The sequence below is a fragment of the Cyprinus carpio genome, chromosome A3 (assembly GCF_018340385.1).
Source record: "Cyprinus carpio isolate SPL01 chromosome A3, ASM1834038v1, whole genome shotgun sequence".
In the NCBI taxonomy this organism is placed as follows: Eukaryota; Metazoa; Chordata; class Actinopteri; order Cypriniformes; family Cyprinidae; genus Cyprinus; species Cyprinus carpio.
Window position 1 is genome coordinate 35,101,816 of NC_056574.1, and position 72,089 is coordinate 35,173,904.

Here is a 72,089-nt window from a genome sequence, read left to right on the forward strand (position 1 = left end):
TATATTCGAATTTAGAATATTCGTTGACAGTCGAGCTAGCTAGCCAATCCATCCAAACAGTGAAAGAACCATGTTGTTACGCCCGTATTAGGGAGCAACAGTGAAGGAGGAAAAAGCGGTTTCGGCGGTTACAATACTCTCTTTATTTTCAGTCTCCATAACAAAAGACTATCTCACAAACTCTCGCAACGCCGATCAACATCACGGTCCTGGCCAGGGATCGATGTGACTGAAAGGAACGCACCACGAGGAAGCCCAACAGGAAGCTCTTATTAATGACCACAACTGTAAACACAATGCACCCAATCCACCTGATTATCTCACAGCTCCGCAGCGCACCTGTAGGGGAAGCACAAACACACACCAGACACGGCAGAGAAGATAATACAAAGTACAGCCGTGACACCCCCCCACTTAAGAAAAGGAAACCAATAAGTTTCCACCAACAATACTTGAACACTTAACCGCACCAACACATAACTTTAGTATAGGCCTATACATACACCACACCAACAAAATCCTTCCCCCACATGGATCGAATTAAAAAAAACAAACCTGTTAACTAGAAAATTTTACAGTTGAATTCTTTGACTTAAGCACTGGACAATTCGACTTCCAATGTCCTTTACCCAGACAATAATTGCAGTTATCATAGTCACTTGATGTTTTTTCCAAACACCGCCTGGTTGGGCCCACAGGGACAACGGAAGAACTCACCCGTGTATGAACCTGCCGTTCACTAAATCTTTCAACATAGGGCTTATGAATAAGTTCCCAATCATCCACCAGCAGTGCAGCTTCTGAAGCAGTTTTAACCTGACGCTCCACAACATAAGTAGCTACAATTTCAGGAAGTGTATTTCTGTATTGTTCAAATAAAATTAACTCTCTCAGCTTATCCATTGTTGTACTATCTGCCGCTGTACACCAACGATCAAACTGCACAGTCAATCCTCTTACGAACTCAACATTTGTTTCATTCAACTTTCGCTGTAATGTACGAAAGTGTTGCCGATAACTCTCTGGCACACGCTCATTTATTTTCAACACCGCCGCCTTAATGGCTTCATAATTCTGGCTGTCAACATCAGATAGCGTAGAATAGGCTTGTTGGGCTTTACCTGTTAAAACGCACTGAAGCAACATAGCACGTTCAACATTACTCCATTTACACGCTACTGCGACTCGCTCAAACAGGAGAAAAAAAAATCTCCACCTCAGACTCATTCAACGGCGGTACCAAACGCAAATTATGTGCCACACTCAGTTTCGTCGAACCAATATCAAAATCTGCACCCACCGGCTTACCTTCCTGTAAATCTAGTCGACACCTTTCAATCTCCAAACGCACCTTGTCACATTCCAAGCGGCGCTTCTCACACTCAGTATCACGTTGTATCATCAACAACCCTTTCTGCTGCTCAGATGAAAGAGTGCTTAACTCCGGCAATGTAAGAGTAGTCGGCGTCCACTCAGCTCTGGCGGACGGCGAAAGAGCAGTCACACCAAGAGTGCTTAAATCAGGCAACGCAGCTAAATCAGGCACCCTAGATTTTCTTCTCAATATTTTAAGATCACACAGCGCATTCTCAATAACTAATTTAATTCCGTCTTTTGACCTTTTCTGATTATAAGTTAGCTCGATTTTATAATGCGCAGCTAATTCTAATAATTGCTCTTTGGTCATTCCCTCTAATAATTCCTCCGACGGAGACTGAGAAAACGCTTCAGTTACATCGGTGGCCATAATTACCCTTAATCACGCTTACAAAAACACTCGCTCAACAAATATTACACACCAAAAAACAACTTTTTTTTTTTTTTTTTTAACTGACAAATCAGAATTTATTTAAAGAAACTAAACCATCCGTTTAACCAAATAAACCCTAGTCTTCAGTTGGCCCAAGACCGGGTACTTACGCACTAACTCCTGTAAGTTTGGGAAGACGACCAATTGCCGAGTCGCCCCCCAAATCTCGGATGTGCTCCCGAGACAACTGCTCTAAGCCCCGAGCCAACCAAAAATAACAACCAAAAATAAAAAACTACGTGCCCAAAGACACGTACTAAACCTACCCGGAAGGTTTGTTCTTCAAATGCTCCCAACAAATTATGTTATAGAACCTAACAAACTAATAGAGCGTTCCAACTTTATCAATTTACAAATAGGCGGATAACATACAAATGTATTAAATTCAAACATCCTACCTTTTATCCTCCTTCAAAGAAAACTGTCTTTCAAACCAAAATTCGCACGAATCCATACCCAATTTTTATCCCGGACGAGCCCCCAATTGTTACGCCCGTATTAGGGAGCAACAGTGAAGGAGGAAAAAGCGGTTTCGGCGGTTACAATACTCTCTTTATTTTCAGTCTCCATAACAAAGACTATCTCACAAACTCTCGCAACGCCGATCAACATCACGGTCCTGGCCAGGGATCGATGTGACTGAAAGGAACGCTCCACGAGGAAGCCCAACAGGAAGCTCTTATTAATGGGCACACCTGTGCACCGGTGCACCCAATCCACCTGATTATCTCACAGCTCCACAGCGCACCTGTAGGGGAGCACAAACACACCAGACACGGCAGAGAAGATAATACAAAGTACAGCCGTGACGAGCCACCAAAGCGGTTTCCAAAGAAACTTCAGGCAGATTAAAAATAGCATCAATTTGTGATGAACAAGGTACCTAATGTTAGCAACTACCAGTACATACCTGATTTCAATGGACTGATGGAGGAAGAGACGCGTTAATAACGTTAACTACCTTATCATAAAAGCACCTATTTCTGCCCATGCCCTATTTCCAATTTAGCTAACGTTAAACCACAAGGGGACAGCTGACTTTATGTTAGCTAATCAAAGCAGACGAAACCACCATCCACTCAGATAAGCAGAACTAATAACGTTATATCTATGATATAAAAATAGATCTGTAAGGGTAACAGTAAGTTACATAACGTGAAGTTAACTTACCTTCGTCCTAGAATGTTTGCTTCTTTTTTCTTCTTCTTGAATGAATGATGGCTTAGTCCCAGAATGTTCATTTAGAACTAATGTTAACCGCCTAAAAATTCAAAATTCAGACGCGGTGATTCCACGATGCAACGCGGTGGCTGTAAAACCATTGCAAAACTCCGCGTGTACAGTGTAGTTACAATAAATTTACAGGACTGTCCATAAATTTCCCATCATGCATTTGCATTTACAATAAAAACATGAATACAACATGTTGTAAAATTTATTGTAAAAATTACATCAATTGCTAACAGTGTAGGTATGATCAAAGATGATGATGAGTCAGCCTACAGGGATGAGGTGCAGCACCTGGCTGTGTGGTGTGCCACCAACAATCTGGAACTAAACAACCAGAAGACTAAGGAGAACACTGTGGACTTCAGGCGGACTAGGAGTCATGCACACACCCCCATCTACATCAATGGAGCTGTAGTGGAGAGTGTGTATCGAGTTTCAAGTTCCTTGGCATTCATATCTCTGATGACCTCAACTGGTCCCTAAACACCTCCACCCTGGTCAAAAAGGCACAGCAGCGCCTTTACTTCTTACGGAGCCTTAAGATAGGTCACCTGAGTCCCAGGATCCTTGTGGAATTCTACAACTGTACCATTGAGAGCATACTCACAAAGTTCATCTCAGTATGGTACACAAAAATCTCCCCACATCACACCAAAAAACACCACAACATGTTGAAAACTGCTCAACGGATCACCACCACCAACCAAACAACCTACCATTGAGAACATTTATCACAAGTGCTGCCTGGGCAGGGCAAATCATCAAGGATGCCTCTCACCCTAACCATGGACTTTTCACCCTCCTTCCATCCGGCAGGCATTACAGGAGCCTACGCTCTGGCACTAGTAGGGTCAGGAAGAGCTTCTTCCCCGAGGCTGTGACCCTTCTGAACTCCACAACACCAATCTAACCTGCACCTGCTTTCTTACAACACTGGTCACAGTACCTTTACATGTATTTGCACTACTCATATTTTGCACAGGCTGTACATTGTTCAAGCTATTACACTGTAAACTGTCTAACATTGTCACTGTACAAAGCACAGTAAACTATTTCTATAAAAATATTATTGCACTACTGATATTTTGCATACAATACATTGTTTAACAATACTATTGTACACACAACCAACTGTATTTATTACCACTGTTCTTACGTTGCTGTTCCTATTTATATTCTATAAATAGCAACTCCACTGTACATTCTGTAAATCATAGCTTCACTTAATCTGCACTTATATGTATATAAAACACTATATTCTTGCACTTCTGGTTAGATGCTAACTGCATTTCATTAGCTCTGTACTTGTAGTCTGCACAATGACAATAAAGTTGAATCTAATCTAATCTAATCTAAAGAAAAATCATAGAAGGAACATGGAAAAAGTCATTCTTACCTTGGCAGAAGTCAGTCAAATGCAATCAAGTTACAAATACAAATATTCACAATGTGGCACACTTATAAATTTTAATAGAATGCAAGTTTTTTTCTTTTTTGCTTTTTGTTTTACCTCATCAGGAAGTTCCTTAAGTTTCCCTATAAGCTGCTGATATAAAGGAAATATGGCCCAGTTTTTTTTCCCAATTCTGGTCTCACTGCTTAACTGTACGAAATCAAAAGACATAAATTTAACAATTATTATTATATAATTGTTATTATTATTATTATTATTTCTGCAAGCAAGTTATATTCAATAAATAAGTTAACCATTTTCTTTTTTCTTTTATTTTTGACTATTATATTCTCAACTGCATACAGTTTAAACCAGAATTGGGCAATCCTGTTCCTGGAGATCTACCTTACTGCAGGGTTCAGCTCCAGTCCTGACTCAACAAACCTGTCTGGAATTACCATGTCCTCTTGAAGATCTTAATTAGCTGGTTCATGTTTGTTTGATCAGGGTTGGAGAGGAACTTTGCATGAAGGCAGATCTCCAGGAACTGGATTGGGCATCCCTGGTTTAAACCAAGGTTTTTAAAATTGTTACTGGAGTCTTCCAAGGAAACCAAGGACTAAGGGCAACAATCAAAATGTATGATGTGAAATGTATGATATATATGACTTACCTAACTTAAAATTGTAGTAGTTCCTGACTTCAGTGTGCTACACACAATTTTGGTGTCTTTGGAAAGAAGACCCTTTGGGCTTTACTGTCCACCATCCAGAGTTGATAATGCTCAGAAAGATAAAGAGTTATAGACACTGAAGTGCCTTGAAAAAAAAAGTACCACACTGATTTTTTTTAAAATTTCATATAAAAATACATGAAATAAGTCCTGGAGCAATCCAGAAAAATTATGGGTTGAAGGTCACATGTCTCATGAGTTTCTATTTCAAATCTGAAGAAGATAACATGAAAAATGAGATTTCTGCAAACCTACATACATTAACTATGTATGCCAATTACAGTACATCCTGAAATGTTGCTAGAAAATTGCTAGAAATACAGCATTTACACTGATAGACACTCAAACAATCGGTAATCACATGTTGATGGCCTTAATACAGATGGTAATCATACAGATGCACCATTCAATAATCAGTAATCACACTCTATTCATATAGACTGCATTCACACTGATAGCTGTCTGTCACACGCTGATTAACAGCCATAGAGATGGTAATCATGCAGATAGAGCCACATTCACCACAAAACACACACACACACATGAAAAATGTTGAAGAAAAAAAAAAGAAAGAATTATCTGTGCAAAAAGATGATTGCTAAGTTACGCCTCCATCAGATGACAGGTGCGTCACAGCGCACATCACGAGAGAGCGCCAGAATTCAAATAAACAATAATCCGGTTATCTTTGACTTTTTTTTTTTTGTGTGTATGGTCCCATTCTGTTTGTGACACTGTATGCTACAAAACCATGTTACTATGAGCGTTATTCCATAATGGATACAAACAATAACTCTCCCAGAAGAAATAAGTCGTAAACAAAGGAATAAGCTTTTATTGTTTTCTATGGCACCTATTCTTAACCATAGGGCCGAACCAAACAAGTTATCAATTGAAGACACCAGAATGACCACTGTTATCCATGAGACAGTTACAATACACCATCCCACCACTAGTGGCAGTAATTCCTCAGCTAGTTTTTTAACAAGCGCTAATAAGCAGAAGAAGACACTCAGTCAACCGTAGCCTGTAGCAAAATTTAAGGAGAAATTTTTAAAGCGGAAAAGGGGAGACCAAAGTTGCGCCAACCCGCCCCAAAAGTCAAGATTTTGCCGCAAATACAATCCTGACTTCATTAAGTACGGATTTGTGAATGGAGGTGACGAGGCAGAGCCGAGAGCCCAGTGTGTGGAGTGTGGGCTAATGCTATCCAACGAAGCACTGAAGCCTTCAAAACTAAATTACTGTTCATTTATAACAGATATGAAGAGCACCTTCAGGTTCTGCAATGCAAAAATATAGACTGCTGAAACAATTATCAAATTATTTTGCAGTTTATAAAGATATATTTTTTCATTTGCACTTTATTTCAATTTTATTTTTATTTCAAACTTATATATTCAATTTGAAAAATATTAATTTGAATTAATTTATTTTAGCAACACATTTTGTTTTTATTTTATTTATTTTTATTTAAATACATTTTCTATTTTTTGTAAGTAGTGAACGAACTCCATCACACACCTGTAAGTAATAGGTGCGTAGAAAAAATAAGACCTGGTGGGTCGTATAAACATATAAGGAACTCCCGCACACTATCTTAACTTGCAAAATACATTTTTAATCACACAACGTTTCGGTCACACGACCTTCATCAGGAGTATACAAATGTTCAAATTCATCTCTTTTAAGATAAACACATGACCAATTAACAGAGTTCCATCTGCAAATAATTAAACTCATTGGGAGTATATAATTAGCACCACATCATAAACAGTTGTTATAGTTACAACAATCAAGATCCCCTATAGTTTAACAAAATCATCCAAAAGACACATAATCAACACATCGTCATCAAATTTTTTGTAAGTAAAATTTGTCAAATCTAACTGATTTTTGTGTTAATATGCCTGACTTGAGCCTTTAAATTTGTTCTTGATGCAGATTGATTTGTTCCATGAATTGTTGTGTTTGGCATCTTGTTGTATGTGCAGGTTTACATACACATGAATAATAAACTGTTAAACTGCAAGTGGATTTCTTTTAGTTATTGAATACACATCAAACCAAGGGTGAGATCAATAAACCAATACAGTGCTAATATTTGAATGGGCCCTGGGCCACTTTGTACTGTAAAATTTGGGCCCCGACATCATAAAGGTTAAGAACCCCTCCTCTATGGAATGTTGTTCAGTGGACCCTTAACTTTCAAACTAAATCAGGATTTACAGCTGTGGATGCATTTATGACTTGTTATTACGACGAATCTGGTAAGTACTGCATTTTGATTATGCATGTTTTGATGTGTACTGCTTACACAAATTTAGCAATACATTCCTTATAAGCTTTACATTGAAAAACAGCGATCTATCGTTGATTCTTGAGGCTTGGACTTTTATAATAATATATAGTTTGTACAGATTAATTTTGTCCCATTTTAATCTATTCGTAAACATTGACACATGCAAACAAAGAGCGTTCAGTGCGTTGGCGTCTAGGTGTGGGTTAACAGGTTAAAGAAGTTTGCTCCCTAAGTTGCAAATAAGTGCTTAAAATTTGTTTTTTGAAAACTCAGTGGATACTCTCCAAAATGGCGCGAAGGAGACAAATTGTTGAATAAAGTATTTTTTTTTCTTTCTTTTGCGCACAAAAAGTATTCCCATAGCTTTGTAAAATTACGGTTGAACCCCTTATGTCACATGGATTATTTTACTGATCTCGTTGCTATGTTTCTGGACATTGATCATGCTGTCTATGGGAGGGTCAAAGAGATTCCATCAAAAATATCTTCATTTGTCTTCCGAAGATGAACGGAGGTCTTATGGGTTTGGAACAACATGAGGGTAAGTAATCAATAAAGTAAAGAATTTTCATTTTTGGGTGAACTATCCCTTTAAGTGAACTATATCAATTCACAGGTGCTCAGCAGAACCATGCTCATTCAGAACTGTTTGTGGACAGTGCCTGTATTACATGAGCTTGAACATGCCTCCATAATAACAAATCTCCAGTCTTTAGCTAAATTGAAAATGTTGATTTGTAGTGTGTTCGGTCAACTATAATGAAAAAATATCTGCATATTTTTATACTTTAATTTGACCTTTTTTGGATGTATTGAGTGCTATATGTTGCCAAACATCAAATTAAGCAGAGCTCAGCACTTATGACAATACCCAAAATTATGACGTCTAGTATATGCATGATACGGTATGTAGGGTGTTTGATAACGATGAAATCATTTTGCCCCAAACTTAGCAATGACTATTTGCCGTGGAAGATTCACTTGTCCATTCTCATGAGTGTTTACATTCCTCGGCAAGCTCACGTGAGCTCAGTTTTACAGAAACTTGCTGATCAGATCACAGAGACAGAACAACAACACCTGGACTCTGTTTTAATCATTCTTGAGGACTTTAATGAAAGCAAATCTCTCCCGTGAACTGCCAAAATACAGACAGCATGTTACATGTCCCACCAGAGACAGTAATATATTGGATCACGGTTACACAACAATAAAGGATGCATATCACTCTGTTCCATGGGCAGCTTTAGGACTCTCTGATCACCGTTTGGTTCATCTTATACCGACCTACAGGCAGAAACTAAAATCGGCTAAACCTGTATTAAAGACTGTAAAAAGATGGACTAATGAAACAGAGCAACATTTACAAGCTTATTTTGACCTCACTGATTGGAGTGTTTTTGAAGCTGCTGCAACCGTTCTGGACGAGCTCACAGAGACTGTAACATCATATATTAGTTTTTGTGAGGATATGTGCATTCCTACCAGGACTCATCTAACTTACAACAACGACAAACCAATGTTCACTGCAAAAGCTCCGTCAGGCCAAAGAAGATGCTTACAGGAAGGGGAACAATGTCTTGTACAGTATAAACAGGCCAAATACACACTGGAAAAAAGAGATCAAAGTGGCAAAGAGGAATTATTATGAAAAAAATAAGGACTCAGTTAACTTACAGTGACTCAGCATCAGTGTGGAAAAGTCTGAAGGAGATCACCAACTACAAGACACCATCCCCCAGCACTGTGGAGAATCAACAGCTGGCAGACGATCTGAATGAGTTCTACTGTAGGTTTGAAAAAACACCCCACACCCGCCCTGACCACCTCTCCACATAACCATTTACACCTCCTGTAACCCCCCTCTCCCCCACACCTGCAATTCAGATAAGCGAAGATGAGGTGTGCCAGGTCTTCCGGAAGCATTATGGGACTGCATTATGTTCTGCAACATCTAAACAGACCAGGGACATATGCTAGGATACTGTCTGTGGTCATCAGTTTGGCCTTTAACACCATCATTCCAAACCTCCTTCTATCCAAACTAACCCAGCCCTCTGTGCCCACCTCCGTCTGTCGGTGGATCAACAGCTTCCTGACAGACAGGCAGTAGCTAGTGAGACTGGGAAAATACACATCCAACACCTGTATGATCAGCAGTGGAGCTCCTCAGGGCTGCATTCTCTCCCCACTGCTCTTGTCCCAGTACACCAATGACTGCACATCTAAAGACCCCTCTGTCAAACTCCTGAAATTTGCAGACGAAACCTCACTCATTGGCCTCATCCAGGACGGTGACGAGTCTGCTTACAGACAGGAGGTTAAAGAGTTAAAGGCTGGTGCAGTCTCAACAATTTGGAGCTCAACACGCTCAAAACAGTGGAGATGATCATGGACTTCAGGAGAAACCCCCCTGCTCTCCCCCCACTCACCATCATGGACAGCACTGTGACTGCAGTGGAGTCATTCAGGTTCCTGGGAACCACTATCTCTCAGGACCTGAAGTGGGACATTCACATTGACTCCATTGTGAAAAAGGCCCAGCAGAGTTTGTACTTCCTTCGGCAGCTGAGAAAGTTCAACCTGCCACAGGAGCTGCTGAAACAGTTCTACTCCGCCATCACTGAATCCGTCCTCTGCACTTCTATAACTGTCTGGTTCAGCTCAGCTACCAAATCTGACCTCAGAAGACTACAGAGGGAAGTCCGGACTGCTGAGCGAATCACCGGTACAACCCTCCCTTCTCTCCAAGAACTGTACTCATCCAGAGTGAGCAAAAGGACTGGCAAAATCACTCTGGACCCCTCACATCCAGCACACTCCCTCTTTGAACTTTTGCTATCTGGTCAAAGCTACAGAGCTCTGAGCACCCAGCACCAGCACTCATACACTTATTTATCTAACACACATACTTATGGTCTACACTTCAAATTTGCACATAATATACCTATACATACAAAACTGTCTATTGTAATATACCTGCACATACAATTGTCAATTTGTATATTGTTATTCCTTACTTACTTGTTTTATTTTTATACTTTTATTATCTGTGTTTTTGTTCTGTCGCTGTCATTCTGTTGCACTGCAGAAGCTTCTGTCACGAAAACAAATTACTTGTATGTGTAAACATATCTGGAAATAAAGCTATTCTGATTCTAATTCAAATAAGGATTAAATTTAAATAGAAGTGTGTTGAAAATCCATTGAAATGCTGTATTATTAAATATGAAAAACACTTAAATTGTTACATCAATGCACTGTCCTGCAGTGGAATCACCTAAGCTCAGAATTTTCATTCCAATTGCATCAACACCCTGTTCACCACTTTCAGTCTCCTAATGATAGTGTATACAGGGAGTTGATCTTATCAATAAAAGTGATATTACATATGACATGTGATCTACAAACATCCCATTTGCAATTTATTCAGTGGACCATTCATAGTGCTTTCGTGAATATTCAGCTTTTATGCAAATTATACACTGTTATGACATGAAACTGACATGAATGGGTTCCATTGAGTGTGCTGAGTACAGTAGAGGTGGTGTCATCAACAATATTGATTATATTTATTAAATAGACACACTAATAACGAGGAGCCCACTGAATAAATTGCAATTGGGATGTTTTCTTGTTTTTGCTCTATCATACGGGAACATCCCATTTCCAGTTTATTCAACAGGACCTTCATTGTGGTTCTGTAGACATTCATTTTAAAGCATATTATACACAAGCAGAAAATCAATTGTTAAACAAATGCAAAGGAGACCATACTGATTGTTCAAACCTTTTGTTATTAAAACTTTAACAAAAAAATGATAAAAACTTTATTAAACTCGAAAAAACAACATATTATTAAACAAGTTATTCAGTCCTCTTCATCATCAGCAAAATACTACAGAAAAGGAAACATCACAAAATATTAATGACAACTGTCACCACATTACAGGGTTAATTAGAATTCATTAAATATGTACATTACATCTTCATCATGAAGAAGAGGAGAGGGTGGTGTAGGAGGAAGAGGAGGAGGAACTGGTGGAATAGGTGGAGGAAGTGGTGGAGGTGGTAGAGGAGGAGGAAGAGAATCAGATGAGCTAAGCTCATCGCTGTCCTGCAAAACATGACAATATGACATCTGTCAAATGTATTGGTAATTTTGTAATAATAATCACAGTCTGAAAACATATGCAAGGCTTTATGAAAATATACAAAACTTACAGTTCTGGAAATTGGTATGGTAGTTCCCTGAGGGAGAATTTTTTTTTTATTAATGATTAATTAATTGAAAGTGTGAAGTATTATATGAAGCAATTTATTACTACTTACAGTGCTGTGGCTTTCAATCCCACTATCACTAGAGCCTTCCATTTCTGCAAGTGAGTGGAGGTAAGAGGTAAGTGTTCCAATGCGCACTTATAAAGGGAGAGCTTACAAAAAAATACTGTACATGAAATTATTATCCAGAGCTTTTTAAATTAATTGCCAGAATTCAGAATTGCAAACGTTCAAACTGTTCATTGTTCATTGTATTGCTAAGTAAAGGACAAGTAAGTTAATCAATCATACTGATCCTAATCACTTAATGTTCTCTTCTAAATAAAAGTGATATAAAAAATAATTATAATTCCAGTTGTGAATTGTTTTAAATCAGTTATTAAACAGTTATTATTGTACGCTTAGACATTTTTCCGCTTAACTGCTGTTCAGGTAAGTTACTCCATAAGTTGATCATAATTTATTAAGCCATTATGATGTGTAAAAGAGATAATTAAGATGCAGTCATAAAGTTTTATCATTTCTGTTTGAACAATTTTTGACTTTTAAAACAAAAGATGGTAAAGTGTCTGTTGTGCCCCAACATAAGGCAGCACGTCAGGGTGTTCCAAGATATTAAAAATGTGGAGGAAAGGGCATATTGATTAAGTATGCCCAAGACAGAGTAAAGCTCACAAACCTTGCATGCCCACTCTGCCAGAAGGTGTGCAAATATGTCGAGACACACCTTAAAAAAGGGCAAAAAAAATATCACGATACGTCAGTATTAAAACTAAAATGATCGCATTTTGACCATTTACATTTTAAACCAACATATAAAATAGCTTATTTTTTATTTAAGTGATAGCAATGTAAAATTTTACAAGTTTCTCAGAGGTCCAAGGCCGTGAGGTCACTTGAGTGGGAGTTGACGTCACCATCCATCCCCATGGTCACAAAATTAGGTAAAGTGAAGGACCCACCAGCTGCTGCTGGTGCCCCAACTGCCCCAGGTGTGGAACTCAACTGCACAGGTGGTGGACCCACCACCTCAAGCATCGGCCCCAGAAAACCTGGACACCATTGAGCAGGAGATCCTGGAAATAAGGGGTGGGACTTCATTTATCATCTTAATTCTAAAAGTGCTGCGGATATTTAAAAAAAAAATGGTAGACTAAATGGATTGTTGATTTCACAGGTGACGCCTGTAAAATTTTAGTGGTTAAGCGTTTCAATGGTTCAGAATTGTTTTTAAAAAGTTCTTAAATATAGTTTTCATTTACTAAATATTCTATCATTGTCTCAAAAATTCATGTTCTAATAAAACTTTACACTTTAATAGTCTTGAGTTCAGTAGAGGTTTTCAGTCGATAAAAGTGACATGAAACATGAATGCTTCAAGAATAAATGGACGTGTCCATTTGTAATTTGTAATTTAGATAATAGCTTCATGGCTCATCTCATTCAATGAATGGCAAGTGGGACAGGTTTCCATTTCTCATTTCATTTGTCGGCGGTCATTATTGCCTGCTAAGCATAGAATATAAAACACTGACTACATACCTGCTTAATTTGAAGGTGAAGCATGATTTCTTTCTCATTTTCAGAGTCTGATCCAACACTGTCTATCAGTATTATCTCTAGAAAACACAGCAACCACATATACAAAATTATTAGGTAGCAAACTAAATGATGTTTTATTAACAAGGTTCGGGTGGAGCGCGTCAGATAAATAGCCTAATCAACACCGGTGGACCACAATCAAGTAATCAATACCACAGTATAAATACCGCTGACTTACCTCTATCCATTGATGGTTTATCAGCATCCCTCCTCCACCCCAACTCCTCACTCCAAGTTCACTTTACAACTAGACGGGGAAGGGGGGGTACTCTAGGTTTGGGCCCTTCCCAAGCTCGGAGCCCTTCCCCGGACAACACGCCAAATACGCATTTCATACCTCAGCTAATAATATGTAAGTGTGAACTAGTGAAATATTTTTTAAACACCTACATTTAACAAATGTCTAACTAACGGTGGTGTTAAATTTTCTTCATTGCCATCTGCCAAAAAATCTATGGAGGATAATGTGTAAATGAATTTACTTATTTATTTGGACCTGTATTACCTTGTGGATTAGTCTGGATCTCATCAAGATTCCTTCCACTGCTTGTGGTCTTCCAAAAATGAACACATTCTCATCAAGCACATCACGATTATGGCGAGTCAAGTAACTCCATCAATGTCGTCATATCAGGTGTGAGAAGAATGGGGAATTTTCATCCACATTTGCCTTTTATCTCAATTCTCTGTGCTTATAAAGTTTCTTCTCAAGGTCTGACAAAGCAAGCTACATCTGAGTTGATGAGGTATCCCTCAATGTAAAAGCATTAAGGGGCATCTTGGATACCTCTTCTTCACTTCTACTATTAAAAAGTATCACCTGACTGAGTGTCACTTTTGGAAGTTCTTCCCCTTTTGCCTCACTCATCACACACTCACTCCATTTAGTGTCACAGATTTGTTTAAAGGCCTGCACATTGCTAAGAGCATTCCTATCACCTGACATCATTGCCTCCCATTCAATAATGTCGGCTGTCTTCTTGAGGTTGTGCCCTAACTTCAGCACTAAAAATAGTGCTTTGGATGTGCTTGTTTCCTCATTCAAGCCAACCACACTGTGAACTGCTTCAATGACATGAGGGAAATTAACCGGAATAAAGAATCTGACACCTCCGGTTGAGCGAACGCTGTGTTTTGACTGCCGCTGCTCTTCCACTGCCCTTCTGTTTTCATGACTAATTTTGGACTTTTCAAGTGTGCAGTTTTAATTTTTTGACTCCTGCAGAATTATTAACTTTGATTTGATTAAATACAGCGCTGTTTATGAACTGTCTTTGGATCACTGCCAAATGCGAGTTTTCGCCACCGAAGCAACAAGCTGTTTCATCTGTCTTCTATGAGTAAGCAACCACTTTCTTTTGGATTATTAATTGCCAGATGCTGGTCTGGTTGAGATGGTCTTAGAAAGGGCAGTATCTTCCATGTATTTGCACTGCGTTGTGGCTTAGTTGCTCGGTGTGCTGGCTAACGTGGTTTTAAATCCGGCTGAGTATGCACAACTCTAGGATGATCCACCTCATTTTACTGCCCGTAACTTTTTTTATCTGTTTAACTAAACACTGATACGCACTTGTAGTAGGAGAAGAGGAAATGTTAGAGAGACGCAAACATAGAATTAGTCCATCAACAGAACCATAAAGATGACATTACATGATTACAAGACACTGTGTAGTGCAAGTTGTGAAAAATGTGTCAGCCACACCACACGGATACGTTTTCTACGTTTATTTATGCTTTGATTTGAACAACAACAGCACATCCGTGTGGTGTGGCTGACACAGAACAGCATACAAAGTTTGCGTTCAGTGGATATTCTCCAAAATGGCGCTAATGATGCAGAGGAGACAAATTGTTGAATAAAGTCATAATTTTTATTTTCTTTGCGTACAAAAAGTATTCTTGACACTTCATAAAATTCAGATGAACCACTGATGACAGATGGTCTAGTCTTTCATACTTTCCTGGACCTTGACACTGTTAATTATTTGGCAGTCTATGGGACAGTCTCAAGCCTCCCGATTTTCATCAAAAATATCTTAAACTGTTCCAAAGACGAACAAAGTTTTTATGGGTTTGGAATGAAATGGGGGTAAGTGATTAATGACAAAATTTTCATTTTGGGGTGGAGTAACCCTTTAAGCCATTGAAACGCAAACAACAGCACTACACGTGCAAGCTGTCTGTTTCAGAGTGTAATTTCTGCAAATGGGTCAGATCAAGGTTGGGGTCATTTTCACACTTTAAACGAACCGTACCAGAGTTCGTTTGGAAGCGGACTGAGAACACCTCTTCAGCTGGGTCTCGGTACGGTTGTTTGGTGCGCACCCAAGTGCGATTGTTGTATTCACACCTGCCCAAAAGATCAACACCAAGAGTGGAAACGAACTCAAGTTCGATTCAGTCAAACCAAGCAAGACAGGTGTGAATACACCCTAACATATCTTCCAAGTTGCAGAATTAAAAAAAAAGGTTTGTTCTTAATGAAAATTTAGAAAATTGCGGGAAATGGCACCCATTTTATACAATGACTCATACATACAAACATATAAACACTGACACACACACTAAGCAGTGATTATGTTATCATGCCTATATAGCAGTAGCAAGCCATCTATGTAGTTTAGCATTTCTCAACAGGGCCTATTTGCCCAGAGTGCATTCATCTAGTGACATAATAACGGAATAAAACTTGTTCTTTGTATCGAACATTAAATGGGTGAGTATTTGTGTGTGTTTGACCACTGTATTAACATTAAAACATAATTTTCAATATGCCACAAGACGTTAAATAAGTGCCAGCGATAAGTTAATGTCACATGTCACTACATGTCATAATACCACCACACACCCATCAACATTAAGTTAATTCAAAATGCACATTTATTTTACATAGCCCTCCCTCTACCAGGTTTGAGTACTCTACGGAAACTCAGAGTACCAAAGATGGATAGCAGAGGATTAGTTGTACAGTTCCAAAACACTGTAAATGACTTGCTAGTGGACAACTAGGAAGATCACTCCTTCACATACAGGAAATGGTGCATTTCATTCTTCATTAGATATATGTAGGTAGCATCACATTATTTTATTGCTTCCTTTACATGTGACGTATAAATCAGTTAAACCACCTGTTCCAATCATAGATATTTATATTTTGGATGAAGATGGGTGAGTGATTTAATATATTGTTGATTGACACGCTTTAATGGTGACAACAAAAGACAAACTAGCATTTTGTTTATATTGTTTCAGTGTTTACCTCAAATCAGTATTAACTACAATGCTAAGAAAAGTGGATTTTACATTTGCACTTGCTTCCAACCAAATTAACACCACAAGATTGAATATGCTGGGAAAAAAGTATTAGAGTCAATGATTTAAACCTGAGGCAAAACTGGACCATGTGTTTAGAGATGCTGATGGAATTGGCGAGGGGGCATCTAAGGAAGGTGGTTTTATACGAGAATCCACTCGTGTGAAATATTTTTGACGGAGAAGACTGGCAGAAAACTCTTGCCTGCAATTCCAGAGCCCTGCACATGACATGTAGGAAGAAAACATTAAATTGTGCATTCGATTTACTAATTTGTTCCCTCGTTTTAAGTAAATATTGCACTCAAAGTAAAAATTAGTTATACTTCCTGTCAGATAGATAGATAGATAGTGTTATTTTACCCTAAGATTTTGTTGTCACATTTACTCACCCTCGTCATCTCAAATCTATATAACTATAGATATAACTAGTATTCTCATTGAAACCCAAACTAGAGTTTCTGCACCTTCAAGAGAATGAGGCCACCAGAATCTTCCCCAAAGCAAATACCTGCAGCATTGTTTTGAGCCCCCTGATCCATCAGAGCTATGAACAGTTTTAATATACATGTTTAATACTGCTCTTTGATATATTTAGATTATACTACACTAGGGTGACCCCGGATAGTCGACGATTCGATGCTTCGATTCGAGGAGCCTGATTCGACTACCAATCTCACAGTCGAATATTCACGGGGTGTTATGATCATGCCATTTTGACTATGGGGGAGCTCAGATGTCTGATTTCACATAAAACAGTTGTTTATTGATGACACTACATATTTGATTTGTTATCCCTGGGCTTCTATCAGTAAAATAACATGTATATGACACACACACACACAAAAAAAAACATATCCAAGTATATATGAAAGCAATTCTAGTCAATTTTACATTATTAATATCTTTTTATGGAATAAACCAGGACTAGTCAACTTTGTTCCCGGAGGGCCGCGGCCCTTCAGAGGTTAGAGGTTATCAGTCATAGTGAACTGGTTTGGAGGTAAAGTGACTCTTTCAGGCCAATGCACATGAGGTACTACTCTTGATACAGAATGACCCCCACCACCAACTTGTTCTGCTGGACCAGTCATTCCTTCACTGGAGTATGATTTTCTTGCAAATATCTCCTGCACTGCAGTCCTTGCCAGCCTCTGTTGTGCCAGGCAACCCCAGAAAAAGATTTGCAGGGGTATCTGGTGCCTCTCAGTTCGAAAACCATGATTGGACCACTGGTGTGTAAAATTGGTAGTTTTTATTAACTCATGAGATGTAGACACCACATGTGCATTTCATTATCTACATTAACAATGCCTTCACTCTCAAGAAAATGAAACCAGTCATTGTACACATTTGACACCCCATGCCATAGATCCATCCAGAGTCTCTCAAAGCGCTGACTCTTTCTCTAAGAGCACTACCCTGGTCAGTGCCTCTGAACAAGTTCACGAACAAGCACAGTACATTGTGCTCTCCTCCATGGTCAGTCCTCACCCTGGAAGGGACTCCATATTTGGAAATGGCATCCAAGAAACTATCCATGACAGTGCTGCTGTGACTGTTGTTAGCAGCACGGAGAAAGTTGATGCATCGACTGTAGCCATCAGTGGGCACCATTAATTAATATTCTCCATCTAAATCAACACAAATACATCACTACTTAGTTGAACAAAACCACTGCTTTATACAATGGCAAAAATTTAATTCTCCACCACTTTACAGGCTCGGGAGAGTCTATAGTTGAACACTCGGTGGTCATGATCCATTTGGCGGGGATTGGCTTCATGAGATCACCACAAAGAGGGTAGGCATCATCTACCAAAAACATAAAGGGAGCTTCAGTTGCTGAGCCTGGAAGCGGTCGTGCGGAGGGAATGTTGAGGAGGCCATGGTTGTTGTGGAAGTTCTCTGCAATTTCCCTCCAAACTTCTTCCATTTTTGAAGTCTGAAAGCACATTTTTATACATCCATGTACACTTTTAAAGGCATTTGTAATATAAATATATGCTTTTGGCATACATTTGTGGTGTATGGATATGTCATCATGCAGGTGCACCACAAAAAGCTGGGACAAATCATTTCAATATTTCAAAATATTGCAGTTTTGCTTGCCTTTAGGGTCTGGTGCAGGGCCTCACACGTCTCACTAATAATCAATGAGACTGTTGTAGCCCCAATCCTGAATTGGAAGTGGAAGGATGTAAACGACTCTCCTAAATGACAAAACAGAACAAAATGGTAATCAGTAAGCCAAGAAAACATGGTTACTACACTTTTACTATAATACCCTTATGAAAATTAACCATGGTTTTATTAGTTATCCTGATTGGAGTAAATATACATTTACATTTAGTCATTTAGCAGACACTTTTATCCAAAGCGACTTATAAATGAGGACAATAGAAGCCTTATATATAAAATGAATGTAACCAGGTAAGGTATAGCCCAGATATGATTGGCTGACGTCATGCCAGCCTGTGAACCCTATCAGTGTCCCTACTCCTTTGTGATTGGTTAATATGGTTTAAATCCTATGAACCTATCAGTGTTGGCACTGATACTATAAAAAGGGAAGGGTTTGATTACTCGGGATGCATCATCCTTGGTACTAGACCTTTGTGGAAGTACAGTAGGTGGCCAACCAAAATTAGCTTTTTGCCGCCGCCGCGTCTGCAAAGTGCCTTTGCAGCTTTTGACCGCTGAGTGGCGCTTTAACCACAAGTTATCAAACAAACGCATCAAAGCACATTTTCGCAAATAGCCGTCAGCTTTGCCTCAACGATGTGTTACATTTGACGGCTGCAGTCAGGGAAAATGAAAGAAAAACACTGTAGTTAAAATATTGAATATTCACAGATGAAAATTTACTACTCATGAAGTTATGTGCATTTCTTAGAACGAATTCAAGCAGGATAAATGTCAAGCCTATGTGGCACGATTTCCCGAGTTAAGTGGTTGGGCTGGGCATTTTTAATGTCATCAATTGTGCGGGCTATAAAAGCCATTGCCGAATGCACCTAGGCAGAGCATCATTTCCCGGATGTGGTGTGGTTTCCGCTGTTGCGATCTAACGTGACTCTGGTTTGGTTCAGTAAAGGAGAACGGCTGTGTTTATGGTCGTTTCCGCATTTGCCACCGCTGCTTTAATCGGCTGATGGCTATGAGTTTGTATCTGTCCTCCTCCAGGTATGCGTGTAACTTATTATATCCGCTTATCCGCCGTCAAAGTGGTGCGAGTCGCAATTTGTGTTTTATTTCAGTTGATATGTTGTGTACGGGTGACGGCTATTGCAAATAGGCTGAGTAATTACACCTACATCCCAGTTCCCGCAGCTTATATTTGGTAAGACAAAAGGCCTTGAGTGTTTATTTTGTGTGGTACTTAGTTGTTAAATTTGTTGGATTTCTTGTCTATTCAATTTAAATCCGGTACTTTCCGTATTAGTTATTGTTTTGTTATTTTCGTTTGATGGTGGTTTTGTAGGTCTGTATTGATTTCTTGTATTGTAATTTTTTTTCCATATTAATGTGAAATTGGGTATTTGAATTTAATCTGATTTAATTTTCCTTTCTTTGTCTTAGTCTAAATTGAGTGCTGTTTTTGTTAATTGATTTATTTTGGTTGATAGTATTGTGAAACAATTGTTTGTACATTTGCTGTAGTTTATTGTGAGTTAAAGTAAGTTTTTCTTTACAGTTGTGTAATTGGTACAATATGTTGTATTAATGTGTGTGTGAGTTCTTTTTGTCTAGGAGCTGCAGGCCTTCTTGACCAGGGCGACAATTCCTCTGTAGGTGGTGGTGGTACTACTTCATTGTGTGCTGTGGTTTGTGGTGTGCACTGGGGTTCTTCAACTGGTATGTGAGTGTGCTGTGCAGATTGTGAGATCCCTTATTATTGGAGTATCTTCCCTGTAGTTTGGCTGCAGCTCCATGGCAGCTGAAGTGACTGATGTAAGTTTACACTAAAGTTGATGTGTGAGTTTGTCTAATTTATGCTTTTAGGATATTAAAATAAAACTTTGTATTTGACTGATACCTCTGTCTCCACGTTTTGCTTGCCTCTGGGTAGGGAACCTGTGTAAAGCCTTTTAGTTGGATTCTTTGGGTGAAATTCCCAAGGTGGCGTAGTCAGGCATAATTCCTTAATTTGATTATTTCAAATCTATCTGCTAAAAATTACCTGGGCCACATTGGGCCTCGGTTACACCTATGAGCATGTGATTATATTTTCTCTAAGCTACACAGTATTACACCATATTTTAGATTTGACACATTTATTTAATAGGTGTGCGGTATTATTTATATAATAAGAATTATGTGTTATATTATCCTAAAGAAATGGTGGTTTACTTTGCATCGGAGCATTAAAAATGGTAGCCTATTTTAGTGAGCTAGGCTACATGGATTTATATGCAAAATGTCAATATTGTAACATATTAGGCCTATATTTGTCACAAATGCATTTTTAATTTATATTTTAAAATTCTTTTAATAAAACAGCACACTACTTTGTTATTCGTTACCTGTCCTTTATTTTGACAGATAACTTATTGGGAAAAAGATATCTGTCTGTACATTGATTAAGACATTGTTGTGTGTTTAATAAATCATTTCATCTATTTTAGTAAAACGTGAGGCACTGTATAATTTCACTCCCATTATTTAGGCCTAATTAAAACAAGAAATGAATAAATTAAACCTGCACGATTTAGCTAAATCACTGAAACTCTAAAGAATGGACGGATTAAAAAAATGTCCTCACGTTTAAACTCAAGTTCTTTCATTATAATCAACAAAATGCACACAATGTAAAAAAGAGCTTCATTAATTGACTACTTCAGTGATTTTAAAGGGAGCCTTCTTTACTTGCTTTCATACAATTTTAAATGCAGCTGCATTTAAATGCAGGAGTGTATCATATTTTCTTAAAATATCAGAGTGCAAGATTTGCACGGCGCGCATGATGCTGAGTGTGACGTGCAGCATTTATTCTTATTTGTCTACATATTTTATCTTCATTACAACTCTTGTTTGGTTTTATTTTGGATAATTGCATGTAAAAAATTTACATTGTAATGTACGTGCAAAATGTGAAACTTCCATCTTGTTAGCAGTCTATAGCATTTTATAATTATTTGTACAATAATATTTAACTTAACCTGCTGTATATTTTTATTATTTGATGCAAAAGAGATTTATTAAAACAAGTTTATAAGAGTCATGTATCCGTTTAATCTTGATCAAGAACAACTAATGATCAATGAATTGGAGCGGCATCGGCCGTTAGATCATTTTAAAACGTCAAATAGCCTTTAATTTACAGTTTATAACTGCATCTGTCTCAGTTGTAGACTTGTGAAGATTATTTTTTAATGCAGATCCTGTACTGTAACTGAAAAGAAATCTGCTCTATTATTATTCATATTCAGGTGTTTGTGCAAAAATTATTAATGCACATGCATGACAGGGAGGCGCCCTCAAGATCATTTGAATTTTTTTCTGATTATGAAGTAACTTAAAATTAGGGTGCCTCACATACATGAGAAATATATCCACAGAAAGTCTAGTTTTAAACAAACCAATTCAAAATGAAAGCAAATACTCCCTGATTATGCTCATCCTTGTGGAGATGAGAGTCAGCACTGTGAATTTCATCTTGCAGCCGACAAGAAAACATTAGTTTATTCATAAAAAATTTAAATGTCTTCTTTTTCACAATTATTAGGCTACTTCTGCCTGTGCTTTGTGGCAAACTTACTGCATGTGCTTTAGTTGAATAATGACTTGAATGAACGACTAGGCTACTTGTAACTAGAAACATCGTACGTGGGGGGCAGACCTATTAAATACCCTCTTGACATCTCTGTTAAAGTTAAACAAATGTTTTTGTCTCTTTGACAGATCCGCGTCTCTTTCACCAGTTTCTTTGACTCTCTCTGAGGTGCCTCATCTGTCCTGAGGAAAAAAAACATATTATATTGTAATGTATCTAATACTCTGTATGCAGTTGGAAAAATGACAAAAGTCAAACCAAACGAGGCATTTGTCCCACTTTGCCTAACCTGCTCTGCAAGTATGAAACCCTCATAAGACACTGTCCATATAAATAGCAAGAGATTAACACCTTTATTTCAACCCCTACAAGCTATACAGAACTACCCCCAAAAAACCAACCCCCTCCAGCTGAACTGAATTCGGTCTGTTTTTGGCTGCAAGGAACGCTGTGTTGTCATGTTACTGGTTGAAATGTGCTGCCTGCACTCACAGCAGCCCTACTCTTTTTATTCATTATTTTCTCTCAGCCCATATTATTATTTTCACCAGACCATAATAATAACAAATTCTCAATTGATAATTAATCATTATTTTTGCGAAAATCATTGTTATTTGTGAACGTAGGCGTTTGAGGAAGGCTTTAAGACCAAGCGGAATCCTCTGCCAGCTGCTCTCAGTTAGCGAGCACAACTCTAGCTAACTGACCCAGCTTCACCGTCCGCAAGTTTTGATGGTTGAAATAATATTGTAGTTCAAAACCTTGTAGCATTGTTTAAAAAAATTGCTTTATTGACTAACGTTTCATAGACCTTCACTTGTTATGCTTTAAAATTCCTTGCCATTTGTATTTTCACATTAATTTCACCTCCTAAATTACTACCCTTGTAAAGCCACAATTCTATAATGGTAAAATTTACTCCAGCCGATTGAATATTTTGTATGATATCAATTTGTTTTTTTTGAATAATTGTACATAAATGGGTGAAGCAAAACAAATATGATTATTTCTGATTACTTTTTAACAGCAGGAAGATATAGGCTTACATTATTGTACATTACAAATATTTGAATCGTCCCTTTTACTGTCCCTTATTTTCTTAAAGAATAAAAACTTTTTTCCTACAACAATAAACATAATTTTCTTAAAGAATAAAAGAGAAAGTATCACAATTAGCCCTTATATTCAATTGCTGAAGTTAATTGGCAAGCCTAATGATAATGTAATTATCTTTTGACTCCCCTGACAGTGGGACCTTCCATAAAAAATAAAAAACCCACCAACCTCAGTTGGAGGAGATATACAAGCGAATCATATATTTACAAAAGAAAAAAGTGTGTGCTTGGTTTCCGAAATGGAAAAGTAATATAGCTTGTTATCACACTGTAAAAAACCATATGATGAAAAGTCGTGATAACATATTTTTAAGTTAGACTACTTTAAGTCATAGAAATAATTTATGCAGTTTAAAGCTTTTTTTTATACTAGATTCAACTTGAATCTCAATACTATTAAACTGACTTTAAAATCTCAAGAAGTTTATAAGTTGAAACGAGTGAAAATGTCATAGTGCATGTTAAATAGTCTAAATGAACTTGTATCTAGTATAGTAACCGAAGACCTTGATTGCGTGTTACCATGAAACTAACAATATAATTTGTTTGTTTTTAAAATGAACAGTTCCTGTGTAAAATGGGACAGCAACCTTTATATCAAACATTTTTAAATCGTCCACAGCTGAAGTTTTTTTTTGTTTCTTAAAGTAATTTTCAGATGCAATAAAAAAAAAAAAAAAAAACTGGATAAAAACATACACGAAACTTGTAAATAGTTAACAACATAGCCTAGATTAGGCCCATACTCTGTTGCTATACTATAATGTAAATCTGTTAACCCGCAGTAACACATTTTAACCGATTAATCACCTATTTTCATTTGCTGCATGTTTTTTTAAAAACACACTAAAAATAAATTAAGTTTTTGTGAGGAAAAAAATATATATAAGTCATGTATAATCGCATTTTATTACATTCAGAAATAATAACGGCAGGCCTAATAATGTTAGAATGTACCAACAGGATATTTTTAGTTCCCTTCACTTTACAACAAATCCTTTAAATTTAACAAATTTATCAGAACAAAACAAGAATTACAAATACATAATTCTAACGGATAAATATAATTGCAGTATATAATAATATAGGCTTATAAACAAAACCAAAATAATAATTAAAAATAATTTAAAGCGATACATAAGGTTGGGCTTATCCCTCTCATTCGGGACAAATCCAAACATGTTGCCCATTTGAAGCTAAACTCTTATTCATGAGGTAAAATAGGCTTTGGATTTCACACGTGTTTCAGTATCAACAAAAAAAAAAAAAAAAAAAAAACATCATGAGCAAAAATATGCCAAAGTGGACCGCTGCTGGCGCCGCATGGCTCGGTGAACAACTGCTGTTTCCAATGAATATGTGCGCGTGAGGCACCAGCGCGATCAAAGTCACAATTCACAATTTTTGGTCACACAGTAAAGGCATAATTTAAAAATGCAAAGTGTTAGCAATTTGAAAAATCAAGAATAATAACAGAGTGAATAAGAATTATTTGTAAATGCTGCACCATTCTCATTTCGCTCTGCAAATAGAACCTGAAGATTATTATTTTTTTTTTAACCAAGAATGAACCAAAATAAAAACATTTAGCTTTTAATCTGTATATGTATATATATATATATAATGTAATGGCTGTTAAGAGCCTTTGTGTAAAGGTCTTTTTTTTTTAATTTTTGATGAGTAGACTGTAGCCTAAGACTATCCTATTTTTTAATGGCTTTTAAGGATGTTATAATGTATATTATAATGTTATTGTTGTTTTACGTCTTCCTTTCATTTTACAATTACATTCAGTTCGCAATCCGTCCCTTTGCGCCACCTGGTGGTAGTTTTGCTAATTATTTTAAGACACGACTGACTTGCAGTTAACACTGCGGCCCTGCGGCGGCGGCGGTACGCGTGGCAATATTACATTCTGGATGTCAACCTACTGTATATCGTGAGCGTCGCATCCGCACATTTTAGCACTTTTGTGTTATACAACTCCGCTTGCTCTTTTGTGGAGGGGGGCAACTCACACTTACTGTTTCCCATAGTGCCAACCAGGCTGGTCTTCTTGGCCTGTAAGGCGGTGGCCAGTTTCAGTGAAGTGAAGAAATTATCCGTTGTAATATTTCTTCCCTTACCCAAGAATGGCTCCGCCAGTTTCAGCACCACACTCTCTCCCACGAGCTGACCTCTGCTCCGTGCCTCTTCTTTACCCAGAAACGGAACCCCGTTCAGCATGTATTTCGAATGGACATCAGCAGCCAGCCAAAATTTGATGCCAAATTTATCAGGCTTATTCTGTCAGGGACCAAGCAGTTAAGCAAGAGAAGTCGCAAGGAAAGTTCAAAAATAAGGATTTTTGTCGGCACCGGGCTGTAACAGGCTACGCTGTTCTGAATAAACTTGTTCCAAGTGGCCAATACCAGGGCAAACCTGTCATCCTGCAGACACACACGTCGGGTTTCTTTTTTCATCGAACCGCAGGAATCTCATTATCTCCCTGAAGCGATTTCTGGCTATGGTTTCTTTGAAAAACGGGAAGCCCCATTTCTCCGACCAAAGGCTTCCCAAATCCATGTTCTTCGCACCCTGTGCTCCACGGATATATAACAGAGCTATGGAGGCTTTCAGTTCAGCCACTGTCAGGTCCTATGGGCTGTCACCACGGTGCTGATGTGCCTCAGCCACAGTGCAGTCCCTGATGTGTTTCAACATGCCATCGTCAAACAAACACAGAAAGGCAGTGAGCGCATCTTCGATGTTGCGCTTCGCGTGCGCGGTGGGACCGGCAGCTTCAGTCAGAACATTTTGGCTCTGCCTTCTCCCTGGACGTTCAGTTGACTGAAGGATGGTCCACACCGTCCCATCCTTTCCCTTTTCCACAGCCACCTAAGGTCGGGCTGAGCACTCCAGCTGGCTCAAGTGCAGGTACTGGTTCGGGAAGGCCTAGGACAACAATATAACACTAAACAAAAATATAATAATAATAATAATCATAATAATAACATCACAACAATAATAATAATATTCTAATAATAATAACAATAACAATTACGTAAGAATGATAGTAATATTCTAATAATAATAATAATAATAATTTTATAATATTATAATATAATAAAATAATAATATGAACAGCAGAACTAGTAAATATGGGCATCCAAGTTTACCTGGAACGTCAGCTGTGAACGGAACATCTGGTTCCCTAATCTAGCCCTAAGGTAGCCGCCTCTTTTTCCGGACTCTGACTTACTCTCTGATGAGGATGAACTGTTGTCCTGCACCCAGGAAAGGTCGCTGTCACTTTCCACCTCAGACAGTGCCCCTGCATCAGAGTCATCACTGTCCAGATTGTGAAGCATTTCCAAGGCCATGGCAAAAGTCATATTTCTCTTCATTCTATTATTTGTATTAGACATTTTCTAAATGCTCCCTATAAACTCTTTATAAATCTATTTTTTAAAAGGCAATAATAATTTGTAGTCCAAGAATTTGTATTTATAATCAAATGAGCATATGCTAATAGTACTGGTGACGCTGACAGAGACAATAAACCGCAGGAAAGAACAATAGAATCGCGTGAGATTTAGAGCGGTCAATATGACCGTTATGGCTTTAATAGGTAGAAATGCTCTTTTTTTTTTTTTGCCTTTTATGTAATTTATATAAAATCTATTGTAAGTAAAAATAGAAACACTTTTATGAAAAGTCACAAACCAGCAAGATTGTATTTTTTTATTCAACAAAGTTCATGTACATATACATTTCAAAACTCTAGTGTTAACCGCTGCAAATTTCACTTCATATTGTGGCAGTTAAAATCAAACATACTCTTGTTGATTTTTCTGTTTTCGATAATAGCCTATTAGTTAACCTATTTTATACATTTTTTTTTTATATTTCATGACTTGTAGCCAAAAATGAACGACACTCAGTAAAAACATGCCTCACAGACATGATAAATAGGCTATATCCATAGAAAGATTTAAATGACTACTTAACGAAATAAAACAAATCGAAAACAAAAACTCTTTCATATAATCATAATCCGTAAAAATGCATTTCTCTCTAAAGGCGTGTCTAATGAGGAGATGGTGAGTCAGGCAACTTCATCCTTGTGACAGACTCAGAAAACACTAGTTTATTAGTAAATAATTCAAATGTCTCCTTACTACCCCCCCCCCCCCCCCACATTTATGATAATTACTTTTGCCAACCTGGTCTCATGGGAAATATGTACCTCTGCACACTTTTTTGCAGCGCCACAAATATGTACCATCCGGTACATATTGCAACAGTTTTGAAACACAAATGTCCAAAGAGTGACATGTCTTTTTTCTTCTTTTACAAAGAAGAAACAGCACTGCATTGAATATATCAACAAAGAAATAATAATAATAAAACAATAAAACAATAATAATAAAACACACACAAACACATATACATACATACATATATATATATATATATATATATAAAATACAGACAAATAACTGACTCCTCAACAAGTAAGGAAAAAACGTACATGTCGTAAGAAAGCCTTGTATAATAACTATTGTATAACGAGACTTGACCAGGTGGGTTTAGCAACATAGTTCTTAAGCAACTTGTTGTTCTTACTTTTATCAATGAGTTTAAGAAAAAGCTACATTATTCAACATTTAATCAGAGATTTTTTTTTGTCCTTGTTTTTATTGATTTATATTCTGTAGGCTTCTCATCGTCAGTGATTCATTCCAGTCAAAATATAGTAAATATATTCTACCCGTTAATTAACGAGACTGCAGAGTTGTGCTACGGCTATTGCTTCTAAAAGTTGCTTTTTTATTTTTTGAGAAATAATGTTACCGTTTTTCTATCGGTTTGGTGTGTCAAATCTAACAGTAATCTACAGAACCCATGAGCCTTATCGACAGTGACCATCAGTTTTAATTGTTTCTCCTTCGATTGTGAGAACGGGGATTTGTTTTGGATAGTAATTTAATTAAAATAAATTTTATAAATTTAATTTAATTAATTAGTGGACGCCAGCATTACCCGTGATCCTAAGCATCCGTTGCTATGGAGACGTAGCCAGTCCGCTTTGCGATTGGGTGATTTCTTTAGTGATTTCTCATTGCGCTCTGTCCAGGTAAGTTACGAGGTTCATAACAAGTAATGATCACATTTTGTTTAAATGTTATAATTGATGCATTTCGTTGTCATTAGACTCATGATGTGTCAGTAATAACAATATAACTTGGCCTAACGTTACTGCATAAATCTGGAATGAGAAACCCCAGACAAATACACACGCCTTTTAACAGTCATACAGGAAATAGGAAAAACATGACTTTACATGTGCTTGCAACTCTGCTGCTGTTGCTGTTTTATCAGTCAGTGGTTAGATCAGCGTAGCAGACAATAAACGGGACAAGGGACGTCGCGAATGGAACAAATAAATTCGGCCCAATATACGGACGTCCCAGCTAATAGGTGACACGTGACAGTTGGCATTGGCAAGTGGCTAGGTTAACCAGTAGTACTAACCCCCTTTATAGTAACAACCTAGTTTTAAAGAATTCTAACGTTATAATTGTGCCTCTTGTTATTGGGTATCCTGTTCCAAAAACAAGTTGTATTAAGGTTTTAATGTAATTTTTTACTTCATTTTAGAGATGCCAGGAAGTTCAAAGAAAATGTGCCCAGGGTGCAACACCCTAATAAGTGTTGCATACAAGGCTTGCCCACTTTGCGAACAACTCCGGCCATATAAAGCGAAAGTTGCAGCGAAGAGATGCAACTTTCAAAATAGAAAAAATGAATGGAAGGAGTCAGTCAAGAAAAACAAAAACAGGACTGTTGTTCTCAATAGCAGCCATGTGTTGGTAAGGTTAGGTCAAAGTTCAGGATTCTAATAGGAATTTATGAAGTTAAGTCAATTAACACAGTAAAGTTTAACAGTCAATAGCCACGTTTCCATGTAATTGTCAAGCAAACTTATGAAATGTTTAGAAAAAGTATAAAATATCAATCAGGTGCATTTCTATCAACTGGGTTGGAGGGATTTAATTAAGATCCCGCGAGGGGATCCTCCCACACTGAAGCTGTCCCTAACCCGCCCCGTTTCCCACCAGCTTTGGGCTGCAAACAACCCACCCCTTAGATGGGACCTCAGCGCTATGGGGGCCATTAACGGCCTCACACCTTCCAGAGGCTGAGCCATGATCAGAAAGACTCAGGGTCCTGAGCAACACCGCCCAAGCGGTTTCCCATACACCACATTTCCCACGCCACATGTCAGATGGGGATTTAGTGCTGGGCTCTTCGCTCACCGCTACTGAGGGTTTCCTGGTTAGTTTCTGACTGCGTAAACAGCTGATCAGTGATGTGACTTAAATGTTCTTTATGTCAGAACTTGGGCAAAGCTGTTACCATGTTCCATTCAGCACATTAACCCTTTTCCAAAAAAATACAAAAACCACCTCAAGCGACCGTAAAAGGTTTTTGCTAAATTGAGGATATTTTTTCCCAAATTTTGACATTTTTTCACATGGCTGGTGAAACATGTAGTATAGTAATGAATTCCTTGATATGAGTTGTACATTTAATATGACCATTAAACAATTGTCATGAAATTAATATTTAAATTAAATTATTGTATTCGGTGCATGTTTTTTTTATTTAATAATGTTTTTATTTCAGCTTGACAAACTTGCTGCCCTTGATTTTTTCCCCATACTACTTTTAGGGAAGAAGTGCAAAGGAAGCTTGGTGGCCGATGTCATCCTAAGAGGGGATTATATTTTGGATCCTGATTTGCTTATGTATGAAGCTGTGCTAAAGAGTAAGTCTTTTTTTACAAATATGAAGTTCTGGATTAATCTGAAAACACTGGTAACCCTAAGGAACCCAAAGGAATGTGAACCCACAAGTATCATTATCTTTATTTTTCTATTGATGCAAAGTATGAGCATTACTTTCAGCCATAATAGGATAAAGCAGCATGTGATCACCCAATTGTTTTCTTTAGCAGTTAAGCCAAGTCAACAAGCTAGATAAAAAGTAGGCAGAAAATCTAGAATGCTCTGGTCAGACATTAAGAGACAGCATTACCTTGACTGGGAACTTGATGACTATATTTGTTGATATAGACTGTAGATAATTAATTTTACTTTTTAATCATAACATAACACACCTGTAATGTAGAAATCAATCTTATTATAAATACTATCATCACTCGCCCGCAGGTCCTCTTCCTTGTGGTTCAATAATTAGTCATAAGCTATATGTAATAAAGTGGCACTGAGATTAAGGCAAACTGTTTAATTTTTCTTGTGTGTGATGTTTGTCTTGTGGCCTTCTTCTGTCTTTGAAAATGAACTTGCAGACAAGTAGCACAGAAACTACTGACCCTCCCGAAGCCACTGCCACTGAGACCAACGGCACTCCGCAAGCCGCTGAGACCAACGGCACTCCGGAAGCCACTGAGACCAACGGCACTCCAGAAGCTACTGCTACTGATACCACAGGCTCATCAAAAGCCACAAGACCCCGGGGCCAGAAGGCAAAAAAAGACAAAGTGAAGTATATTTCCTTAATAGTCAGTAATGTGTAATTAGAACTATGTTAATAAATATGTTATCACAGAACTGTTTTTTTAATACAGTACCAGTCAAAAGTTTGAACCCACCTACCCATCCAAGAGAATGGGAAAGTGTGTCCAAACTTTTGACCGATACTGTACATTCTAAATTAGTAATAACTAACAATAACTAAATATAAATAAAAACATATACTGTACATTCTAAATTAGTAATAACTTACTGTATTTATATATTAAGCATAGCGTCAGTTCTGGCAGGTCACATTAGTCAAGCTCGCATCAGCCGATCCACGTCTACCTATAGGAATACGACGCCTATTACTGTATACATATATAAGCTCATTCAGTATTATCAGCAGCTGTCGCGTTTCTCAGGAGCGAATTACCCTCCTCCATCCCCAGCTCCACCTCTCATCAGTCATTATAGCATTCTGATTACCCCTGAATCAGACTTAAATTCTCTTAATTATATTGTACATTAAAATAAATTAATGATATCTGCAATACAATTATGTTGGTTCTGTTCTGTTTACCCTAAGAGGGGTTATTGCTGCTCTTATGATTCTATGCTAGGCTGCATGGATGCGCAGGGAGTTCTTGTCTAGAACAGAACCATACCACCAATCCAAACTATATGCTAATTGTCAATCATATATTTGACGATAGTGGTCTTGACAGAAATAGTGTTTAATAAAATGTGGTATCTTGTATATTTTTTATACAGATCCAGTCCAACAGAGGGTAGCCAGCAAGATGAAGCAAAAAAAAGTGTTAAGTACATTTTCTCTATTTAAAATTATATGATGTATCAACTACACATTGATTCTGCCGTCACAGTTAGGTATTGTCTATGCTGGTATATTGGTATACTTATTATATATTGGTATACTGGTATACTCTTTCAGATGAGTGTCCAGAATGCTGTTGGAGAGTGAGGCAAAACAACTTTGACTACTCCAAGGTTTTGAAAAGAAGAGTGAGAGAGGTTTGTCTTTCTAAAGCCTTTTCAACTGTCTTGCTTTATATCAATGTACTCGCACTCACTCATTATTAATATTTAAATCCTTTTTGATTCTACAATGAATAAGGCCCTGTGTCCACGAAAGCGTTTTTTCATGCGACTGGCATATTTTTCCAATAGTTTTCAGTGGGAGTGAAGAATGTTCAACTTTGGGTCAAATGGAGTACTCATCACTGTCACTTTTTACCCAGCCGTCCAATCACAGTGGAGGAGGGGCGGGACTAATAACACACAACCGCCACACTCTGCTCGTACAAAGTCAACAGATGACCGCAACAAGCATAATAATGGAACAAAATAATTTTAAACTAGAGCCAGAGCAAATACTTTATAATCTATCGACAATTTTATATAGAAACAACACAGAAACAAACAATCTGTGAAATGAGATACTAGTAACACTTTCGCAGATATTCCGTATAACAACAACAAGCAAAGCATCTCAACTGAAAAAAAAAAATGCTGCGCTGCCAAAATGCTCTCAAGCACTCACAGCTAGGCATTATCAGCTGGCTAAAAATGGTTTGGTGGACACACAGCCTAAGACTGCTTTAAAAAAATATCTGCATTGTTTGAGCACTTGATTCGACAACTAGATGTTTGGAAAACAATAATTTAGGATTCTGATTTAGTGTTCATGCAGTGAGCACTAATGTAACCATTTTTACAAACAAGATACATACAAAGTTTACTTTACAATAACAGAAAATAATTTGGCTGTATGTATTGCTCATATGATGTAGACTGCTATCCGATCAATACTTCAGTTACCATCAAATATGTAGAAAAAGTCTTAAATACATTAAGGTATTATGTAGTAGGTTTTAAATGTTTAGGTAAGTCTTAATTATGTTGAAATTTATTTAATGGTACTTGTTGTAGTTCTTTGTTGTCTGTCTGACCAATATAAAACCTACAATTGCACACACAGTTCTGTAAATTAATGTACTTTTCAAGTAATTATTTGACTTTGATTTTCCTTCATAGCTTCATACTTTTTTGCAAGTATTGATGTGAAATAGGTCTTAAATTTCCTTCACAATGGTCTTAAAAAACGTCTTACAAATCTTACATTTTACTTATTGAAACTTGCAGAAACCCTGAAATCATTAATGCATAGGTAAAAATTGATAACTCTTTGGATCCGTTGGTAATGTAAAGTCAACATGAATAGAAACTGTCACAAGGTTTTCATGTAATTTACTAGACCCATCAGACAGTATATGATATTGTACTGTACCACTTTGAAACACCATCTTACAACAGTAAATGTTATTTTTAAATGTTATTACATGTTAAAGCTACACTGTGTAACTTTTTAAGTTGATTCTTAGCAAAAAACAGTTTGTTCTATCGAAAGTAATTACACATGAATGAATGAGCACATATACTTCCACCAACTAATAAAGTATTCTCGTAAGCGTAGAATCTGCCATTTATATTACATACGAGTGAGTCGCTCGAATGGTGGCAGTCATGTTGCGCCTGCATCTCGAAAATACATTCGCCAAAGAGGGACATACCTGGAAATTCAAGCTTCGCCTTTCGTGTTTTACACTCAGTGATACTCATGGACGAAGTCGAACTGGAAGCCATGTTAATCTTGGAATTATATGGCCACCGTAGGAGTTAAAACGCACTTGGAATTGAAAGGAACAGAAATTAATATTCACTGGGAGTCATATAATTTTTCACTGCTAGATGGGGAAAAAAATCACACAGTGTAGCTTTAATATTTTCCAACAAATTATCTTTTGAGGACTCCTGACATAAAGACTGTACTTGCTGACACCACAATTGCATGACTTGTGCTAAGACAAACGTTGCTGGATATTGTGTTGGGATTTTTTTTATGTTTATTCTATAGGGAACAGAGGAGGTCCTCATTTGTTGGGTTCCATGCAAGACCTGGTAGGTGTACTAATGTACAGTTTATTACATACACAACATTTTAAACATTAACAATGTCAACAGTTACTGAAATGTTTGAATATTTTTTAATAGTTATATTTCATAAAATTATATACCATTTTGCTAGCCTGACTTAAGTTACTCAGTAAATATTTACTCAAAACGTTGTCTCTCTACAGTGGGACCAAATGGAAGGACTCCTGGGAGCCCTCCTCCCTTCTTGAATAATGAATTTAAATTTTTTTAAATTTTGTATTTTTTTTATAATGAATAAAATAACTACAAACATAAACAAAGTTATTGACTTGTTATTCATTGCCTAAATTGTATATGCTATATAGAGTACATACAGATCTTTAGAAATAACCTAATTAAAAATCCTGTGTTAAATGTCAGTTTTGTTATATCTACGTCTGTCAAATATGTTATGTTCTCACCTGTGTTTGTCTGTGTATGTAGTTATATATGTAATTTCTATATATTGTTTGTAAGCAGGATTTCTTGTAACTTGGTGGATGGGTAGGACATCGTCCAGGAAGAAACCTATTATATTTTGTGGCAGTTTAAATTTTGATTAGACTTTAGATTAATTAAATTTGATGTAGTTGGAGACATTTGCTCTACTTTATGCCCTTAATGTTCAGGTTTGTGTCCCTCTGTCCAGATGACATTGCATAGCTAAACAATAATGCATTTTGTGTTAGCGGCAAGGATTAATGTGCTTAATATGAATAATGATATTTGGGTGAATATGGCGTTGTTTGTATTTAGTTTGCGTATACTTTCGGAAGTGAAACTATTTACTATAGTAAATTTTAGTATAGGCTACTGTATTATAGTATTTACTGTATATATATATATATATATATATATATATATATATATATATATATATATATATATATATATATATATATATATTCTATTGTTGATCCATTTGTCAACGTAGAAAATATGTGGTGAGCAAATGTATACAAGATAAAAATTACGGTAACACTTTAGAATAAGGTTCCATTAGTTAATGTTATTTAACTACTTTAGTTTACATGAACTAAGCAAGAACATTCCTTCTACAGCATTTATTAATCTTAGTTACTGTTAATTTCAACATTTACTAATGAATTATTCAAATCAAAAGTTGTTCTTGTTAACATTAGTTAATGCACTGTGAATTAGCATGAACTAACAATGAATAACTGTATTTTCATTAACTAACATTAATAAAGATTAATAAATACAGTAATAAATATATTGTTCATTGTTTGTTCATGTTAATTAATACATTAACTAACATCAACTAATGGAACCTTATTGTAAAGTGTTACCAAAATTACAAAATATAACCAAAACTGTGAAATAATGATAATTGTTTTACTAAAGAAATTAAGATTCAGTCAGGCAGTGAAAGAAAATTCAGGTTCAAGTTTTTATTATTTACAATGGGGAGAGCTAACTTGAGCTACTCAGAGTCAGGAGACCAGTTTGTGCAGTGGAGAAGAGAGAATCTATAATTCATCATCTGTAGAGGCATCTGTGGAGACATGCTCATATGGGTCTTCATCTTCTTCAACAACAGTTCCACCATTCCCATTTACCACTATTTGGGAGTAGGTTTCTTTCACAGGTACCAGGTCTGTTTTGAGCTCCTCACATTTTTGGAGGACAGCACTGTGCAGGCCATGGTAAGCTTGACCAGACAGTCCTGAAGGGTAGTCTAAAAATCAAATTGGGATATACAATAAAAAAGCAATTAACCAAAACATCAATATGGCAGTTTGTATGAATTATCATCTGTGTGCTGTCCTCACTGCAGTGTAGCAACTGTAGCTATACAGCCAGCTAACTCTGATGCAAAATGACGACAAGTCGTAGTGAGCGATTTCTTGCTGTTTAATGTGGCTTTCAACATCATCTTACATGACAGAGTGAAAACTGTAACAAAGGAAAAAAGTTCGAATGTTTTAACAAATCTTGTCTAATGAAATATACCTGTATCTACATGTAAATAAACACTGTAACTATGTTTGGTCTTTTCTTTTTAAACAGTATTGTAACATTAACTTATTAACATAATGAATTTTGTACTTACGACATTGCTTCTAGTGCTAACAACAGATGGATTACATGTGCACACATACTGTCAGCTTCCTTTCTTCTATACAGGAAATAACCTCTAACCCCGAACTCCAGGTCTACATTGTATCAAAATAAAATTCCTTAACATTTTGCCTTAAATGGCAACACAATCTGCAAGCAGTTTAATATAACTATATGAAGTAAACAGCATTAAGAAATTAGTACTCACTCTGTGTGGCCAGGTCATCTGATAGTACATTAGCCTGGTCCTTCAAGGCCCTGCAGGTTCTTGTAAGATGAGTCCAATGTTGTTTCATTTCCTCTAAAATTATAGCCTCTTCCTCAATCAGTCTCTCCAGCTACATCACCTTGTCAAAAACCTTCTTCTTCATGCCTAAGGAAGTGTCAGGTTCTATGAAGACAAATGACCAATTGAATTAACCACCACATTAAAATACTACCTCTTAATGCCTTTTTGGGAGTAAAATTCAATAATGGTACAATTCTTTGTCCCTACAACATAGGTAACAAGTGATTGGTGTTAAATCTACAGTGTGGAAAAGAAAAGGGCGAGCCACCTTGACACATTAATCTGAGGAATCAGACCTTTACTCATTTTCTCTTGAGTGCAGTTTGAGTTGGCAAAAACAAAACTGTTTAAAAATAAAATTTAATATTGTCTGTCCCAGATTTACCAAAACAAATGAAAAGCACATGGGCCTCTTTCCTTTGAAAGTCAGAGTTTAATGAGGTAAGTGTTTAAATGAAGATTCACTAAAATTTTTAATGTCAAACTTTATATACCAGAATCCCAAGGCCAGATAGGGCTTTCTGTTGCCAGAAGGTCTTCAACTGAATCTACAGATTCTGTGGTGGTTGGAAGATCATTGTATTGGGATATGGCATTAAACAGCTTTTTCTTATCCTCTCTAATCCATCTTCGGATCTTGTGTCGCTGTTTGTTACGGTCTGCAGCAAAAAACACAGCAAAAAGAATTTTAAGGAGGATATGCATAAAGTTGGTCATTGTGCTAATGGATATCCAAAAGGCGCCTTACAAATTATGTTACAAAGCGCACAAATCATCAGCAACCAAAAATGCAATTGTAGAATATTTTGACTAGAATGTGGCCAATGTTCAAGTAATGCAGGTAGTTGGGTGATGGTAACATTAGACATATAGGAAGGCAGGACTGTTCACTCAATGTAGGAAGGTTATGTAGTGGTTTGTTCAGTGTTAAGATGTGATCAAATTTAAATTACTTAGTTACAGCTATAGATATCACATTTTAAAATGAACTCCACAAGTACATGAAGGCATGGAGGCTACTTACCGGTTACTCGATATAGATTCCTCTTTTTCTGCTGGATGCCCAAGAATAGGCCTTCAATTCGATGTTGCAACGCCACTGGATCATCTGTTCTGAGGTCATCTGGTGCTGTAAAGTATGTGTGAAGGTATTTGATCAGTATCATGCATTTTCTATGCTATCAAAAATAGAACAATTATACTATTTCTATAAAACACCTTATACATTAAATATAGTAAAAGGAGGATTCAATAAGAAGAATGTAGTAGGAACACATGTTAAAACAACAAAGGAAATCCACAAATGTTCTGCTAAAGAATCTGAAAACATTTGTTCAGTTTGCTCATTTTTCAAGGGTGAGTACGTATTATAAATTTGAGGGAGAATGCTACATCACCCAAGTTTAATTATTAACTTAGCATTTCGAGCCATTTCTTCGTTGATTTTCACTTTTGTTGTCGCATGTTTTCTCAGCGAGCTCCCCCTACTGCTGTGAGGAGTATATTTCACAACACTGTCGTAAAAAAACAAAAAACAACTCACATTTTTCTATCTATAGAAAAAAAAAAAAAAATTCTATCGATAGGAGACAGCAACAAGTACATACTTACTGTCAACTGCCCACTGTGTCACATCAGTGACCCACTGTTGCAGTTCCTCATCAGACCTTTGCGTGCACTTCTTTATAGCCTCAATGTCCTCTTTGACTTCCTTTTGTCTTTTGGATAGTCTCAAAAGAATAATTAATGGAAAGTCACACAAACCTTCGGCAATACTGAAAGTATTAGATACTTAGTATGTACAACTTATCAGTGGACTTTAGTCAATTGAAATTTAACCTTCATTGATGAAATCTTGTACCGTGTAGATAAGTACTTGTGCAGGTTTCTTTTTTTTTCGCTCATTCCATCCCCCACATAGCAAACGGACTTGGCCCAAATGTGGCCTCAAGCTGGCGCTGCTGGCCTCCTGTCGGCAATGGCATGTACCCTTTCAGCCAGAGCTGGGCCATGTGTGGCAATGACGGGAGGGCGGGGATCCGGCAAACAATATGAGGGCCGATTGTTGGTGGGAGGAGTGTGGCCCAGATCAGTCAGGTGATATGTGGCCCAAATCAGGCTATGATCTGGCAACATATTATGTGACCCATGATAAACAAGATGCATGATAATGGTTAAATGATCACATACATTTTTAATGAAATGTAGTATTGTTAATATGTAGTCTTTGAAATGGCAAGTCAAAACAGAATGAAACATCATCATTTCAAAATTAAGCAAATTAGTCAAGTGAATTAAACTGCACTTAATTAAAATTTTATTAAATTTTATATTATTATTCTTGGTACAAATAATCTTAGATTCCTTACATGAAAAGAGAGAGAGAGAGAGAGAGAGATCATTTAACCATCAAGTAATAATTATTTGGTTTACCATGAGGCACATCATTATTATTAGTATGCCGTCATGCACAAGCATTAAATAAAATGATCATGAAAGTATTTTCTTTTTTATTTAAATCCTCTGTATCCATGTGATGCTTGGTGTGAGGAACAGAACAGATCCAAATTCAAACTGCATTCATCGGCGATATGTATCTCCTTCCTCTGTAACTATAGTAACAATTGAAAAATGTGCCGTTAATAAGTTTTACAACAATTTTACGGCAGCGATATCAAACGCTCATTGGCTCTCGCCGGTTTCGTCATAGATTGCGACATGCCGTGTTTCCGGTGATGCGTGTTTTGAATGAGAATGGAGTGGATCGGGATAGTATTTTCAGCGTTTAAGAATTTAGATTATTCCCTGCTCCTCGCACTACTATTATATTCTGCCAGAGAGGACTGCAACTGCAATGTATCGTCACTTGGACTACTGTGGCACTGCTCTTTGACACACCTGTAATAAATAATTATGATTAAGTTACATGTGTCTATCTGTTACGTTTCTCTTATAGAATGCATTCTTTATATACTCACTCTTTATTGGTTGATTTGTTCTTTATAAAAATAAATAGAAAAATTAATGCAAAAGGTTTTTTTTTTTTTTTTTTTAATTGCACAGTTACATGATGTGTGAGTTTTAAGTCTGATTTTCTATTCAGTTTAATGTACTTTATTGGCATAGTTTGTGTGTACATTAATGTACAGATGTGGGCCGGATCTGGGCCAACACTATGTTGCTGTCTGGTTTACCAAAGCATGTCACAAAATTAATAATTGTGATTATAGTAATACACAAGGCAATAATCTGAAATATTAAGATTCTGTATTCCCAGACAGCAATATAGTGTTGGTACAGATCCGGCCCACATCTGGCCCGCATGAAATCCAACAAACTACTTGCTGTGTGTTGGGTCTGGGCTATATAAGGCTCAGGTGTGGCTCAGATTTGGAGATTCAGGTTTACTTAAGGCTGAGAATTGGCACCAATAATAAAACCTGTTTTGGCCCAGTTCAGGGACAGTTCAGGGTGATTAACTGGCTGAGATTCGGCCCGGTTATGGCCCATGTGTGGCCCTTGTCTGTAATCCAGTTCTGGGCCACTTCAGGGCCGTCATTCTTTGCAGCACTTGGACCGAGGGAAAAGTGATTGTGTAGCCCGGATCTGGGCCAGAAGACATTTGCTATGTGGGCCTCTGGCATGCAATGTGATCATATCTACTCGTGCTGTAATGATGAAAGGCATAAATGTGCTTTTCAATTAGTGGTTAGTCACAGAGTATGATGAATGAAATAATAATAATAATAATAATAAAAAGCAAGCTGCCCCTGTTTGGTTTTTGCCACCCCACTGCACCTACAGCATGCACACCAGATTAAAAATATCAAGTTCATGGATATCAAAATGGTAAAAGGCTTAGTTACCATATTGTTCGAGAATATACATTTACCTCACAATTTGTAGCGTGCCCCTTTGCATTCATAACTGAGAGAAATGGCTTCATCTGAGTCAAGTTTTCCATTTCTGGGAATGCTTGAGCCACCTCTTGCAGATAGGACCAATATTGACACATGATGTCAGTGCAGAAGAACTTGCAGTTTGTTTTTGTGGCCAGTTCCTTCTGCAGAAACAGAGGGTATGCAAATATCTCGCCCCTAAACATGTTGAGGTGCATCTCCTCCAAATCAGCCATTATTTCCTCAAGATCACGGTGTAATTCCTCCTCCATATTTTTCTCTGGTATAGGCTGATCAGATGACTCTCTCAGTCATTTATTTTTTAACACCTGAGGACCATAAAAAACAAAGTTACACATAAACACAAATGAAAATAAATGGGTAGTGGTTTGCATATTTTTCCAAACCCAATCATTAATTAAATAAATAAACTAGATTACTTTCCCTACCCAGGCAGTGCTTAAATAAATGTTTTCAATGCTAGGTAATTGGGTGCCGGTGATGCAAGTGTTTAAGGTCCGAAGCGGAGCAACCGCCTAGCATTAATCAACTCACCTGTCTGCGTTGTACTGCAAGAGGCAGAAAGATAGTGAGATTACAGATGATCTTCAAATCTGTTAAAATAAAGTTTATAATTAATTTATAAAAACAATACATTTATAAGAAAATACAGGGTCAGTGACAATCTGAAAAATAAATCAACGCAGCATATTTTAGCAAGGGAACTGTAACCAAATTGCTAAATAAACCATAGAAACTCCAGGCAAAGTAGGCTCCCAAAGCCAAGAGCAACAATTGTTAGAGGTTGTTGTGCTTGGCTAGCATTGCTGGGAAAGCGGAAACATCTAACTACATTAAAGCTGCTACATTAAAATGCATGTACAATATATAAATAAATGTATCAATACGCACTCATATGCAATTATGGCTATGGCACAAGTTGTTGCTACATGGAAAGACTAACCTCCTGTTCCTTGATAGGCTAAAAAAAAAAAAAACTTTACTCTTCTTCCTCTTTGATATGACTGGAACCTGCAAGCACATGTAAAATTGTTTGGTAATGTAAGGCATTTGGCTACACGGAAATGTAACAAAAAACATTAAAAACATAAAAATAATAAAAAAATGAAAAGAAAATAAAAAATTACACGCACAAAAATATAGCATCACGTACTCAACTGGTCGACAGCAAATACCGAATAAAATTTCATGGGATCTGTAGTTTTATACGACACAGATTAAGCTTATCTACATTTAAAGTAATGCAATATCTTGCATTTGTTTGCAAATATGTATGCTCTCATAACTGGCGATATGATGATAGTGTGTATTTGAAAATATATATCGTTCAGACGATTCAGGGTTAGCTCACTAACGTTATCCACCTAAAGTTAATAAAAAAAAATACTACAGGATACATAACGTTAAGTTAATCGAAGGGCATTGCTTTCATCGAGAGTGCTCACATGATTTTAATGTCACATTTACCCGGAGCCGGACAGTAACGGAGTACATTTACTTGAGTACAGTACTTAAGTACAATTTTGAGGGATCTGTACTTTACTCGAGTAAAATTTTGGGGGAGTACTCATGACTTTACTCAAGTACATTTAAGAGGCAAGTATTGTACTCTTTACTCCGCTACATTTCTATCCATAACCGTAAGTACCCGTTACTTCTTAAGGCCCCGTCCACACGGAGACGGAGCTTACCCCAATCCGATCTTTTTTTCCTCGTCTCAAGAAATATCCGCGTCCACACGAAACCGCAAAACCATGTAGTATACATACCAGACCAGCATGTGACGCTGTAATTCTGCCACAGAGATACGCTAAAAACGGAGAAGACTTGGACTATGCTCATAAACCTTGCGTGTGGTACACAAACGAACATGGAACAATACATTTATTAATCTGTGTTAATGTTAGTTAAAAAAAAGACAATCGTTCAGTGTTTGTTCATGTTTTTGTTGTTATTACGTGACGTAGCGGTGTCTGATTAGGGCGAGACGTGGGCTGATGACTTCATCATATCAGAAAATATACGGATTCGCCGTCCAGACGAAAGCGCAAAGGCGCCGTTTTCAAATTTATTCACTCTGGGACCCGGTTTCAAAAAACATCTCACTCACCCAAAAAAAAGCACCCCATTCGGACGAAACGCCTATCCGAAAAAAAAAAAGAAAAAAAAAAATGTGCGACGGAAAAAAAGAAAAATCTCGGAAATTTGTTGTTTCCCTCTCAAACGTGATTGGATTGTGCAGGCGCCACTGATTGGGACACAGCCTATCAGCATTCACATTCAGCTATCCTTCATGACATTTGATTGAATTGAAGTACAGTACACACACACACACACACACACACACACACACAGAGTTGTCACACATAGATTGTGTGTGTGAGAATGGTGTTATTCAGCTGAAAGTATTTTCTCCTGCCTTTGCCTGTATGTCTGTGAGAGGAAGGGGCTTAATACTGTCACTCAAATTAGCTGAATTTTATTTGTCCTTCTTTGTACGCTGACCTAAACACAGCTGATTAGCTGATTTTCTTTAATCATTATTATTTTCTCTTCTATGCTGCGTGTGTAACACGGTCAGGTTCAGAGGTGTGTCAGAACATTGCTTTATTACCTTCTTTGCTGGTTTAAGTTTATTGATTTGATTGATGAAAAAACAGAGAAAATCACACGTACACAATTCTTAGCTGAATTTTCTTTTCTGATATTACACATTAATGTAAGCTGAGCATTTGCTTTGATGTTGTTGAGTATGCGGTGTGTTTAACACAGTCAGGTTCAAATGTAGGTGCAAAAATTCCATTAAAACTCTAGCAGAGGTTTGTCAGAGCGTTGCCATTGTGCGCAAGTGAGAAATGTTAAATAAAGCAACAAGGTAAAAAGATGAAAATGACTTGATTTTACTTTCAATTCCTTTTACATTCTCCAAGGTATTAACATTAACATTTTTCATAACTCCATGTAGGACGTTTCTGTACATAAATGTAAGCACTGTGGCAGTAGTAATGCAATATTTAGAAAATGTACTCTTGTACTCTTCATACTCAAGTACTTTTAAAAACAAGTACTTCAGTACTTTTACTTAAGTAGACATCAGACTGTAGTACTTTTACTTGTACTTGAGTAAAATTTAGCAAGGGGTATCTGTACTTTTACTCAAGTAATGAAGCTGTGTACTCTGTCCGCCTCTGCATTTACCATTAGGCTACAGAAAACGTATTACAAAAAAATGACCTGGCTAACACTACCTACTTTGCCGGGGTTCTGAGGATGTATGCGGATGTAACTTTATGAACTTCAGCTAAATCACCCAGGCAATTGCCTGCATGTCCTACCGACGTCATGAGCACTCATATGATTCTAACATTACATTTACCATTACAGCAAACATGATTCAGTAAAACAACACATATCACTAACATTTATCACTAAAATAACACAGTTTTAGGATAATGGGATATACTAGTGTACACACCTCTGCTCTTACTGTCGATTGCAATGTCACATGCAGTCCTTCTCTTTAGCGACCCCAGTGGACGTTTGTGTTTCAAAACTGTAGCAATATGTACATACTTGTGGCGCTGCAAAAAAGTGTGCAGAGGTACGTATTTCAGCTATTCTGTTCAGCTGCGCTGCTGCTGCGGGACACTAAACACGTCAAGTCCCTCTTGACAGTTTTATTTTAGTTGCACCATTGAGAAATTAGGTCGCATGTGCTTTTTTACCGAATGCATAATAATTAGGCACATTGATATTCTGATGATTTTTTTTTTTATAATTTATGAGTGAAATTTGTTTATTTAAATGAAGCTAAAATAAATTGATTGCAACCACTTACCATAAAATGTTTTTGTAAATTCAATGAATATTTTTTTTTCAGTGTAATTGTCCATGAAGGCTGGAAGAGAAAAACTCCTTATATTCAGGTGTACAGAATAATTAGGTATGTTTTCTTTTACAGATGAAATGAGCCAAAAAAAAAAAAAAAGAGTTCTGAAATAAAAACATTTCCACACTGCTACAAAAGGGCTGTACCACATTACTATTATGTTTAAGATTAGTAAGTCAATTCTATTTAATTTTCATAGTTTAAAACGGACTAAATAAATAAATACTTGTCTCTGGCCGCTGCTTTTAATTCAAAGTCATTTTATGTACTTTAATGACTTAGATTTATGCAGTTTGATATTTAACTCTGAAAATGTGCAATTCCTTAACACGTTTAACAACGCCTCTTATTTATACAAATCCTTTAACAAATCCATTGTTTTGTGTACCAAATTTCTTACATATACATATTTACATATATAATTTTTTTTAAACAAGAAAATATTTATTCGACTTATGTTCACTCATTTCCTTTGCACATTAATAATGAATGCATCAAAAGTGGTGCTTATTGAGTAAAAACTTTCTTCCTCAAACGTGTCTTTATTTACAATGACAGCATATATTATATACACACAAACACACTGTTTCACATATCTACCTATTCATAACAGCTTGTATGTAGGGGTCTGCGATATCGTCTGCAATAATATATTTTAATCGATAATTTGACATCATCAAGTATTTTGCAAAGAAAAAATCATTCAAAACACCCCTAGGCAGCGCACACATACATTACTTGAAATCTAACATTAGACTAATGCGTGTGCACATAATGTGTTTTTTCACGGCATGATTCAGTCTATTAAAATGCATTTAGAATTATCACAAATTCAGTACATGGCAGAAAATATATACAGTACAGACCAAAAGTTTGGAAACATTACTATTTTTAATGTCTTTGAAAGAAGTTTCTTCTGCTCATCAAGCCTGCATTTATTTGATCAAAAATACAGAAAAAACAGTAATATTGTGAAATATTATTACAACTTAAAATAATAGTTTTTCTATTTGAATATACTTTTAAAAAAAAAATTATTTTATTTCTGTGATGCAAAGCTGAATTTTCAGCATCATTACTCCAGCCTTCAGTGTCACGTGTAACATCCAGTCTATCACATGATCATTTAGAAATCATTCTAATATTCTGATTTATTATGAGTGTTGGAAACAGTTCTGCTGTCTAATATATTTGATGAATAAAAGGTTAAAAAGAACTGCATTTATTCAAAATAAAAAAAAATCTAATAATATATATATTCTAATAATATATTTTCTTTACTATCACTTTTTATCAATTTAACACATCCTTGCTGAATAAAAGTATTGATTTTATTTAAAGAAAAGAAAGAAAAAAAAATACTGACCCCAAATTACTGACCAGTAGTGTATATTGTTATTACAAAATATTTATATTTTAAAAAACATAGCTTCTTCTTTTTTTTTTTTTTTTTTTTTTTTTAATTTTTTATTCATCAAAGTATCCTAAAAAAGTATCACATGTTCTGAAAAAATATTAAGCAGCAGAACTGTTTCCAACTTTGATAATGAATCATCGTATTAGAATGATTTTTAAAGGATCATGTGATAATGATCCTAAAAATTCAGCTTTGCATCACAGAAATAAATGATAATTTAAAGTATAATAAATTTAAAAACAATTATTTTAAATTGTAATAATATATCACAATATTACATTTTATTTCTGTATTTTCGATCAAAATAAATGCAGGCTTGATGAGCAGAAGAAACTTCTTTCAAAAACATTAAAAATAGTAATGTTTCCAAACTTTTGGTCTGTACTGTATAAAATTATACCGTTTCATATAGTTAATAAACAAATTCACACGAAGAGTGCCGTTTGTCTCCAGATATGATTACAAATGTGATGTTTTTTTAACAACAGTTCAATAAGCAAGTTATTTAAGAGACTTGTGTTTTATATTGGATTGGCTTGGCTAATCGGGAGGACCGGGAGAATTCCCGGTGGGCCGGTCTGTTATTTTTGGCTGCGAGGGTAGGTGTTGTCATGCCACTGGGGTTGAGATACGCTGTGCTGGATCCAGTCACAGCAGCCCCACTCTTTTTATTTATCATCTTCTCGCAGCCCCACTCACAGGGTTGCCAGCTGTGCCGTATAATACGGAATCGTCCCGTATTTAAGGCATCAAAGAAGCATCCCATATGAATGCTATAGCCTACTGAATGCAGTTTGTCCCTTATTTGCAAGCGAAATTCCTCCGCTTCACAGCATACGGGACTTACAGTAATTCCCTTCCACCATCCATCTTTTGATTTTGCCAAATCAGTTTGGGCGAATGCAAACAACTTATTGATCATGAGCCCAACATCCAGCAAGGCAGAAAAACATTCAATCTACCCGAGGGAAGTTGTCTTTCATTGTAAATTAATACTGTTGAATAGAGAAAAAATAGACTACATTTTTATAAAAATTAACTTCTAGTGTATTCTTAAAACTAGACCCAAGTACAAATCCAAAGACCAGAAATAGCCCACTCTCTAAGTTTTCTTTAATTGAAAAATATGCATTTTTATTCATTCATAGGCTATATGATTGCAATCAAATTTTAGGTAAAAAATGTTTATGCTTTATTGACGTTCAGTTGTTATGCTTTCAAATTTCATGCCATTTGTATGTTTGTAATTTCACAGTATTTTTTTTATACTTCACTACTACTTCACTGCAGTCATTTTTTTTAGACTAGGTAATTGTACATAAATAGGTCAAGCAAAACAAGTGTGATTATTTCTGAGAACTTAGCAGACATTATGGTATAAATATAATGAGCTTCCCTTATTTTCATATAAAGAAATCACAATTGTCCATTATTTTCCATTTCTGAATGATATCTTTTAACTCCCCCGACAGAGGCACTTTGCTAACAAAAAAAAAAGTCAGTTGTTAAATATATGTGAGCAAAAATACAATGAATCATAAGACTGTAGGGAACAGTTTACTATGGAGATGTAGGATTATATACTAAGGTTTTAATAACATTATTTTAATAGGCCTATAGTCAGTTGTGAACTAAAGCGGGCCGGTCCAAGGCATGAAACTCCAGGGCTGAAAATGAGTCCCACTCCGGCCCTGGACAGAACATATACATCCTCCAGACACATATGCTCTTCACGTTCGCAAAAAAACAACATTGTCCATCTCACTAGACCATCTTTTCAACAATGTATTGCACCGCTTCACAATATGTTTAGTTTGGTTGTCATCAACATAACAAGGCAAAACAGAACAAATAGCACAATACAGTTTGTATTTAAAAGAGTGACGAAGGCGATCCACCAGCAAGGCCATTCGTTTAACGACTGTTTCCGCTAAAACTCCAATAGCCACATCGTTTGTCCCAATGGGAATGATCAACAAGGCATCACCGTTTACTTTTCTCAGATGATAGACGTGCTGTTGTTCTGAACGCACCAAAGTAGTTCCGGGATGAACCCAACAATATGCTCCATCACAGTATTGGTCCAAACCACGGGACATGGAATCCGTCAAGAAATAAAACCATTGTCGCAACCACACAGCCCATGCCTAAAAAAATAAAAAAAAAATAAACCCCACACACAAAATACAGGCTATAGGCTATTAAACCTTACTCAAATACTTTAAGTACATTTCTTTAGTCAACAAATATACCTTTAGGTACAACGAAGTCTTTCTTCCCAAACCTGGAAACAACCATGTTGCTTTTGTTACGTTCCCCATTTTTAATCTAGGGGCCGGGAAGAAGCGTAACAAAAATTGCGAGGAGAGAGTGAGAGAACTCCCGTCTCCAGGTCCCAGGACAAACACAAATCGCCACACCAGTTTTAAATATGAAAAGACATACAATGTTTATTTTAAGTTAATCAGTGGAACACAAACATAAGACTTCAGGAGGGGAAAAAGCCAAAACAACAAACAAAAGGAACTCTAACTGAGGATTTGTTAAACTGCCTTACCTAGCATTAAAAGAAATGAAACAAAAAGACAAATGCTTCCCTTACTCCCTCTCTAATCAAACACAGAAGAAAACAGATTCTCAAATTAAAGAACATCCTCCTCCCTACAAATAATCTCACAATAACAACAGAACAAAGTTGAAAAACAATCTTAACAGTGAATCTGGCCACACAGGCCAACATAGCACAACTGTGTACAACTAGGGGTTACTGTAACACTCCAACTATTAATGGCAACTATTCACACAGAGTTACCATACTCGAAAGAAGTTAGCACACAGCATACCTTCTTTAGTGTTTACACCACCCAACACGTTACAACAAAGACTCTTAAAGTGACAAGTGCTGGGACCGGAAGATGACAGTCTCTCAGAAGCAAGTCTCAGTCTCTCTCTCTCTTTTTGGAGGTTTCTGGATCTTTTATATAGTGCTTCCCCCCACACCTTAACGAGCTGGAACACAATTCAGGTGCACTCCCAACCTGTGACGTGGATAGGAGCAACAGAGAAGCACAACAGAAAACATACCAAGACAGGCACTACATTTTACACCAGCAAATGAATACACAGACGTCCCTATGGACGTAACACTTTCCGTTCCTACAAAATAAATAAAAAGCAAAGATTAACAACTACAAAAATAAGGATCAATAACTTAAGATACAATCGCTACACATACAATCACAACATTGTTCTGCAGTAAAACAATTTACTTCTCACCTCCTTTCGCCATTTTTCATGGACTTCAACATGCAATCCAACTGAGTGCTCGAACCGTCATACTCAGTAGTTTAAATAAAGGGTATACATTGATGTCACTTACCCACCGAAACACGCCCCCTCACCTGAACTGGGGTGGGTTTCCCATACAACGACATAACTCGCTGATGAACCACCATAGTACGTTGCATTGTTGTTGAAACGAACTAGCTAGTTACGACTGTTTCCTGAATACGTCTCACAACCTAGATTGCCTACTCTTCACCATTTAATCGTTGTTGTGTTTGGAGGATACACTCGAGAGTCATCTACACCCCGCCTCCAGCAGCACTGGGTGTCAGAATGTTCAAAAACAGTATACCGTCGCTCAGCCTTTTCAAACTTCTTTTTGCCCCCAAACGAAGAACGAAAACGAACTTTGTTTGAAGTATACCGGGGCCTTTACTGGTAATATTGTTGGATAACATATTAAACCAACTCTTTAGAACATTTTTGCCTATTCTTTTTTATATACAAACACATACAAACTCGAATAAATACTCACCCATTATTTCACAATAATATTCATTCTTTTGTCCCAACACATTAAAGAAATATATATTACACCTTTCACAACATACCACCATTTATGTAAAGCACCCAATTTCCACTGGAAAATTGGGTCCATTGGCAGACACTGAAATATTGAAATACATATTTTGTTGAAAAATGATAGCAATTAAGAATCTACATTTCCATGTTACATTTCAAAAAGCAAAATGTCACGTTAAACTCAAAAAAATTATAACTACCTAGCTTACACCCAAGTACACTCTATAAAATACTTCATCTTCATTCTTCCATTTACAAACAACACCAGTGACGCAACACACATTCGTCCTTATCATTGGCTCTATTTCTTAGTTAGCCTACCTTGTTCCAATTTGCATACTGTACCCCATTTATAGCACCTCTCAACAACCACTAATTCATTCTAGAAGCAAGATCGTCTCCAGAAAAACTCTATATAACCTCTATCAACCACTCATCAAGGTAAGCGTTCTCATCTTACACATAATACACTCCAAAACCAATTTTAATACCAACTACTTTTCACGAAGATTTCTTCTTATATTCGTTTGCTATTGCCGAAGCCAGTACTGCTAACAACACACTATCAACATAACTATTTTTATGCAAACTTTCATAACTTATTTGCCCTCTCCACATTGTTCCTAAGTTAGCAAACAATGTACTCAATTATTCATATTCCCCCGATTATCGAGACAAGGTTGATTCTTTTCTTTATTATTATTATTAGACCTACTATTTATTTTATTTTCCTTGCATTTTGGGAAAACTCCTACCAATCAAATAAGTGCCACCATACCATTTTCCGACCACTTGCATTTCTACTCACGCACATTTATATCTGTTACTTCCACGCGCTCCTCATCTTCTTTTAATCCAATTTTTACTGTGCTCACACAATATGCTAATGTTTTGCGTCTATACTTTCCTAATGCTTACAATTGCACGAGCATATGCTACAACAAAAAGACAAAAATAGGCTATAACTTAATCCACCATTTAACATTCCTTTAATTCATTATTTTTATCTACTCAACAATACCTGTTTTTTAACTACTCATCCCTGTATACTACAGCATACAGTCTTGCTTTTAATTAAATACTCGCCAAACCGCTTTCTTGTGTTTCCCATTTAAACAGCTTTTTTTGCCATGTCTATTTTAACTACGCCATAAATGCCTTTTTTTCACAAATATTTATCACTTGTTCGCATATATGCCTATAGCTTCGTTTCTCACCGTTTTTTTGTAACTACGCACATAAATGCCTTTAAATAAATAAATAAAAAAAATCACGCATCCGCATTAACGCCTATACCTTATGATATAAATCCATATATATTTTTCCACCGTGTTTTAATGGAATTATCCTACAATATAACATCAACTACACAGCAAACGCCATTACATAAACATACTATTCCTTTCTATGTAACACCTGCAGCTGTTCTCAAAATGGCGCCATCATCTCAAAATACTATATACTACAAATTCTCACTATATCACATGTGATAACAACCATAAACTCATTTCCACAACACATATAAGCTACTCTTTCTCTACACTCTAAAAATTGCTGGGTTGTTTTAACCCAACTTTGCATCAAATATGGACTAACCCAAGTTTTGGGTTAAAGTTTTAATTAAATCATTTAACCCTAACAGCTGGGTTAGTCCATATTTGACACAAAATTTGATTGAAACAATCCAGCATATTTTTGAGTGTACACTACCACACATATTACCATATCTACTGTCTATTGCTTTTTATTATTCATGGCATACTTTCTTCCAGATTATGGCTTCCTACACCTCTCCATCAAAAATCCCCAAAATACACCACCCTGAGACTGAATCAATTCATGACCGCCTCCAACTGATTGCTGTAAGCCATATTCTTTATTACCTTTGTTTATTCAACTAATATTAGCCTACTATATAGCATACATACAATTACCACCATTACCATTCATACTATTTTTAACACAGTTTTTTATTTGCTATTTGTATAGTACAAATGCCAAGATCCATCTGTCAACCCCAACGAAACAACGAAATCATGACACTCATGTCAAGCTGGCACAACCAAAACAAGGCTCTCCAGCAATGTGTCACTACACTTCGTTCAGAACTTCAAGACAAAAAAAAAAAAAAAACTCAGAAGCTCTAGCATCTGCAGAAATCAATGTTGCTACCAAAGACTTTTTCAAAGATGGTAATTACTTTTCACTTCCTGATTTGTTCTCATACATTTTACCTTTTCTGTACATTTGTTGTCTACAATGGCAATTAAACCTACATGTTTTCTTTTACAGAACAATGTGACATATCCACACAGACTATGCATGTCCCTACAACACTAACTGAACACTTACCTGAGACAAACACCATACAAGGTGATAACCACTCCCAGTCCAATAAACTTTAATTCATTACACATATCCTTTACTACAGTATATCACTTCAAACACTTATAACTTCCTCTTTTCCTTTTTTCAGAACTACAAGCTGCAACAAAGTCTTCTTTAAAACCTACTAAAGATATACAGAATGCTTAACCATACACTCATTATATTGTGACCACACTTTTTATACTGCACTGTTTTTTTCTTTTAAAACTATACAGATATTTATATTTCCACTTACTCTTAATCCACATTATTTTCTTTAAGCTCTTTTTTATTACAAATTGACATACTATTTGCCTATTCCACCTTAATAATTTATTATTGTTGGTGTTCTTAATCTTTGCATTTTCTACAATAAAAATATTTTTATCTCAGTCTTACTATCTTCATTACAAAACAAAAAAAATGCAATCTACACTCCCACAACACAATTGTATTGCTTCATTTACCTTCACAACACAGCTCTGCTATTTATTATGCAACAAAGCTACTATTATAAATAAAAATATGTCATGCTAAAACATTTAGGTACTTAAATTGCGAATTAATTTTGGATAGCTTGAACGGTTTTGCCGTGGTGATTTTTTGAAATAACAGTAAAAAGGGAAACATTACTTGTCTTGTATTTTTAAATTGCAGCTTCCTAACACTTTAAAACCTTTTTTCATACAGAGAACAAGTCATTCTGAGGAAATATGCATAGTTTCACAACTTTACAACACTGTATAGATAACAGAAAATTAAAAAACTGTCAGACATCTGATCTCACTCTGAGGCCACTCTCTCTGTGTGAGGGAAGGGAGGGGGTTGGTGACTGACTGTGTGTTGATTGTAGGGGAGGGGCTGGGTGACAGAGAAAGACACAGAGAGACTTATTGTTTTTAATGTTGTTGTTGTTAATGGTGGTGTTTTTTTCTTTCTTTCATTACAGTTTAAGACATCTCTTAGGCCTTATCCTTTTCTGACAGTTTTAGGGGCTGGGTGACACACACAGAGAGAGAGAAAGAGAGAGAGAGAGAGAGTTAACATCTCTTTAATCGCCAGAAAAAAAAAAAAAAAAATCAGTAATTTTTTTTTTTTTTGCAATTTCTGTATTGTTTTGAATAATTCTCATTGGGATTTAATAATTTTTGACTTTTCAGTCTGAGTTAGAACTCTTTTTTTTGACCCATTTCATCTGTAAAAGAAAATTGCCTTATAATTCTGCACACCTGAATATAAGGAGTTTTTCTCTTCCAGCCTTCATGGACAATTATATATCACTCATAAATTATTATATACAAAATTAATGGTAGTTATTAAGATTGATGTGGTTTGGAATTGGTAAAATGTGCTTGGAAAAAAAACATACTCGGTTACGAACGTAACCTCGGTTCCCTGAGATACGGAACGAGTACTGTGTATGGGAAAAGCTCCTTTTTTCCTCGATACTGAAGCCTTTTTTCAATAACGCAGTGCAACTGCACTGCCATTGGTTTAATATGTAAACTTTTTTAAACCAATGACAGCGCTGCATAGCTGCGCGAGCCTGTGGCAAAGCAGCGTGCCAAAGCCCGCCAAAATGGGCGGGGCGAATGGCTATATAAGCAGGCAAATCGCCGGAGGAAATCAGGTCATACGACTGAAGCGACGACACTGAAGCCGCAGCCTCGTGGCACGGCATATAACGCAGTACTCGTACCGTATCTCAGGGAACCGAGGTTATGTTAGTAACCGAGTACGTTCCCTTTCGAAACTTCACTCATACTGCGTATGGGGAACGAATTCAACCGCGCCGTGCCACAGTAGGGAACGACAAGACTTATCTTGAACACCATGGGGTCCAGAGGATAAGTGAGAGGGCCGGAGCCGTCGAACCCTTGACGCTATACTGCTAAGAGGGAGCTAGCTCCCTGGAGGTGGTATGATGACGGAGTCTGATAGAGGCCGTCGTATCAAACTGAAAGAACCCGAGCGTGCAAGGTCGGCATGTCCAAGTTATAGAATCTGACAAAAGTGGACGGCGAGGACCAGCCGGCCGCCTCACAGATGTCCTTGATAGAGACACTACTAGACCAGGCCCATGAAGAGGCCATCCCTCTAGTAGAGTGGGCTCTTACTCCTATGGGGCACTCAAGGCCCATAGAGGAGTAACATAGAGCGATAGCTTCAACTATCCAACATGAGAGGAGTTGCTTTGAGACCGAAGGCCCCTTGGTGCGGCCACCAAAGCAGACAAAAAGCTGGTCAGATTGCCTGAATGGCTGTGACCGCTCAATGTATATCCTCAAAGCCCTCACTGGGCAGAGCAAATCCAGCTCTCGCTCACCTGACAACGGAGGCAGAGCTGAGAGGGAAATTACTTGAGCTCTGAATGGCGTCGAGAGCACTTTAGGGACGTAGCCATGCCTGGGTTTTAAAATGACCTTCGAGTCATTGGGCCCAAACTCAAGGCATGCAGGGCTCACCGAGAGGGCCTGCAAATTGCCAACACGCTTGACCGATGCTAGAGCAAGTAGCAGAGCGGTTTTGAGCGTCAGGGGCCGAAGGTCAGCTGACCGCAGCGGTTCAAAGGGAGGTCCTTTGAGTGCTCCAAGGACCGTGTGAAGGTCCCAAGTGGGAACGGTGAGAGGACGTGGGGGCTTCAACTGCCTAGAACCTCTCAGGAAACGCACAATGAGGCTGTTTCGACCCACTGATTGGCCAGCAATAGGAGCATGAAATGCTGCAATGGCTGCTACGTAAACCTTGAGCGTGGAAGGGGTGAGACCCTTGTCTAGACGCTCTTGGAGAAATGACCGTATCGGAGATACATCACACTCAACAGGGTTTTCGTTTCGTGCTGAGCACCAGTCAACGAAGACTGACCATTTCTAGGCGTAGAGTGTAGACGGGGCTCTTGCCTGAGCAATGGTGTGTAGCACGTCCCCGGGGAGGCTCAGAGGCTCCCATCGAGGGACCATACATGCAGAGCCCAGAGTTCTGGCTGTGGATGCCAGATTGTCCTGTTCGCCTGAGAGAGGAGGTCCCGCCTCAGAGGGATCGACCATGGGGCTTTCATGGAAAGCCTGAATAGCTCCGAGGACCAAACTTGGCTCCTCCAGAGTGGGGCCACCAGGAGGACTCTGTGCCTATCTTCCCTGACTGGTCTGATGACCTGAGGGATCAGAGCGATCGGGGGAAAAGCATAAAGAAGGAGACTGGGCCAGTCGTGGGCCAGCGCATCTGTGTCCTTTGAAAAATAAGTTTGGCAATGAGAGTTGTTTTCTGAGGCGAAGAGGTCGACCTCTGTCTGAACCGTCTGGGGATGGAGCATCCACTCGTCCGAGGGGACATTGCTCCGCGAAAGCATGTCTGCTCCCAGATTCGTCTTGCCAGGTATGTGTGTCGCCTTGAGCAATCGCAACCTGGGTAATGCCCATTCCAAGAGGCGCTTTTCCAGTGCGCAGAGGCGGCTGGACGAAAGGCCGCCTTGGTGATTTATGTAGGACACCACTGTCATGCTGTCCAACTGGACTAGGACATGGCGCCCTTCCAGGATCGCCTGAAAGGATTGAAGGTCTCGTTCTACTGCCAGCATCTCGAGGCAGTTGATATGGAGATGGCTTTCCTCGTGCGACCACGAGCCGAAGGCTGGTCTGCCCTCGCACAGAGCACCCCAACCCAGGTTGGAATCACTCTTCTGAGAGCACCGTCCTTCTGGAAACCGCCTGTAGGGGTACTCCACGACTGAACCAAACAGGGTTCATCCAAGGCTCCAGGGCTGCTAGACAGGCCTGGTTGACCCTGATGCAAAAGCGGCCGTGCCGCCAAGCATGAGGTGGGACCCGGAGTTTCAGCCAGTATTGCAGGGGCCGCATTCGTAGGAGGCCGAGCTGTAAAACTGGGGAGGCGGAAGCCATCAGCCCTAGCATCCTCTGAAAGAACTTCAGAGGGAAACAGGCTTTGTTCCTGACGGAGGCCGTGAGCTGCTGATGATAGAGCGCGCTCTGGTGATATGACCGCCCTCATATTGGCTGAGTCGAAAACCGCTCCCAGGAACGTAATATGTTGGCTGGGGAGCAGTGAGCTCTTGGCGAAATTGACCCTGAGTCCTAGGCACTCTAAGTGGCTCAGGAGCACGGATCTGTTGTGTTCCAGCTCTGTTCGTGACTGGGCCAGAATGAGCCAGTCGTCGAGATAGTTCAGAATGCGGATTCCCATCTGTCTCAGAGGGGAAAGTGCCTCGTTCATGCACTTCGTGAAAGTGCGGGGAGCTAGAGACAGCCCAAAGGGAAGGACTGTATATTGGTAAGCCACACCCTCGAACGCGAATCTCAAGAATCGTCTGTGATGGGGGGCTATCTGGATGTGAAAGTAAACGTCTTTCAGGTCCAGCGAGAAGAACCAGTCCTCGGGGCAAATCTGCGTGAGGATCTGCTTCAATGTCAACATCCTGAACTTTCGTTTCATGAGGGAGTGGTTCAGGTGTCTGAGGTCTAAGATGGGTCTGAGACCGCCATCTTTCTTGGGGACAAGGAAATAACGGCTGTAGAACCCCGATCCGCTTTCTGAGGGAGGAACCATCTCTATGGCTCTCTTCCTTAACAGCGTCATCACTTCGGTGCAGAGGACCTGAGCGTCGTCCGGCTCTACCAAGGTGGGAATCACCCCGCGAAAACGCGGGGGTCTTCGGGCGAACTGCAGTGAGTAGCCGTGTTTTATTATCCCCAACACCCACTTGGACACTCCGGGGATGGCCTGCCAGGCCTCGGCCCGCGTGACAAGAGGCTGGATAGTGTCGGATGGCAGGCCGCTGATTAGGAGCCTGAACACTGACGAGAGTGGAAGAGGAAAACTGCTCTCTTTTTGAAAATGTGAAATATAACAATGTCGCTTTGCATGGACGCAACAATGGTGGGCCCAGGTCGCATAGCAGGCAGGTGAGAGAGCTTCTAGGGTGGTCCAGCCGTGAGGGGACTTTGCTCCTTCCTCTTTCTTCCCCAACGATCAGGCGGTTTAGCGCGCTTAGTGGGGCGAGCTGGGTGCTGCTCCTTAGAGGGCGCCACCTGGGGGGTAGAAGGGACAAGTTTGCTCTGGTGCTGAGTCGGCGCAGTCCTGGGGCGACTCGGGGCAGAGGTGGAGCGCTTGGGCAGGAAGTGTCGCATGGCCTGGGACGACTTCTGTGCTGCAGTGAAACGCTCGGTGAATCACTATACAGCTGGCCCAAAGAGACCGGATGGAGAGACTGGGGCATCGAGAAAGGCCACTTTGTCGCTCTCCTTAATCTCTGTTAGGTTGAGCCAGAGGTGGTGCTCCAGCACAACCAGGTTGGCCATGGATCGTCCGATGGCCTGGGCCGTGGCTTTCGTGGTGCGCAGGGCCAAATCTGTGGCGCTGCGGAGGTCGCGAAAAGCAGGTTCACTAGGGCTAGACTCATCCAGGGAACGGAGAAGCTTTGCCTGGAACACTTGCAAATATGGCCATGGTGTGTAGTGCTGAAGCGGCTTGGCCCGCAGAAGTGTAGGCTCTGCTAGCCATGGCAGAGGTCGTCCTGCAGGGCTTGGAAGGAAGGGCTCTCTTGCTTTTCCACCCCACAGCCGCGGGGGGGCAGAGTTGAGCAGCCACGGCCTCGTCCAGGGGCGGCAATTGCTCATAGCCCTTCTCCTGAGAGCCATCTACTGAGCTGAGAGCTGCAGAGGAAGTGCGTAGGGGCAGAGCGCTGGCGGGGGGCCTCGCGGGGTCCTGGCAGGTACCACTCGTACCTGCGTGTCGGCTCTTCAGGGGGGGCCCACTCCAGATGGAGTTCCTCAACGGCCTTGGAGAGGATGCGGAGAAGCTCGGCATCCATCCCAGCTTTGGCGTCGATGGGCTCTAGTGACGGCAAGTGGGCGGGGTCAGAATCACTGGCCCAGTCTTCCGTTTCAGAAGCCGCGAGTGACATGGAGTTGTCAAGCGGCTCGTCCTCCGATCCGCCAAAAGAGACAAGGTCGCTCACTTCAGCCGAGGGATGCTGCTCTTGGCGTGAGAAGAGGACAGGGGACGGCTCTCTCATTGGAGAGGGTGAGGCACGCGGGTGCTGAGCCGGCGTGAGCTCACCCAAATCCGGGCGCTGAGCCCCTCTTCCCCGCTGTCTTTTCCTGGCCGGCTCGCAGGAGGAAAAAGACGTGGGGGCGCGAGGGGCGGGATCGCTTTCATTAAAGAAAGCGATCCGCGAGCGCAGAGAGGCGAGACTCATGCTCTCACAAAAGCAGCATTAGGTCTCAGTGAGTGCAGCCTCAGCGTGGGGTTTACCCAGGCAGAAAACACACTCACCATGGCTGTCATCATCATGCAGAGGGGCTCCGCATGTGCCACAGCTTTGGCGTGGCATGGCCGCCGCCGTTAAAACGGCGTTAGAAACGCTCTTTTAGAGCAGTGAAAACCGCTGGAAAAAGCTCTTTTTGTGATCGCCGGATGGGGGCAGGAGATCGCTGAGAAGAGGCCGGAAGCGGGAAGCGGGCGGCCCGAGAATGGCGCTAAAAGTGGCTGTCTGCGAGAACGCCGGCACTGCAGGCGGTCGGCGGTCTCAGCTGGTCCGCTGCGGTGCCTCTTCGACGGCGAGAGCTCGTTCCAGGCGAAGGCGTTCAGCAGAGATCCAACGAAGTGAAGCCTTCGCTGAAGGAGTAAGATCTGATTTCCTCTGGCGATTTGCCTGCTTTTTTGGCGGGCTTTGGCGGGCTTTGGCGTGCTGCATCGCCACAGGCTTGCACAGCTACGCAGCGCTGTCATTGGTTTAAAAAAGTTTACATATTAAACCAATGGCAGTGCAGTTGCACTGCGTTATTGAAAAAAAGCTTCAGTATCGAGGAAAAAAGAGTTTTTCCCCATACGCAGTATGAGTGAAGTATCGAAAGGGAACAGAATATCAACATACCTGATAATTATGCACGAGGTGTAAATCAATAAAGATTTTAGTAACACTTTATAATAAGATCTAATTTGTTAACATTAGTAAATGCATTAACATGAACAATATATTTTCACAGAAGTTATTAATGTTTGTTGATTTTAGTTCACAGTGCATTAACTAATGTTAACAGATGAAGCTTTTTTTTAGTTTTGAATATATAGCATGTCAATGTCAGTTTATAATTTTTGTTCATGTTAATTTAATCCTACTAACTGAAACCTTATTAAAAAGTGTTACTAAAATTTTAAAATTTTTGGTTTGGATTAACCCTTTAATTGCCGAATCCTTTAAAACCAGACTTCCAGAGGGTTACTGTAAATGCATGTGCCCGCTGGGCACAGTTTTCCTGATGCCACTGGGGTGGCGTTTGCACCGATGGCCTGAGCCCACCATCGCTGCTTGTGTAGTGTCGTCTGCCTCAGCTCCGAAGAATCACACTCAGTCTGGGGTTTTGCTTTCAGAAGAAAAGACTTTATTTCAAGGAGAATAAAGCCGAGAGTTCCTTGCAAGGAGATCTCCCGAATGTTATGTGGTATCTCCTTATATACCATATACAGGGCGTTCCCAATATTCCATAATTTTCCTTATGCTTACAATTCTATCCCCAGAGAGAAGGGGCCCCTATTTTGTCTGGTAAGGAGAAAGACCCTTTTCCCAGATGTTTCTCATCTGTGTCTGGACATTCTGGTCACGTAGGCATCTTTCTTCCTATACTACAACCATAGGATTATAATGGAATAATAACTATAGACATATGTGGCTAAATTCACCTTGATTATACTTGATTAATAGAAAATCTTATTAATAAAAATCTTCTACACTTGCAGCTATATTTGTTTTTGTTTTCATCAGTACAGCTGTTTTAGCAGCTTTCTTATTAAGTGGTGGGAGAATTAGAATAGTTTTAGATCAACACAAAAAAGCATAAAATTGGGCATACAGTCAGTAACTTTGCATTTATGAAGATGAAATAGGCCACAGAGAGTTAGTGGTCTTAACATATCATCCAACTCCTTTGACCCTGATTTCCAAATTAAAAACAGTACATTAGTTTTTCAAAAATAAAATTTTTATTGTAAGTAGAGAAAACAAGCCAAGACGTTTCTTTTCAATAATCCTTTGAAATATCACTACATATATATTATATAGATCTTGTTTTAAGATTAGAATTACAGAATGTGCATTGTGAAGACACGTCCAACTTGAATATAGAAAGTAAAGAATTACAGGGGTCGTATTTATGAAGAATTTTATAGTTAAGTTATCAACAGAAATTTAAAACAGGTAACATAATTTTTTAATACCAGCCCATAATCCACTATCCAAACTGATCCCCCCAAAAATTACATTTTTCACAATTGAAGGAGAAACAATTAAAACTGATATTAATAATGTGACAAAGGGGCACCAATATATTGTTAAAGTGCAGTTTCTAAAGCCAATTGGTAGCTGACTGTGCCACCTGGATTATTTTACTGAGACCAGAACTCAAAGAACGACATGGTCATCCACACACAGCAAAGAGTACCCACATGATCCGCAAGCCCAATATTGACAATAAATGTTAAATTTAAAATAAATACAAAGAAACAGTTTGTGATTTTTTTTATCCTATTTATTCATGATAAAACGATGACTGTCAGGCTAGATAGTAAAAGAAAGTGATTACAACTTATTTTACATGCAAACATCATCGATACCAAAGTATATTTGAAATGTCAAAGGTATCACAATTTATCTATTTACAAATTATGCAATTATCAGACACAAATATTACCTGTCACTCTCACTGTCATCCTTTATTGCCCTCTTTGCAAAAAAACCTGTGATTTTTCCACGACTGGCTTTCATAGTTTTGAAAGATAAAATCCTTCAATTAAAAAGTAGCATTAAAAACTTAGCATTAAATTTTGCCATATAAAATGTAATAAAATTAGCAGCTAGCTAGCAACAGCTTGCTTTGTGCTTTGATCTAGTTTCATCTCACTCCAGTCTAACTTTAAAATTGTGGATTATTAAGGCTAAATTTTACTAAACACTCTTGCTAAATGGGGTAAGCACACTTACTTTCTCATTTCAGATGTGTATGTTCTTCTAAGAAGTAATGATTTGTTGTACACAGATTCAGACACTGACGGGCAGACCGATTGCTTTAACCATTCATTATAATGAATCGCTCAAAGGAGTCATTAGGTTGTGAATCAGACTTTAGCGGACGTTTTGTGTGGGAATCCTGCCTTAAATTACATCGCGAAATATTCAACAAAAAACAAACACACAAACACAAACACAAAAACACAAAACACTTCATAATTATTATTATTATTATTTTTTTTTTTTTTTTGCGTTTATTTAAAGTTATGTCAGCTGCATGTGCGGAATGCTTGTCAAGAGAAGATAAGACAACTTTTTTTTTTTTGACTGCAATTCACACCCAGCGGTAATTCAGCAAAAATATTCTCCGAATGCACCACGTGAAACATGGATTCGGTCTTCCGACCTTTAGGATCTGTTGATTTTGATGCGAGGGAGAGAGAAAAGACAGAACTGAAGACCGAGGGCCCTATCATACACCCGGCACAATGCGACGCAAGGCGCAGCGAAAGTGTGTTTGCTAGTTTCATTCCGGCGCCGTTCGCATTTTCCCATCCAGCGCCACGTCGTTTAATTAGCAAACGCATTTGCGCTCATTTGTGCGCCCATGGGCGTGCTGGTCCAAACATGAGGTGTGTTCAGGTGCATTGCTGGCACATTGCTATTTTAAGGAGCTGAAAATATTCTGCGCCATAGACCAACACAAACCTGGTCTAAAGTCTGGCGCAATGTTTTTTCTTTGTTATTTGAAGAGTGTGTTAGTATAGGCGGGTCCACAACGTGCATACACGCTGCTTATTAAACACATGGACGCACAGCAGCACACAAACATGCCAAATATTAAAAAATTCAAGAATTACAATGCATAAAAATTTTTTGTAGTCTAATTAATATAAAAATGTCTACATGTCATAATGGATAGTCATCACATGTATCAGAATTAGGCTATCTATTTGCTCGCACACGAGCAGCTCCGTTTCATCTCGGAGATGCGCTCTGTCTTTGCGCTTGCCAAATTCCGCCGCGTAAATAGCAAATCCGTCATGGCACGAGCGCAACTGGCTCTTAAAGGGAATGGAAGATAAGATCTGATTAGTTTATTGCACGTTACGCCCAAAAAACACCCATTACTCATTAAGAGAATAGGGACAACTTGTTTAGACCATGCGCCCGGGCGCGCCAACCGTTTTTCCGTTGTTAAAATAGCAAAAGTGCATTGGGACACGCCCTGAGTGCACCTGCACCATGTGCTTTATTCTTTGCGTTTAGATCGTAAAAATAGGGGCCGGAGACTGCCCACGCGGGGGGGGGGCCCTGTGCTCGTCCTCTCCGTCACTCCGTCTGTAGCCTGCTTCACTCACAAAACCCAATTACAGATCAAATAAGGCTTTGGCGGGACAAAAAATCGTTTTGGCAAAATTTTCAATGTAGGAAAAACCCTGCACTACCGCGGCACTCTCGTTCAATCAGTCTGTCACTCTCATGCTGAGATCCTCTCAACCATACGCTCCTTTAGGCCCCAATCAGACAGAACCTATTTTTTAGGTTTGAAAACCTGAGGCACACCGCATTGCCTTCCTTTGGTTTCCTTTTTTTAATTTAGAAGAGCAGTGTGCTGCGTTTTTATTTTTTGTCGCTAGGCAACCACCGGATCAGCTGTCCTGTCAGTCTAATCAAGGGGTGCGTCTCAATCAGTCAGGGAACTGATCAGGGAGTCAGCCATTTTTAGGGCTGTCTCAATTGCGAAATCCTTCCAGTGCACTGGAACGTTCGCTCCCTGAAAAATCCCACAATTCACCACAAAAACTAGGGAGGATTGGTGCTCACTTTGCTCCCTTACTGGAAATTACATCATGTTTCTGAAGCGTGAAACATAAACCACACGAGCCAACTCGATAAATATAATGAATGATACGTGATAGAAGGTTTGAAAAGACAAACTGTTTAATTAGTATATTTCAGAAAAAACACACATCGCTAGATGGGTAATGAGCACATAATTAACATTTATAATTAATATTCAGCTGAAATGTTGTAAGAACATGTAAAAGAACAATGTGTTTAAAGAGAATAAAAATACATTGGCATTATATATTGACGCTCACAAATAAATGAGTGTATGGGAAACACTGGATTGCATCCACAGCACAACAACCTGAGCCCAGCTTCAGTCTACTCATCACCTTAACTTTAACTGCATTTGCAGTCGGTGCCATATTATTAGCCAGACTGATAAACAAACACAGACCAGAAGTTAACTTTGGGCCAGGCGGGTGCGTCCACTGAAACAGTCTATAGCACGATGGCTCCCGCTGACTGCCATTATATGACTCACAGAGGATGATGGCTAAAGCTAAAAATCTTTTTTACTGTAGAAATAAGTTGCCTACATCTTGGATGGCCCGAGTGTGAGTAAATGAACATCAAATTATCATTTTGGATGAACTATCCCTTTAAACTATACCCTTGCGAAAAATATCCATGGTTTTATTATGATAAAATCATGTTTGTTTGTTTTTTTGCATATTAATTACATCTGTATAACCACAGTTCTACTACAAATACTATGCTTAAACTGGTGGTGAAGCAAAACCATGGTTCATTTGGGCTTACCATGGTTTAACAACAATAAAAAAAGTAATTAAAATGTGATAAATTATTATTTTTATGTATTTTAATTGCTTTTTTATTTTTAATTGATTTATTTTAATACAGGGTAACTTTACTCCCATATGCTACCTGACGAACAAGCATGCAGACTGTTGATATTCCAAGGCCAAACACACAGGTCCTGTATTCACTTGGGGTAGCGTCCCACCACAACACAACAGCGAGTCTCAGTCGGAGTTCCAGCGGTTTTCACCAGCTGGTAGTCTTTTGTTCCAAAGAGGGTCTCACAAGCTGCAGCACATACTTAAACGTATCTCTCAACATGCATCCACATCTCTTCATCAAAGTTGTTCAAAACATTTTTCCATGTATCCGCATAATTGCCCATGTCTGTCGCACAGACCTCTGTGTAGCCGTGTGTAAACATCACTTTTTTTAGCTGCGATAGCGCCTCTGCCTTTGGATGCTAGCGACAACATTTTTTCTCCTATATTTCAGTATTTTGGTTTGTAGTCATCTATTTTGATGTCTCTTGGAAAAATTCAGTTGCAGGAATGTGAAAGTTTGAAACAAAAATGAAAACATCCACAAAAAGACTGACTGCGTATACCCCTCCATGTTTACAAATATAAGTTCTAATAGACTCACTGACAGAGTGTGTCTGCCTCCCGAGCAATGTTAGGTAGATTGATCCAGAGTTTAGGCGCTAAATAGGAAAATAAATTTTAGTTATCAATTGGCCAGTTTTGAGATCGCAGCGGACATGAAGGACTATAATGCGATATGAGCTCACTCAAGTATTGAGGAGCTAAACTATTCAGGGCTTTATAAGTAATTAGCAAGATTTTAAAATGTGTTCGTTGTTCAACAGGGAGCCAGGGCAGAGTTTACAGAACCGGGCTAATATGGTCATACTTCCTGGTTCTAGTAAGAACTCTAGCTGCTGCATTTTAGGCCAGCTGGAGTTTGTTTATTAAGCGTGCAGAACAACCACCCAATAAAGCATTACAATAATCTAAAAAATGCAGTTTTACAAATGATAGAAACTAGATTGCTATAAAATAGCACACCTAGGTTCCTAACTGATTACAAAGAATTGACAGAGCAACCATCAAGTGTTAAAAAGTGTTTTAGGTTATTTCATGCGGAGGTTTTTGGTCCAGTAATTAACCCCTTTGCGTTCAAGGATCGGCGACGGCCCCAGATTATTGTTGTTTCACTTTCACAGCATGTTAAACATCACACTCTGGACAAACTGTGCAATCAGTAGAAAGATTAAACACCCTAGTTTCGATATTTGACCACTTAACAAAAAAAAATTGTTAAAACATTGTTGCAGTAACAGTTATTTAGTAATTTATGTCAGGAGTGCAAAATAATTAATCCGTATTATGTCAAATTTTGAATAGAAATTCGCCATTCATTCATATTGAGTCACGTCAGCAGCAGTTTATTCACATAGATTCACTGAACAGCGTCAGTAAGGGAAAATAGTCCAAAGCTGCATGTATATGCAGATATATGGATATATTTACTCATGTTTACTTCATATTTCTTCAGACAGAATCATAATTTCTATTCATTTTCCACTGATTTACGTGATCTGATGATAAATAGCCTCTCCCAGCGGTGTCTGTGTGTTTGTGTGCAGCGCTCCGTGCGCGCGCTGTGACTCAGACAAACTCTGATTTATCGCAAGCCATTTTAGCATTTAAAACTTGTTTTTGACTATCCATAAATATAATTTCGGATAGTCACAATTGTAATTCCAGATATCTATATTGCAATTATGACTCGTCGTAATTGGAATTAAGATATCTACAATGTGATTATGACTAGTTGTAATATACATTCCAGATATCTACAATGCTATTACGACTGGTCATAATCTTCCATTGAAAAATATTTGCAGATATCTTCAAATGAGTTTTGACTAGTCGTAATCCCAATTCAGGATATCTTTAAATATGATTTGACTAGTCAAAATACAATTTAAGATTGCAGCAGATTTTTTTTATATAGTAGCAGAAAATCTTGCTATTTTAACAGTGTAAATATAATCTATAGCTATTTGCACAGTGTAAATCGCACATCGTTAAAAAAATACTGCTATTTGCACTTAGTGTAAATATCATCTATCGCTAAGAAAATATGCTATTTACACGTAGTGCAAATATCTGCTGCCTAAAAGAACACATTGGCGCTCATCACTGAAAACAACAGAATATCGTCATCATGGATCTCTTGCTATAATACAATACAATACTCCCACCTTGTGGGCTATTTATGGAAGCTCGTTTCCACCACTAAATTAAGAAATTAATTAATTAATTAATTAATAAAGAAAGAAAGAAATAGTAACTTTTTATCTCACAGTTATATATTTTTTTCTATCTCGCATTGTCTATATATTGCAATTCTGAGAAAAAAAGTCAGAATGAATGGTAAGATAAAACCTGCAAATTAGGCCTACCTTCATTTTTTAAAGGTAGGCCTATCTCTCTTTAAATAAATAAATAAACATTTTCATTGTCTAAATATATAATAAATAAATTCTGATGAGCAATTTGTGATTTTCTGCCTTTATTGAACATTACACTGCATTGGGTCTATTTTGCAACATGATTCAAATTAAAACACAGTGCTATACACACATGCACGCTGGAGACATTTTACCACACAAGGCTGCATCCAGATTTATTTAATAATCCATGAAGCACTTCATCCAGTAGCTTTTCTCTCCGTAACAACAAAAGCAGACTTTTATTATGTTGTCAGCAGTTAGCAGAGTAGGCGGGGAGGAGCTGAGTAAATTTATTCTGACGTCACACAACAGTATTTCGACTAGGAGCAATTGCAATTCAGTAATAAATAGATTCATAAATTGCAATTAATAAATAGATAAATACATAGATCTAGATAGATAGACAGACAGACAGACAGACAGACAGATAGATAGATAGATATCGACCAACAGCGACCAAAACGCACTCACTTCCCTACAGCACAAGCTTTCCAACGCAGTTTCCATGGGATGGCACCGCCCCCACACAAGCACCAGCCAAACACAGCGACAGACACGCGGCTACGTTTGCAACAACAATTTCACCGGAGGAAGAGATAAACGCTTAGAAACGCCCATATAGCTAGCATGATGCCTTCTATTTCTAGATGACAAAGACAAAGTTTACCAGTACTACGACACTATGACAAAAGGTTACCGGTACTTATCTGAACTAACCTCATGATCACTCCCACTAGATATAAAGAAAACGTTGATTTTTCACTCGGTGCCATCCAATGACAGTAAAAAAAAATGTATATATATATATATATATGTGTGTGTCGTTATTGTGCACTGCTGCTCGTAGACTAGCTCCAGTGCTCATTGCTGCGTTGCTAAATGATAGCAACTCACCAGGACACTTCACCAACTCTCCACTCATTCTCCTCGGACCATGCATTTAATTGGCTTTGACGGCCATCAGTTCTTGGCAATTCCTCATTTGCCCTCTCATGTCTGGCAGGTTCAGAATTAAACGGCTGCGGGCCATCATACATGTTGGCTCTTGCCACCTCTTCCTCATCCCAGTCAGTCGCCATAGTTCTAATACTAGGCTGAGGCTACCTTTCCTCCACTTCTCCCCAATGTGACGTCATCACCGAATTGCGTAAAAAAAAAACGTTAATACCAAAAAAACGACCAAATTCCACCTGTGATCGCAAAAGGAAGTTATTACAAACACTTGATCGGGATTTAAAGTGAGTTTTGAGTAAAAGTGTACTAATAATTTCATAAATTGTCTGATGTAGCTTGATGCTAACGTTAGCTCCAATGCTGCTAGATAACAGGTGCATTTCTTCTTCATAATGCATTTTTGTCACAATAATTCACGTAAGGTCGTAAGAAAATGTTTTGTTGTATTTTTATAGCAAGGCTTTTAATAATAGAGGGGTAAAAGTATAGCTGGGAATGAAGCGAGGTGGCTTGGTAAAACTTGAAATACCAGAACAAAGTCTAATAAATGTGGAATAAAAACAAAAGAATAATGATAAAAGAATAATGCAGATAATGTCTCATACCTGGCCGATGTGTGAAAGACTTGTTTCGTAAGAACAATAGAATCATGAATGGAGGATCGTTCAGAGCCCTAAACATAATGACAGAGCACATATGAGAGCTTTACATGTGAGATTACAGGAGATGACAGGGCCATAAATCAATCTGATTAGACTTCTCTAAAAACACACATGACATGGCCTTAGAAAATATTTCATAAAATTCACAGTTTTACAGATTATTTTATGAAATTTTCAAATGAAGCTTTGGTAGACTGGTGGCTTTAGCTACACGGTGTTTCTAAACTCATATCCTACATCAACAATTTTTATAATACATTTAAATTTTTTTTTTAATATTTTTATTTTTATGTTTGTGCTTATACACTGTAAAACCCGACAAGTAACTTAACTCAAACTGTTTGAGTAAACAGATTGCCTTTACTTAAACCATGTAAGTTTTAAAACTTTGCAATTAAGTAATTAAGTGATTAATTGAGTGATAATTGTGAATTAGTGATGAACAGCTGCTGTTAACAAACAGAATCACTGAAGAAAAGAGAAACACAAGAACTACTACAACTGACTTCAGACACAGCCTTAGATGAAATAAACTGAAATAAAATACATTAAATCTCTCAAGATCTGATTAAACAACCCCACAAACAGCATCACCAGCTCCACTATTAATAACCAGACTGACTTATTTCTGTCAGACGTCTACAGAAGATCTGATTGAGAATTAACTAAGGTTTAGATGTTGATTTATTGTTTCATTTGAAGTAACCATGTTAGAGATCAGTGTTTGCTTTAGTTGGGCTCTTGACCCTTGACTTCGGTCTTAGTTTTTTCTCTGGTTGTTGTAACCATGTGTTTTTAAAACATATTTGTAATGCAAAAGCCCAGAGAAAATATGGTCAGGTATTGGTTGTTATACACCCATTTCATCAGAGGTTACACTCCGAACAGTTCAATAATTCATGATTATCACCAATGGGTTAAGTAAAAAATGCTAGCCTGAAGGCACTGTTAGTTGCCTTGAGTAAAAGCTGCTTCTAGTGTGTATATATAATACACCTGATGGTATTTCTTCTGGGCTTTTACATTACAACAAATATGTTTTAGAAACACAGTGTTACAACAACCAGAGAAAAAACTAAGACAGAAATCAAGCAAACACTGATCTCCAACATGGTTACTTCAAATGAAACAATAAATCAACATCTAAACCTTAGTTAATTCTCAATAAGATCTTCTGTAGACGTCTGACAGAAATAAAGTTAGTCTGGTTATTAATAAGTGGAGCTGGTGATGCTGTTTGTGGGGTTGTTTAATCAGATCTTGAGAGATTTAATGTATTTTATTTCAGTTTATTTTATCTAGTGCTCCTGTAACACATGAAACACATGAAACACATGATAGGTAAAAATTGATAGCCTGAATGCGCACTATAAGTCGCTTTGGATAAAAGCGTCTGCTAAATGCATAAATTTAATTTAATTTTAATTTTAAATCTAAGGCTGTGTCTGAAGTCAGTTGTAGTTCCTTTCTCTCTTTTCTTCAGTAATTCTGTTTGTTAACAGCAGGTGTTCATCACTAATGCTCAATTATCCCTCAATTAATCACTAAATTATTTAATTGCAATGTAAATCTTCTTTCAGTGAACTCAACTGAATTAAGTTCAGAGTACTTAAATGGTTTAAGGCAATCGGTTTACTCAAACGGTTTGAGTAAACCTAATTTGTCAGGTTTTTAAGGATATCGGTTTACTCACTGTTTGAGGTAAGTTACTTGTCGGGTTTTACAGTGTATATCTCTATTATCATAACAGTCTGAGTAATTCTGATTCCTGAACAGTAAACTTTGAAGTGCCAGCTTTGTGAACAAATGTTGATTATGTATCTAATCAGAAAGAATCATGAGCAGAAACCTTTTTATTTTGGGTATGTCATTTCTGTCTCTATGCCAAAAATGGGGGGTGACTGGTAAGGGGTTTTAACCAACTTTCATGGCCCTACGATATTTTGTTCTGAGAAAATCTGTACAAATACTATATCAAAATAAACAATCAGCGTTGAAACATTGTCTCATAAATGACATAAAAATCTGCCACTGGTGGGGAAACAATCAATATTGCTGATTCAAACTAAATATATTACGCTATACTAAGAAGGACTGGTAGAAATCGCTTTCTACATAACAATTGCAGGTTACCACTTTTTACAGTATAGTATTTAAATGTGCATTATAAAGTAATCTTTGTTCTATATTAGCTCTCTACATCACTTCCATTTGTTGTTTTTTTGTACTAGTGATGTCCAAACCTTTGTTTATGAATATTCACTGTTATAAAATAATCATTAAGACTATTCATAGTACTTAACTATACATTTAATTTTTAGTTTTCAGGGAAATGCCTTTCCATCACATTTTATGTGAAGGACAAGTACAAATTTTTCTTAACATTTATAGATTTGATTTTTTTGCCTTGTTCTTTTCATCCAGCATGTAATAATAGTATATCAACAATCTACATACAAATTGTGTGGATGGTAACCCATCTATTGCTGTTGTGCTACACACAGAATATTACAGGTTTATTTGGACAGTTTAAGTGTTATGATTTAAAATTAAAAATGTTTAGATTGCATATATTGTTTTCATGTATCTTTACTTTACAAATGTATATCTGACCTAGATAAACCATTGCAGCTAAATCTGATAACAGTGATTATCATAAAATTAAATGTTTTTATTTTTGTTTTCACAGATGCTGTGATTGCTCGTTTTGAAGGGACCACTCCTTCCCAAATCAGGGCTTTACTTAGACAGAAGTGTAACAATGAGGGTTCTGCTAAAAAAATTCAGGAAAGTGGTGTGTTTAAAGGTGATAATAATTAATTGAGCATTATGTAATAGGCTGACGTGACCTACTAAAGGGGTAGTCAATTAAAAGTTCATGCAGTTCTTTATTTGTTCTCTGTAGTGTTAGTGTCTCTGTCTGTTGTTAAAATGTGAAAAATTCAAACTGTAAGTTAACTCTTGATTTTTTTTAAGCAATATTGATACTTTTTTGTTTGATTCGAATTTTACAATATTAAACTAAGATTCTGCTCATGTTTTTTTCTAATGTATTTGTTTGTTTGAAAATACAAAACTTTATTCATTATTCTTTCATTAAATTTACTTTTGCAAAACAAAAAATTTGATTAATAATTTTTTTATCTACCAAACTGTTTTATTATAAGTGTAAGCATTGTGGTTTTTGTTTGTTCACAATGCATTAAACTGAAATTAATGCATATTTAATTAACTAAAATTACTTTTCAGTATTTTTAGAAGTACACCATAACCATGTTTCACACACAATAGAAGCAGTTTAAGTACTGTAGAAAGATGTGTTAAAATAACTAAGTTCAACTGATTGCATTTAATGTCATTTTAAATTGATATATTTGAAGGTTTTTTTGCAAATATGCATGTGTTTAAAACATTACATTTAATTAAGAATTAAGTGTACTGTTAATTTACATTAAAGTAAGTGTTAGTTCACATTAATTGCTAGTCACATTGTGCAGTGCAATTTAATTATATTTTGAAGATATTAGAAGCAATTAAGAAAGTACATATAAAGTTGTATTAAAGTTCCACTTAAGTTATTGAAATAAATCACTCTTAATTTTCACTAATTGCATTTAATATGAACTTATTCTATTATACATTTGAAATAAAATACAATTAATATGCATTAAGTGTGTCAAAATCACTACATATAATTCACACTTAAGTGTTTTTTTATTTGACATTAAAGTATATTTTAGTTCACATTAATTGCTTGTCAGTTCATTGAACAGTGCACTTTGAATCCATTTTAAAAACACTAGAAGCAATTATGAAAGTAAATATAGAGTTGTATTAAAGTGCCACTTAAGTTGTACCAAAAAATAACTCTTAATGACAACTTATTGCATTTTATTTAAACTTAATATGTGATATATTTCAAATCAATTATACTTAATGTGCATTCAGACCGGTGAAAACATTGCATTTGAGTTACACTTAAGTGTATACATTTAAAGTATATAATTTGTATAGTAAGTACACTTTATAAAAGTACACTAAAATGCATTTTTTTTTCACAAGGGGGTCTATAAAAAAACTGTCCCTTTTGTTAGGGCATTTTATTTTGCACACAGAAGATCTGTTCCAATTGTAAAAAGGAAGCAGCACCTCAAGAAGAAGCTTCAGAGGTTTGATGAGAAGCGAAAGGAATGTGTGGTTTGTCGTAAGTAGAACCACAACATGCTTCCATCAAGGATACATTGTCATGGTATGTGAAATTTCTTACATGACATTAAACTGTCTTGATCATTTAAGAAGTAAATTCAGTGGTACCATTTGTGATTAAGTGAGCATGCCATTCCAAGATCAGAAAGGCATTATTTTTTTGCCAATATAGATAGTTGAATTAATTTTTTTCAGTGATTTTATAT

At 37.7% G+C, this 72,089-nt stretch overlaps 3 long non-coding RNA genes across 3 annotated transcripts; 2 read left to right on the forward strand and 1 right to left on the reverse strand.

The window, feature by feature from the left end:
* Positions 1-31,037: 31,037 nt before the first annotated feature.
* Positions 31,038-34,188, forward strand: LOC109082197. Its single transcript, XR_006153575.1, has 3 exons — positions 31,038-31,103; positions 31,852-32,112; positions 34,016-34,188. It is a non-coding gene; the product is annotated as an uncharacterized LOC109082197 (long non-coding RNA).
* Positions 34,189-40,000: 5,812 nt separating this feature from the next.
* Positions 40,001-43,928, reverse strand: LOC109066897. Its single transcript, XR_006153576.1, has 4 exons — positions 43,841-43,928; positions 41,309-41,376; positions 40,900-40,958; positions 40,001-40,673 (listed from the first exon to the last, which is right to left on the reverse strand). It is a non-coding gene; the product is annotated as an uncharacterized LOC109066897 (long non-coding RNA).
* Positions 43,929-49,722: 5,794 nt separating this feature from the next.
* On the forward strand, positions 49,723-51,561 carry LOC122138512. The gene is made up of 3 exons (XR_006155639.1): positions 49,723-49,979; positions 51,311-51,400; positions 51,528-51,561. It is a non-coding gene; the product is annotated as an uncharacterized LOC122138512 (long non-coding RNA).
* The last annotated feature ends 20,528 nt before the right edge of the window (positions 51,562-72,089 follow it).